Below are 72,089 nucleotides of genomic sequence, written 5' to 3' on the forward strand. Positions count from 1 at the left end.
TGCTCCCACCCAAGAGGGAAACTGATCTGTTATTGGTGGATTTCACACGGATTTTAGTTTTTACAGGTTAGCCATTCCTGAATTTGAATTATCTTAATAATTACACAGAGATATATGACCTTTGGCAATCTATTTACACACCAGTCACCAAAGGCAAATAAATGCCATTCCCTGCCCTGCCTAAATGCAGCCTTCTAAGCAGAAAACTGAACCTAAACATGTCGAATCTCAGAGACAGTACTGAGGTAATTTGTGAAGAGACCGGCAGAAGGGCAGACAAACGAACGCGTACAATAAAACTTTCCACAGTAAAATCAATTTATTAATATGTTTTGCACATGAGCTGCGATAATTAACCACCAAATATTAGTGTGACGCTTTGGTTTTGCTTGGCAGCTCAGGCCTTCCCAAACTAGGTGAGCATTGTCAACGCTCTAATGCCCTTCGGCCCGAGATCTATTTTAGCATCACCATGGATACTTGTAGGTTTGGCGGTGACGGTTGGGAGTGACAGGCCAGCGCTAGGTGGCTGCTTGGTGAGGTGACGTCACGGGGGCGGGATCTTGTGGCGGGAAAGGAGGTTCTGGTGCGCGCTCGCGCGGGCCCAGCAGAAAATGGCGGCGAGTCTGTGTAAGAGCCAGCAATGTTCCATCGAGAGGCGCGGTTTTCGTCAGGAACTTGACTCGTGGCGGCACAAGCTTATTCACTGTGTAGGTAAGCTTCCATTCTTTATAAGCGCGCGGCTGCCGTCTTGTGCCTCGGGTTTCTTGAAATTTAGAAAACGTGAATAAGGAACTGTGGAGTAGAGGCGAGAGGGACAACCCGGAACCGGCATTGACATATTTGTTTTTTTTGTTGGTTCTTGCATAGAGAAAAGTGAAGCTGCAGTTCCTCACAGAGTTTTGCTCGCGTTCCCTGCTAAAGGCTGTGCAGTTCTGTTTAGTGCTTCGGCTGCTTGGAGTGGGTGTGTGTATTGCAGCGCACGAGGGAACCAGCCTGGCCGGCAGAGGAAGAGTTAAGGGGAAGGCGCGCGCGGGGAGGGGGTGGAGTTGCGGAAGGCGCGCGCGGGGAGGGGGTGGGGTTTCGGACGGCACCTGAATGTGAGCGCGGAAGGGGAGTGGCTTCGTGAGCGCGCATTATTTAGCTTCCCCTTGTCAGGATTAACCCTAAAAACCTGTCAGGGGCTACAGTGTTTCATGAGGTTGGAATGCCGGGTGTAAATGTTCTGTATGGTTGCTTCAACCTCATTGACTGCCCTGTCCACGCGGGTGATGAATAAACCTCTCCTTCTGCCCACCGCGCGCTGAAGTTTCGCACCAATGGGAAGAGAGAAGCAAATTATAAAACTATTCGGTCCTGTAGTTCCTCTCGCTTTCCGGCCTAAGCCAATAGCAGCGGTGGATCCGCCTGCCGCCTACTGTTGCTGGGACTTTACGTGGAAATTTGGTGGAGAAACTCCCGCCTCCGCCGCCGCGCCCTCATAGATTTTCGGAGCGCGTGAACAGCCCTTGTGCGCGTGCGTGTTTCTCGCCCAGCGCGCTCCCTTGTACAGCCCCTAGCTTGCTTCTCACACCCACCTCCGTCCCCGGATAAAACCTGTGCTTTTACATGCTGAATGTAGCGGTGTTGCTGGAGAGCCTGTGTCAGTAGTAGTTCCCTATAACACTGACAAGTGCTCCCTGGTAACCATGGAGATAGCATTGTTATTGCTCGGCCGATCTCTTCTGCTTGCCCTGGCTTTTCCTTGTTGGAATTAGGGTTTAAGCTCGTACACTTTGTAATGGCTACTAACACCTTGGCTACTGAGCATCCAAAGGGCTCTCTGGTATTTATACAAGGCGTGAGAATGACTGACAGCTTTGTCATGCATAGGGGCATTACACTTGGCTTGGACCACTGAGCCAGAGAGGGGGGAGGGAACAATGACATACACATTAGGGATGCACCAAATCCGGAATGTTTGGATTCGCACGAATTCTGATCAACCCTGCGAAAGGCTCGCCTCAAATCTGCACCTAGATTTCAGAATGCAAAGAAATTTCTCCAGGGCTCCAGTCACATTTTCACAAGTGACTTTTTAGCTGTTTGACAATACTAATGGCCAAACCCTTAAACATTCAGATGAATGCAGCAGGGCAAGCGGTGGGGTTGAGCCGATTCCTGGCTTCTGTACGTAGATAACAATGACATGTAGATCAGCTGGGGAGGTGGAAGATGAATATTTCACATCCCTGGTAGAATCTGTATGGCAAGGGGCGAAAGTGGAGTTGCTGAGTTTATAGGTAATTGCTTCCAGCAGGCAATTTCCATTTACAGCTCAGGTTCAGAGATCATTTCTAATCAGGGCTGTTTTTTTTTTTTTTTTAGGCTGCTTTCAATTTGCAGCTATGACATTTTTGGGTGTGTTTTAGCTGTTTGCTTAATTAAAGAAACTCAATGCTCTGCTCCTCAACCCCCTCCCTTCTTTCTGCAAACACTTTTTTTTTGTGTGTCAGTTGAATGGAGGGTTGGGAGGGGATGAGGCTGAGAGAGAGGTGTGTGTGGTGATGGTGGGGGGGTTGAGGGGCCTTGGGCCTAGCTCAGATCCTTTGCTGATTGCTGTCCTTCCCGATGAAGCCTTCCTCACACACCGTGATCAACGATCACTCTAGCTACGGAGGATCAGTCAGATCGAGGAATGAAATCTCCTTTTGGTGGCAGCAGATTGCTGGGGGATGGGTGAGGGACGGTGAAAACTCCCCTGTTACAGTATGTTTTTTTTTTTTGTCTTCTCTCTAAGGTCCTGTTTCCCTTCCCTCTACCCTCTACTGAATCTATATGCTCGGAAAGATTAAAAGGCTGAACTTGCATGTATTATACATAAATATATAAGGCCCCTTCAGAAAAAGAAAAGTAAGTTGTTAGGTTTTGTTTTTAAGAGCACAAATATCTCTAGCCCCTCCTCGCTAATTGGACTATTGTTAAAAGGCAACTGCTTATTTTCTAATGTTTGCTTGGGCTAGAGTGTCTTTCAATATTGTGTATTGTTAGTCATGTTCTAGTTTCATTTTAAGTTCAGGTATTCTTGCCCACAAGTCACTTCCTTCAGAAACACTATTCTTCTGCCAAAACCCAGCATGACAGAATTTTAGCAGACCCCATTATGCAAATTGTGCTTTCTGGTATTCGCTCAGATGTAATTTCATGCACTGATAACACGTCTTTGTCCTCCCTGGAATCAGAGACTGGACATGTATAATGTTTAATATTTTTAGGGTTGGGCAGGCAAATCTGATGACTGAAATGTTAGGTTAATATTTTCTAGGGTTTTCTTAGATCGCAGTGGAATGCAAATGACAATTCTTAAAATGTCTATTTGGGAGATGTAGAATCATGTAACAGCAGGTGTAAAAATGCCATCTTTTTCTCAATTATTTGTGGCTTTAACTGTCATTTCTAAATATGTTTTACTTTTGCTCACTGTTATTATGTTGGATTAGTCAGGAGGACAACTTGTATTGTAATGAATATAGATGCAAATATTTATTTGTGTGTATATATATATATATATATATATATATATATATATATATATATATATATATATATATATATATATATATATATATATATACTCCCCCCCCCCCATGAAAATAGTGGGCAGTCTGCTGACCCATTGAGGAATTGCTAACTCTACTTATAAAATAGTTAAAATGTTTGTCAAATTCTCTCATTTAAGCATTACAGGGCCATGCATTAAAATCAGAAATGAATAAGTTGCCATTATCTGGGTTATTGTTTTTTTTGTATAAAAATAAAGTTGTAAAAAAAATGCTTCAAAGTCCAGAATTCACACACACAAAAATTTTTTTGTTTTGTTTCCAAATTAGAATTTTCAAGATCTATTAGACGCAGAAAACTCTATGTAAAACATGTGGCATCTAAAAGCTGGCAAATTCATGTAGAAGTCACTGGGAAATGTATTTTCAATGTTGTGGTGTTTTTTTTTTTTTTTTTTTCAATTTGAGTTTTGGAGACCAATTTGAAATTTGTCAGACTGAAAATAAAGGTTACAATGTGATTTGCCTGCCTTGCAGTTCGTATTTCATGTTTAGAAGCAATTACATTTCTATGTTTTAGAGGCTTTTCTTAACATTTGAGAGTTTGTATCTTTTCCGAATTTGAAAAAAATAACAAATTTGAATGTTGCCAACTATGCCTCTGTATTCAGCAGAAACAAAACTTGTCATGTGACATCAAAGCGGTTCACACATGATGCACTGATTTTGTTTTTCTCAAATTTGAGTGCAAAATTAGGATGCGGTTTATTCTTCAGGCGAATATAAAAGTTATGGATTTCATACATCCCTGCTTTTTTTTTGTATGTGAGCTATGAATAATGTTTGCCCCTGGTAGTCACCTTTTTGGCAGTTAAACCATTCTATTCTAACTAGGTTGTTCTCTATATATTATGAACGCATATTTATAAAGCATCCACATTCCACAGAGCCGTACAGTAAATGGGTGTGTACATTAAACATACAGATTACATACACGAAACCGGCTACACAGATTATGCAAATTAAACCCTGCATATTTATTTTTGAGAAAATTAGGTCATGGTTTTAACTATATTCTATTTTTTTTTAAGTGTATATGATTGTTCCTTTATACTCTTGACATCCAGCATCTCTTCCAATTGCCCCATTAGCCCCACATGCATATTCAATCTCTCCAACTATTTTTGTTTTTTAATTTCTTTAAATTGATTAAAAAGCCTTACAGTGCAAACCCTATGTAGTTTGTCACAATAACATTTTGTTACACTTGTACTTTGAGACTGACGTTTTGTAATGACAACCCCCTGTTTTTTGTCTTCATGACAGTATGACACTCCCCTCACTGATTTATCATATAAATGTTTTGAGTTCATTCCTGGTATGAATTTGTACAGAATATTAGAATTAACAGTTTTTTTTTTTTTTTTTTTGATAAAGCGTATGTATTATGGCTTTTATACATACAGGTATGGGATCCTTTATGGGAAACCTCTTATCCAGAAAGTTCTGAATTATGGAATGGCCGCCTCCCTTAGATTTAATTTTATCCAAATCTGCATTTTTTAAAGTTATTGCCTTTTTTTCTCTGTAATAAGAACGTACCTTGTACTTTATCCAAATTTAAGGTGGCCATACACGGGCCGATAAAAGCTGCCGACAGACCGTGTTGGCAGCTTATTGGCCCGTGTATGGGGGCCCCCGACGGGCTTCCCCGATCGAGATCTGGCCGAAAGTCGGCCAGATCTCGATCGGATGGGACGAAAAATCCCGTTGGATCGCGGCCGCATCTATCCAACCGCCCGTTTAGGCATCGTTAGGATCCGATCGTTGGGCCCTAGGGCCCACGATCGGATCAGCCCGATATTGCCCACCTCAAGGTGGGCATATCGGAGGGAGATCCGCTCGATTGGCGACATTGCCAAACGAGCGGATCTCTGTGTATGGGCACCTTAAGATATAATTAATCCTTATGGTAAGAAAAAACAGCCTACTGGGTTTATTTAATGTTTACATGGCTTTTTTTAAGGCATGGAGATCCAAATTACAGAAATATCAGTTATCCGGGTCCCAAGCATTCTGCATAACCGTTCCTATACCTGTACACTGTAAATCACAAGTTTCTGTCATATAGTTTTACAAATGTGTATTTATGAAAACAATACAGACTAAAACATAATTGTAGTTAAGAGGGTAACAATGTACAAACATTAAAAGTAGATAAGTATTAAAACAAATGTCTCAAATAGGACTCAACCCAGTTCCGTGATCAGTAGATATTGGCATATGTTGACGTTATCCTAGTGACTTGGTGACTCCCGAAGGGCTCAGTCTGTAGTGAACTTTTGTCTTGAGAAATCGTTGGCACAAAATGTTGTTTCCATAATAAGCGGATTGTTTCGCAGGACTTCTGTGTCGTACCATGTATTGTTATGGAGGGAGTGTAATATTAAATATCGGGTAGCTCTAGGAAGGTGGGTAATGTATATGGACCCGTTTGAGAAAAATGTAGCCCTGTTTTGTTCCTTATTGTCTCTAGCCTGTCCGTATAAAAAATCTAGTGTCAATCTTGTTTGACTAGATCTAGAAATGGTGGATCTGGAGTGAACCAGAGCTGTAAAATAGTTTTGCGAGCAGCTGCAGCTAGGCGTTCTGCTAGTATTCTTTCCGGTTATGTAATTTGGGTAGGGTGAAGTAATTTACTAAAAAGGGCCTAATCGATAGACAGTCGTAACGATTTCAAATTTAAGTGGATGCAGAAAGTTTGGATTTTGAGGCAGGTCCATAGACAATGCTCCAAGTTCGCATTCAGAGGGAAGCAGCATAGGCAGTTGCTAGTAGGAAGATTTCCCATTTTATAACTACTATAGTTCATATAAACAAGTTGCTGTGTAGCAATGGCGGAAATGGCATAAGTTAAATAGTGGATAACGGATAATACCATTATGTTCTACAGAGCTTATATTCTCTGTGCTGTGTAACATGAGTCTTTTCTCCTTTGAATGGCTGCCCCCATTGCTACACAGCAGCTTATTTATATAAACAATAGTAGTGTTTCTGAAGCAAACACATCAGTTTTACCAGGGTAGGGCAACACTGCATTATATTTTTATTTTTGATGTTACTGTTCCTTTAAGGGGGCTGGTTTTATGCAAAATGGGAATTTAGAAAATAGTGGTTTGGGGAGGATAGAAGAATCTGTTGCTAGTAAGTTATTAATGTTTCTAAGACCTTGTTGCTGCCAGGCATATACAGTGGGGTTGTAAAAGCCACTTGGGAAAGCAGAGTTACCTATGCAGACTCAATTAAAGGGGTTTCATTTAAATTTGTGTCAAACCAAATTCACATTTGCAAAATATATAGGGGAAAGAACCATTTTTAATAGATGTATTCAGGAAAAAAGCTTAGTTTGAGGTTTTCCCATGTCTCAAGTTCTCCAGTTAGATGAGTATTTACATATATATACACACACACACACACATACCAAGGGGGTTATTTATCATTCGGAATTTTCACCCGAAAACTGGAGTATTGCACAAAATTCAGCTCACACCAAAAAATCATTGGGAATTCTCCCATTGACTTATATGCAACCTCGACAAGTCTGAGATGCCGGATTTTCAGATTTCGACTTTGGAGTTTAGTAAATAAGCCCCCAAGTGTCCATTTGATATTATTTCGTTATAAGGGAAGCAAAATGTCCCATACACCTAGTGATTGGCCTGGTGTATGGATATTGTCACACCTTTTTGTGAATTATTTTAAATCTTAATTTTGTTCACATTAATTTAATAAAAATGACTAAAGTCACAGTACTTAAACTTGGTAGAAGGTTTTGTGTGTGACACATAAAAAAATATCTGTTCAACTAAAGATTTTGGAAGATGTTCGAATTTTGGTATTTTATAGACTGATGAGACATATTGCAATTAGATTTCATTTTTGTTGTTTTTCAATTATTGAGCATTTTTTAGAGCTTCAGTTTGGAGTTTCAGCAGGTATCCAATTGCTTGGGTCCAGTTCATCGTAGCAACCAGGAATTGGCACAGGAATGGCATCTGTTATCTGGAAGCCCATTATACAGAAAGTTCCGAATTACAGAAAGGCCGATAGACTCCATTTTATCCAAATAATCCACATTTTTAAAAATTATTTCTCTTTTCTTTGTAATAAAAAAACAGTACCTTGTACTTGATCTAAACTAAGATTTAATTAATCCTTATTGAAAACAGAACCAGCCCATTGGGTTTATTTAATGTTTTCATGATTTTCTGTTAGTTTTAAGGTATGCAGATCCAAATTAGAGAAAGTTTGGTTTACCGGAAACCCCAGGTCCCAGGCATTCTGGATAATAGGTCTTATGCCTGTATATAATAAGTGACTGGAATATGACTAGGGGAGGGCCTGAATAGAAAGATAAGTAATAACCAGTGACCGTAACAAAACTAGTTGCACAGAGCAATTATTGTTTGGCTCTTTAGAAACCTAAAAAGTTCATGTTCATCTTGTGTGGATGACTTTTTCAGCTTTATCAACTGTAAAGAGTGTAATGTCTTTAGGATGTGGCCTTTACACTTAAATACAATTTATATGATGCATTTTGAATCCTCGATTTTCCGCCCCTAATTTGCAAATTTTGCATATGCAAACTAGGATTCAGTTCGGCCGCGTAGAAGAATTCGGCCAAATCCGAATCCTGCTAAAAAAAAGGGCGAATCCTGAACCAAATCCCGGATTCGGTGCATCCCTACTTTTACATATTCTCCATAGGGAAAGCATAAATATATTGGTAGCGGGAAAGCCAGGTAATAATTCTGTGGTGCTCAGCCTGCCACAAATACCCCACTTTAAAGTGCCAAACCTTGTTATTCGCATGAAAATTCAGGGCCCACAGATGTCCTGAGTATTATCGTTTTTTAACAGGAGAAAAAAATAAAACACATTTGTAAGAATAAGCATGCACAACGGTTTAATGGATTTTGAATAAAAATTTACTGTTCCCCTTTAAGCCAATTTAAGATTAAAGTACTCTAGGAATCAAGCACACAAATCAGTTTTTCTTAGAAGCATGGTACTTTACTATGTTAATGGATAGGTTTAAGCAGTATACTGTGTACTCTATGACCTAGATTTGGCAAGGCCGCTACACACTGCCCTTACATTAGATGCACCACCAATCACAATGCTTGATTAGATGGCCACAGGATATGTAAAACAATTCTCTACAGCTTTTATTTCCAATAAAAAAATTACAAATGACTAATAGGCATTTTAAAAAAGATCATGAGTTATATGTTGATGTAAAATCCAGGAATAGCACCCAATGCTAAGCACCAGCGACAGGTATATTTTTTTTGTGTCTGCTTTAGGGGTAATTGTCAAAATGACAAAACATTATAATCCCCACTGGCAATGCTTAATGAATCTGCAGTTTGGAACTTTTGGACGTTTCAGTTGCAAAGTGTAGTGGGCAAGGATTTGTGTAATTTTCTTTTTTTCCATATTCTGATATCCTAAAAGATGGAGATTCTAAATAGTTTTTTTTTAATTTGAACTCCACTGTGTTCTTCATATTTCAGGATATGGGATGCTGTATTACTTGCATAATAATAATTATGGTTTAAAGGGATACTGTCATGAGAACATGTTTTTAAAAAAAAAAAAAAAAAAAGCATGTTAATAGTGCTGCTCCAGCAGAATTCTGCACTGAAATCCATTTGTTAAAAGAGCAAACGGAATTTGTTATATTCAATTTTGAAATCTGACATGGGGTTAGACATTGTCAATTTCCCAGCTGCCCCAGTCATGTGACTTGTGCTCTGAAAAACTTAAATCACTCTTTACTGCTGTACTGCAAGTTGGAGTGATATCAACCCCTCCCTTTTCCCCCCAGCAGCCTAACAACAGAACAACGGGAAGGTAACAAGATAGCAGCTCCCTAACACAAGATAACAGCTCCCTGGAAGATCTAAGAACAGCACTCAATAGTAAAACCCAAGTCCCACTGAGACACATTCAGTTACATTAAGTAGGAGAAATAACAGCCTGCCAGAAAGTAGTTCCATCCTCAAGTGCAGGCACAAGTCACATGACTGGGGCAGCTGGGAAACTGACAATATGTCTAGCTCCATGTCAGATTTCAAAATAGAATTTAAAAAAATCTGTTTGCTCTTTTGATAAATGGATTTCAGTGCAGAATTCCCATGACAGTATCCCTTTAAATGGACAGTAACCTAATTTTTTAATATTGGTGAAATTAATAGAGCTTGTGCTAAACATTACATTTTTTTTCTTTTAATTATGAAATATCTGATTTTGGAAAATTAATTTTTCATATTTTACCACCGGAAGGCATCGGTGAATTAATCCCTCCCTTTTCCCAGCTATAGTCTATTTTATTATAAGATAATTATAAGATAAAAAGCAGCTCATTATACTGAGGCTTCTCATTGGGCTGTTGGTTTGTCTTTACTCATTGTTATGTATCAGAACTAAAATATGAAAAAATTTACACTTTCACATTTTCCAAAATCAGATATTTCATAATTAAAAGGAAAAAAAAAATGTTTAAAAAAAAAAAAATTACTTTTTTTTGTAACCCAAAAATGTGAGTTTGACCAAAAAAACCCCTCAAATTCGAATTTTTGTTAAAAACACAACTCGAATCTTAATAAATAACCCCCCTAATGTCAGCAATTTTAGATGTCACAGGATGAAAGTTATTGTCTGTTTGGATAAAGTGTGACATTGGTGGTTCTACAGCACACATTCACTTCGAACATCACTGAGCAGGATTTTGAAGTGTTTGTAACTCTGCATTTAATTATCAGTAACATAAATTTTATTTAAAAAAAAAAAAGCCACAAAGACAAATTGAACTTTTAAATCGCTAAGTCTTTATTAAGAAATAACTTACAGAAACCCGCTTGTGCTCCTCTTCAGAAAAGGCGACCCGCCTGATACATCATGTGCTGCTCGATTTCTCCTCCCTGGCTATCTCCTATAAGGAATGCAGGCAAGAGAAATCCAGCACCGCACAATGGATTGACGAATCGCCTTTTCTGAAGAGGAGTGCAAGCGGAGTAAATGCCTAGTAAAATGACAGACTGAGTGATGGCAAGTCATTGTAATAACCATCGTTGATTTTAAAAAAAATGATTGGGACTGAATTTTTTTTTCTTTTGGAATTACCTTTTGGCTCTAACGAGTGTGATTCTTGTACTCCACCCTATAGGAATATTGCATTGCTTAAGACCAGCATGTATAACGTTCCTGTACTCTCTATAATCAGACACAGTGCATTTTGTTCCTTAAGGTAACTGTCGCTCTCTTTGAGAAAAATCAATTCAATCACTGTAGTTATGTCACATCCCTCTGCATTTTGAGGAAACCATTTCTTATGTAATCACACCAGCCCTCATTGAGCGTTTTATCTTGACTGATTTTCCCCAGAAAAATCACTGACCCAATGCCCTATAAAAACAGTACTTTTACTTTGTTTATTGTTGCTTGTAATTTTATTTTGGTATCATATTTTCTTCTACTGCAGAAATAGAATTTCCTGTGTCACTTTTAGGAGCATGTTTTTGCATTCCTGCAAGGTTTATGTGAAGTCTTAACAATTTTATGCAACACAATTTGTGTTGTATAGAAAGTTTGAAAAATATCTTCTGAATTTTGTCGTGTATAATTTTGTCTCATACCGAATTGTGTAGATGCACATTAAGTTATGTTGTACTGTGTAATGTTTTTTTTTTTAATTATTTTTTTAATTTTTTTTTTTTTAGGTTTTGAGAGCATTTTAGAAGGGCTGTTTGGACCTGGGTTATTGAACGATATCAGCATATATAAAGGTATTTCTTGATTTTTACCACACTTACATTTCATATAGTTATACAGTTTACAACTGTTATTCAGTGTGTAACATGCATGCTTCTATTAACTGCTTTTTGTAACCTTCGTTACATAAATCATATGCTTTGTAAATGCAGTCCTTTCCGGAATCGCCGAGGGGAGAGGTAGTAACTCTGAAAAAAACCTTGATTTTTAATTAAAAGAATAGTAACACCAAAAGAGTTTTAAAGTAATGAAAATATCATGTAGTGTTGCCCTGCACTGGTAAAAATTATGTGTTTTGCTTCAAAAACACTACTATTGTTCATATAAACAAGCCTCTGTTTAGCAATGGGGGAAATTGAAAAAAGGCTATATGGCACAGGTTAAATAGTAGATAACACCATTATGTTCAATGGAGCTTATCTGCTGTGTAACCTGAGCCTTTTCCTTTGAATGGCTGCCTCCATTGCTACACAGCAGCTTATTTATATAAACAATCGTAGTGTTTCTGAAGCAAACGCAGCAGTTTTACCAGTGCAGGGCAACAATGCATTTATATTTTTATTACTTTTAAACACTTATTTTTTGTTACTGTTCCTTTAAAGTGTTAGGAGGAAAGAAAACTCTGGTACTGAATGGGATCTGTTATCCACAGATGGCTTTCAAATACAGAAAATACATTTTGCAAGAAAAAAGGGTTTTGTTTATAGGTGCACAATCAAAACAAATCAACAATTTACTATGAAACCCTCTGTGTAAACTAGGGATGCCCCGAATCCACTATATGGGATTTTGCCAAATCCCCAAATCCTTCATGAAAGGTTCGGCCGAATACCAAACCAAATCCTAATTTACATGTGAAAATAAGGAAGGGTAAAAGTCGAAAAAACATTCTTTACTTCTTTATTTTGTGATCAAAAGTTTTGTGATTTCCCTTCCCACTCCTATATTGCATATGCAAATTGGGATCTGGGTTCGGTTTGGTCAGACACGAGGATTGGTCGAATCCTGCTGAAAAAGGTCGAATCCTGAACCGAATCCTGGATTCGGTGCATCCCTAGATATGCTAGCCCAAGCATTTCAGATAATCTACACTCTGTATTTAATCTAGTATACCATACCATAGCTGTCCCATCCCTTCCCAAAATGTATTTTGATTCAGGATAGTAAGTAAAGTAAATTTAATGGGGTTATTCACCTTCGAACGCTATTTTCAGTTGTTTTTGGGTAGTTCAAACAGTAATGTCAGAAAATTTTAATTTTCTAATTTTTTTGGGTCAAAACTCTCAAATTCGAATTGAAAATAATCCAAACGCAATTTGAATTTGAAAATCGCGATTTCTCAAACCTTGACCCTTGGAACAATTCGAATTTGACTATTCGCCACCTAAAACCTGCCTAGTTCATGTACAAGCCAATGGGAGAGGTCCAGTGACCCATTTGAAGATGTTAAAGGGGTTGTTCACCTTCCAAACACTTTTTTCAGTTGTTTTCAGATTGTTCCCCTGAAATAAATCTTTATTTCAATCACTTTCCATTGTTTATTTTTTACTGTTTTTCCAAAATCTCAAGTTTAAACTTGAATGTTCGTGTCTCTGGTGTTTGTCTGGCAGCTCTGTAATTCTGGTGCAGACTCTGAACTGCTACAAATTTGCAACATTGAGTTGATCCATTTCTCAGCAGCATCTCTGGAGTATTAGCAACCATTGTATCAATTCCAACAGCTGCCTTTAATGAAAATCAGAGATTCTGCTCAGCAGGGACAAAGATAAGAAATATATCAACTCAATCTAGAACAGTTTTTAGGGTCAGCGACCCCCCTACTCAGAGTTGTTTTAGAAGGCAAAAATTGACGCTTCTTCAATATTTGAAAAACGGTCACACATTAGAGAATAGAAAGTAATAGGAAAAAGTTATTTCTGGTGATCTATCTGAAAACGACTAGTTGTTTGAAGGTGAGCAACCACTTTAATAGCCTTCCTGACATTCGAGTTTTTCCAGAGAGAAAAATCGATTCAAGTTTAGTCAAATTAGATTTGTTTTTGTGTCTGTAATATTCGTATGAGTTTTAGATATTTTTTAGATTTGTGGAAAGGCCACCTAGGTCCGGGCCTAGGGCAGCAGGATTTTAGGGGGGCAGCAGGCTGCCTTACCACACCCACACCCAGGGGATGTGCTGGAGATACAATCATTTTTTAATTTTCCCGTGCACCAGTCCCCATTGCTCCAGTCCAGATGATTAAAATTTGCACGAATAAAAGGGAGTGAACATGGGCGACCAACAGCAGTGGGCCTAGGGGCGCCCACTATGTAAATCCGGTCCTGTTTGTTTGATTAAATAACCTCCCAATCGAATTTCAAGTATATTAGAATTGATTAGAGTTAAAAAAAAAAAAATTCACATGATTTGAAATTCGACCTTTGATGAATGGGCCTCCACATCTGACAACCTCATGGCTGCCCTCTTAAAGGAAAACTATACCCCCCAAACAATGTAGGTCTCTATAAAAAGATATTGCATAAAACAGCTCATATGTAAAATCCTGCTTCATGTAAATAAACCATTTTCATAATAATATACTTTTCTAGTAGTATGTGCCATTGGGTAATCATAAATAGAAAATTGCAAAAATAAGGGCCGCCCCCTGGGATCGTAGGATTCACTGTACTCACAAACATACCAACAAACCATACATGTTAGGTCACATGACAGAGTTGTGTCTTTTGCTTCCTCACTTCTTCCTGTTACAGTTAGTTGTAGTATTTCTGGTCAGGTGATCTCTGAGGCAGCACACAGACCATCACGAAATGGTGGTTCAAGGCAAGAGATGTAAAAGGGCAATAATTAATTAAATATATATTCTAGTTTGGTAAGATTCTTTAATATGCCACTTAATATGATATGAACTATCTGTTGCTTAAGTGTTCATTTTGGGGGTATAGTTTTCCTTTAACGGTATACATGGCTATTTAATAGTAGTAGTACTGGGGTACAATTGGCCATACACAGGGCGACAATTGGTCTTAGCTAATAGCACAGACTCTTCATCCTGCTGACAAGCTGCAATGGCAGATTAAATATTATTTTTGTTGTATCAAACATGAGCTAATCCCAAAACTGACAAACACTTGAACAATCAAGCAGTATAAATCTCCCAAACTAGATATATAGATATATAGATATATATATCTATATATATGGCCCGTTTTAATTGTATCAAACTATCACCACTCTGACAGTCATCAGCCAATAGCACCGAACCAGTCAGACTTTCAGAATGTGTTTTTGGACAAGGCAAAGTGATATAGTCTTCATTTCAATAACATTCTGTAAAAATCATGCATATGTCAGCATCTCCTAATGTGGCTGTAGTCATGGGGCATTTTGTTTGGGGACTTGTTGGGGCAAGTCCGCTATAAGCCTCACACAATAATTGCCTGTTTTTGTGCCTATTTTTGTTATTTCTGTTCCTATTATGCTTTTTCTGTTTTGCTGCAAAAAATGTTACATGCACCTAAGTTTCACATAAAGTGTATTCTATGTAGGAATAGTTTTTTTTAAAATCTATCTGGAATTCCACTTAAAAAGTGCTGAAAGCATCCACAACCTGCATAATGGAAATGTCGTTTTATACCGTCCCATTGAGTAGTTGCTTGCAATTTACATGTAATGCATTTTTAAGGGAAAGATTGAGAATAAAATGAAATCTCCCTTGTTGATTGCAAGCAACTTTAGAAAGATGAATGAGGATGTCTTTGTGACCAGTTTCATCTTTAGACACTTCTAGGAGGGTCATATGGTTTTCTTTCACACTGTGTCCAGTTTTTTTCATTAGGCCTGGACTAAGGGCAGGAAGTCTTGCAGCTGAAAAGTATAATAATCCTACAACATGCTTGCTTGTTGATCCCCCCCCCCTCCTTTTTTTATAACTAACAATTAATTCTGTAAAAGAACTGGCTGTGAACAAACCAGTCAGTTGCGCTGAAAGTATTTTGCCCATATGTTTTTGATGTGGGAACCTGTTATCCAGGGAACCTGTACAATTGCCTTATACTTGATCCTAACGAAGATATAATTAATGCAACAATACTAATAATTGGGGTAATCCAAAGTCAGTCAAAATTAACGGGAAATGTGCCGGTTCCCAAAGCACACTTCACAAGTATTTAAAAAAAAAAGTTTGATGTTACGTGCGTCAAAAATAAGCTCCTGCTTTGAGGCCACTGGGAGCAACATCCAGGGGGTTGGGGAGCAACATGTTGCTCACGAGCTACTGGCTGGGGATCAATGGTCTATAGGTATGTCCCTGTCACATTTTAACAGAGAAATCTTAACTGTATTCTATATGAGGTATTTAGGTATTTTACTAACATTATATGTATCTAAACAAGATGGAGGCTATGAGACACACACACACACACCCACAACAACCCCCCCCCCCAGAAGGAGGCTCTTGATGTTTCGGCTAGCACTGTAGCCTTTCACTTACATCACTATACGAGTTGTGCAGCATCCAGACAGAGAGATATATATATATATATATATATATATATATAAGGTATTATGTATGCAGCTTATGAACAAATGCAACTGGACCCTTGAAATGTATATGTATAATGGTGTTGTGTTTAATTGAGATAAAGGGAGGTGGGAGGAGCTATATCAGCTTTAAATATCGACCGCCACGAGGGTGGCACAATGAGTAAGTGCCGGAGGGTACGAAACGCATAAGGTGCACAAGCAATGGGGTCAGTGTGCTGAAATGTTTTTAATATACATTTTTTAATCAATTGGAATTTTTATAATTCTGAGTTACGGGATTTTTTTGAAAAATACTTGATATAATTAATCCTAACAGTCCTATTGGGTTGAATTAATGATTAAATTTAGTAGGCAATGTTTGCAGATTCAAGTTGCAGAAAGACCCTTTTTCCGGAAAACCCCAGGTCACTAACATCCAGGTCCCATAACTGTATCTCTTTGGGTTGGTATGTTATAGGGGATATTGAACAAAGTTTCAGATTAAGTGACAGGCAGTATTGCATTTCGTTCCTATCAGGCTGTCTTAATTATTATTTATTGTATAGGTTTTAAAGGCTGATAAATGTACATAGTGGCTGTTTGTGAAGTGATACATTGTCAGCCCCCCCCCCCCCAAAAAAAACAGTCTGTGATCATCATGTTGATAGCACATCTTTTTGTAAGTAAGACCATTCTTGTGTCCTTTGCTTGGTGCTGATCATGGTGTGCACCATTGCCCTTAGTGTTCTGCAGTGCTCCGCTATGATTGCAGCTATTTTGTTGAGGATACATTATAACTTTCCTAATTTCCTCCACTCTTATTGCTAGCACATTTTTTTGATTCTCTGCGTTGCAATTGTCTTCCTTATTGCTTAGCTCTTCTTTGAAATAAGTAACACCAAAATATATTACAACTTTGTATTCTTCTAACTGCAGTGTTAAGCTGGCCATACACAGGTCTAAAAAAAGCAAAAATTGTACAGGTATGGGATCCGGAAACCCCGTTATCCAGAGAGTCCAGAGTTATGGACAAGCTGTCTCATAGACTCCATTTTATCCAAATAATCCAATGATTTACTTTTCCTCTGTAATAATAAAACAGTACTTTTTACTTGATCCCAGTTAAGATATAATTAATCCTTATTGGATGCAAAACCAGCCTATTTGGTGTATTTAATGTTTGCATGATTTTCTAGTAGACTTGAGGAATGAACATCCAAATGACAGAAACGCATTATCCAGAAAAACCCAGGTCCCAAGCATTCTAGATAACAGATCCCAGTTTTGTGCAGCAAGTTTGTGTTCAAATAGGGCAGAGATCCAGTTTTTTGCTGGCCAGATTAGTGGATCACTATGGGGGTTAATTTACTAAACTCCAAATGCAAAATCATGAAAAAGTTTTTTTTTTTTTTTTTTTTAATAAAATCTGACTTTTGAAAAATCATGAATTTTCTGAATTTATTAAACACCCAGGATGGAAAAGTCCGAATCTGAAAATCCGGTTGCAGTCAATGGGAGAAGTCCCAATGATTTTTTGATGTGCGATGGGTTTCGGGTAATACCCAGAAGTTTTTTGTGTGAAAATTACGGAAAAATCGTGAAAATTGGATGAAAATTTAGTGAAAATCGTGATTTATTTTTTCCCCCGCAAAGCAAATTTTCGGGAAAATGTAATAAGCTTGAAAAACCCGAGCGGATTTGATCGGCGTTTGTATCAGAAAATATTGTGATAAATTTGGACTTTGATAAATAACCCCCTATGTGTATGTTTTACCAGCAATTCTCTGTGGGACCTGTTATCCAGAATGCTCCGGATAACACATCTTTCCGTAATTTGGGTCATCATGCCTTAAATCTACTAGAAATTCATGTAAACATTAAATAAACCCAATAGGCTGGTTTTGCTTCCATTAAGGATTAATTATATCTTAGTTGGGATCAAGTACAAGGTACTGTTTTATTATTACAGAGAAAAAGGAAATCATTTTTAAAAATTTGGATTATTTGGATAAAATTAAGTCTATGGGAGACCATTCCGTAATTCGGAGCCTCCTGGATATCGGATTTCTGGATAAGGGATCCTATACCTGTACTAGTAAAAATTGTTGATACGCTGTAGGGAACATTTAAATATGAGATTTATACCCCCCACCCAAATACTGGTAAGATTCTTTTTGTAAGTGTTTTTTGAGAGGGAAAGCTTTGGGGCAAGACTCTTAACTACGGGTGGTGGCACACGTTGAGATTAGTTGGCCACAATAAATCTGCTCCACTGTAGGCAACTAAATCTTCTGCAAATGCTTTTCCACTAACAATAATGTAAATCACCAGTGGGAAAACATAATGCTTCACTTTCCGGAAGTTGCACCAAGTTGCCTAGCAAGACAAGTGAACACAGCACAGCTGAGAACAAACAGGCAGTGACATTATTATATATTATATGATGTATTTAATTGGGCTGTCTGCCTACAAAAAAGTAGATATAAATATGTAATTTATTTTAATTCAGTGATTTTAAAATTATTGGTAAACAAACAGCTGAGTGAAAGGAGTTTTGTGAAAAGCGCGTTGCTAGGCAATCCTTTTCTTCTTAACACAACGTGAAACCTGAAAATTGTCACTTTGCCTGTCAAAGGAATAGGTGCTACGTTGTGAGCAAGCAAAGGGTTACACCTTATTGCAGTTAAAAAGAATTCTAGTAGGCATCCCGTGTCCTTGTGGACCTTGAGCAAATTAAAGGAACAGTAACACCAAAAAAATCAAAGTGTACCAAAGTAATTAAAATCTAATGTACTGTTGCTTTGCACTGGTATAATGTTGTGTTTGCTTCAGAACTATAGTTTATACACTGCTGTGTACAATGGGGGAAGCCATTCAAAGCTGAAAAAAAGAGAAAAGGCACAGGTTACACAGTAGTATCAAATGGAATTCCTCAGGACCGATTTGTTATATACTGTGTATCCTGTGCCTTTTCTCCTTTTTCAGCTTTGAATGGCTGCCCCCATGGCTAAACGGCAGATTGTTTATATAAACTATAGTAGAGTTTCTGAAGCAAACACACCAGTTGTACCAGTGCAGGGCAGTAGTACATTATATTGTCGTGTCTTTAAAACAATTTAATTTTTTGGTGTTACTGCTCCTAACCCTTTATTAAGCTTAATTGTTTCCCATTTGTTTTGTTTTTTCCCCCCTTGGTTTCTGTAAAGCTGTTACTGGCTGAACGTTCACCTTTATGCTTACATAGGACTCCTCCGTTCTGCACAATAATATTTTAATCATAAAATATATTTAGTATAAGTCTGTAGATACGTTCTAAAGGTTACCAGCCATTTAGGAATTGTTTAATAGGATAAAAATGAAGATTGTTCATTTGAAAAACTGAAATACACATGCCTCCATTACAAACAAAATAACTTGTTGGGAATGTTATATTTCCCTGACCAAAACTTATATTGAGTATACTGTCCATATATTTTGGCAGAATCTCTACATAAAAATTCATGCTAGAACTAATTCACTTTTTTTTTTATTTTTCCTCTTATATCAATAGACTGTGAACCAGCAGGTGTATGTGATTGGTCCTTTGATGAAAACTGCCTTTTCTGCTGCTTGAGAAGAGAAAAAGTCAAGGTACAATACTGATGATGCTTGTATTTTCTTCTTGTATATTTCAAATACAAAATAGCAGCTGATAATTTATTTTTTTTACTTGATTAATATAATGCATTTGTGCACATTTTATAGTCTGCTTTTTGATGCTTTCAGATGTTTGGTTATTTTGAATGGGTCGTTGATAGTTTTAGGTCGTTACAGAATCTGAAACTATAATTTGCAGGGATTCCAGGGATTGTTAACCACAAATGATATGGTTTATTATTTGTCCTATGAAGTTACAGTTCTAGTTTATGTGGCATATCTTGGTAAATTGTTTGCTCACGTCTAAATCTGCAGGTTGCTTACACTGAGGAGCTGTTCACAAGGGAGAGTGTTTCCCAACTAGTGCCTACCACCTGCATTGTTGAAAAAATCTTAAAATGTTTGTTAAACTTATTTACACTTATTCTGATAAAGATTGTGTTTGGTTTTAGAAATTATGTATTTAGTGCATCTTTGTAAATTATGTAGAAAAGGGGCGTAAAATAACCCCATATGCCCAGATCTAGTGCAACTGCAACATAAATCTCTCTAAACCTGGCCATAGACGCAAAGATCCGATCGTATGAATCATTGTTCGATTGGACTTCCCCATTTCCCGACCTGCCAGTAACCATTGAGATCAAATAAAGTACAAAAGAATAGATCAGACGATGTTCTGCCCCTGACAGCAATCGTACGATAGTTATGTCCGACCAAAGCTGGTGACAGTCTCCATCTGAAAATCGTATGATCGCCAATACATGCAGAGATATTACCCGCAGCCGACAGAAATCTTTTAACCTGTCTGATCGACCAAACGTCTGATCTCCGCCGGACGAAAAATGTCTGGACTCTCCACACACGGTCCAAAAATCGTACGAATCCTCGATTTTTCGTAAGAATCCTCGATTTTTGCGTCTATGGCCAGCTTAAGGGACAGTGCAGTAATATTTGGAGGTTTGCTCCATATCTTGTATGCGTAGCATCAAGCTGCATACGTTTGCGATTTATAAGGGTCAGGGCACACACTCTTCTTCGGGGGTGACTAATCCCCCCCCGAACTGACTCCCACTGGCTAGAATATAAATCGCCGGCAGGATGGCACTTGGAGCACTTCGTTTTCCGAAGTCGCCTGATGTAAACTCGGGGCGACTTCTGAAAACGAAGTGATCCGAGTGCCGTCCCTCCATCGATTTACATTCTAGCCGGCGGGAGGCAGTTCAGGGAGATTAATCGACCTGAAGAAGAGGAGCTTTGTCACCAGGCGACTAATCTCCCCGAATCTGAGCGTGTGCCCTGACCCTAAATGTGATTCTATATATGTGTGTGTGTGTGTGTGTGTGTGTGTGTGTGTGTGTGTGTGTGTGTGTGTGTGTGTGTGTGTGTGTGTGTGTGTGTGTGTGTGTGTGTGTGTGTGTGTGTGTGTGTGTGTGTGTGTGTGTGTGTATATATATATATATATATATATATATATATATATATATACTTTAATTGCTTAAAGGACAAGGAAAGTTAAACTAATAAAGTAGCTAAAAATGTTGTACATTATGTTTTGGGCTTCTGTACCAGCCCAAGGCAACCAAATCCCTTTCGCAGTCAGGATTTGTGTCTTCAAGTATGCCCCAGTAGCTCCCCATCTTCTTTTCTGCTGATTCACTGCACATGCTCTGTGCTGCTGTCACTTACTGAGCTTAGGGACCCACTCACAATATACAGTACACATAGACTAGAACAGTATAAGGCTGATTAGTAATTAATACAGATAATTACTACATGTCAGCACAGAAACCAGTGCATTTAGCATCAGAATAATCGGCCCTGTAGCATCAGCTTTTATTAAAGGACAACCTCATTTTCTGCTTAATTATTTGCAACAACCCCTAAGCTTTAGCTTCTCAAGAGCTGCTCAGAGCCCACTGAGCATGTGAGTGTCACAGACACTTTCCAAGATGGTGACCCCCTGTGACAAGTTTGAAGTTCTGGATCATTTATGCTATTGAGAAGCTGAGACTAGGCTGGTAAATAAGTTCAGTATATAAAACATGACATTTTTAGCCCTATTCATTTTTATGGTTTAGTTCTCCTTTAATATTAAAGAAAGTCCCACAGAAAAGTAATTTTAGGGCCTGCCTGAACTTTGGTAATAAGATTTTTTTTTTCATTAAAAAATATTGTAATTACAGAAGTCAGTGCCGCAGTGGGACACCTATAACTTCTTGACTTCTTGAGTTGAAGGTTCTGCTGTACTTCCTTTAGTTACACCATCTAAGTTATTAGGGTTAATAATTTTTATCTGCAGGAAACATTTAGGGCTTTGATAACATATTGGTCTGGACCTGCTTAGTTCAAAATATTTACACAACATGCATGTACTTGGCATTATTATAGAGGCATGCCTGTAAAAAGCTTTGTGGTTTACAACACACTAGCTTTTTTTCTTTTTTATTTCTCTTTGTTGTTTTAGTGCACTCTATTTCTAAATACTACCTTTCAGTAGTCCTGCTTAAATTCTTTATTTACGTAACTTTGATTGCCGAAAGGGTAGCCCATAACATTAATCTGGTGGTGACCCTATTATTCATTGAATATTGTGCTGTGCCATAGCCCATTTAAATAGAAGGTTTCAGGTTCTTTTTTTACTGCCTGTACAGTCAATAGGTAAATGTTGTTGTGTTTCTGCGCTTTCCCATACTCTTTATACTTGCAGCATTACTATCATAGGAACAAATATGCTTTACACTGTACTAATGAAATGAACTGCTTCCACAGAGTGTGCTGGAAGCCATTCCCTGAGCCTTTTATGGTATTTTTCATGCCTGGATTTGGTTCGGGATCCGGCCAGGAATTTTTCAGCAGTATTTGGATTCGGCCGAATCCTTCTGCCAGGCCGAATGAAATCCTAATCCTAATTTGCATATGCAAATCACGTGACTTTTTGACACAGAACAAGGAAGTAAAAAATGGTTTCATCTTCCCACCCCTAATTTGCATATGTAAATGCAGGTTCGGTATACGGGTGAATCTTTCGCAAAGGATTTGCCTGCCATCAGCCTATAAAGGGAGTGCTTAAGTTACTTAAAGGCCAGTAACATTTTTTAAAATTTTTTAGAATAAAAAAAAAAAACCACAAAGACAAATTAAACTTTTAAATCGCTAAGTCTTTATTAAGAAATAACTTGCCGAAACTCTGCTTGCGGTCCTCTTGATAAAAGGCGATTCGGCCATCCATCGTGCGGCGCTCAATTTCTCCTTCGCCTTCCATATAAGAGCTAGCCAGGGAGGAGAAATCGAGCGCCGCATGATGGATCGTCCTCTTTTCTGAAGAGGAGCGCCAACGGAGTTTTGGCAGGTTATTTCTTAATAAAGACTTAGGGGCAAATGTATCAAGGGTCGAATATCAAGGGTTAATTAACCCTTGATATTCAACTGGGGAATGAAAATCGAAGTCAAAGGATTTTGCGCAAATAGTTCGATCGAAGCAATAATCGTTTGATCGAACGATTAAATTGTTAGATCGAACGATTAAATCCTTTGAATCAAGGGATTTTAAACCAACGATCAAAGGGTTATCCTTCGACCAAAAAAAGATAGCCAAGCCTATGGGGACCTTCCCCATCTATGGGGACCTTCCCCATAGGCTAACATTGACTTCGGTAGCTTTTAGGTGGCGAACTAGGGGGTCGAAGTTTTTTCTTAAAGAGACAGTACTTCGACTATCGAATAGTCGAATGATTTTTAGTTCGAATTCTTTGATTCGAAGTAGCCAAAAAAAACACTTCGAAATTCGAAGTATTTTTTCTTCTATTCCTTCACTCGAACTTAATGAATGGGCCCCTTAGCGATTTAAAAGTTTAATTTGCCTTTGTGGATTTTTTTCATTCTATACCAATGAATTTAAAAAAACAAAAAAAACAATTTAATGTTACTGGTCCTTTAACTAGCGCCAGTCAGGATTTTTGAAAGCAGCAGCTATACTTATGGGTTGCAAATGTAGTGCACCAAAAAGCAGAAAAATTACTGTTTTAGGGAATACAACATAGTCTGTCCCTGTTCTAAAATTGAATAAATTTTTTTTTCATTATTAAAGACGAGCATACTACAGACTCTTAAAGGGGTGGTTCACCTTTAAGTAAACTTTTAGTATGTAATAGAACGGCCAATTCTAAGTAACTTTTCCTTTTGGTTTTTATTTTTTATAGTTTTATAATTATTTGCATTTTCCCTCTGACTCTTTCAAGTTTTCAAATGGGCGTCACTGACCCCCATCTAAAAAGCAAATGCTCTGTAAGGCTACAAATGTATTGTTATTGCTAATTTTTATTTCTAGTGAGGTCCTCTACTATTCATATTCCAGTCTCTTATTCAAATCAATGCATGGTTACTAGGGCAATTTGGACCCTAGCAACCAGATTGCTTATAATGCAAATCTAAGAGCTGCTGAATAAAAAGCTAAATAACTCAAAAACCATAAATAATAAAAAAGGAAAACCAATTGCAAATTGTCTCAGAATATCACTCTCTACACCATACTAAAAGTTAACTCAAAGGCGAACAACCCCTTTAATATAAAAAGTAAAACCAGTTCAATTCCCATTGTCTATTGAGACCACCAGCTGTGATTATATACCATGTAAACATTCAAACTGCTTCCCATCTCAATAACTATTGACATCTTCTTGTTTAGCACCTGTGGATACTTTCCTCTATTATCTGAAAAAAGAAATTAATTGTGCCTCACGTAGTTCTCAAATGTTTAGCAATGCTTAGTTGTGCATGATTAATTTATTTTCCAATATGTTTGACCACAGGTTGACTGGTACTCCCTCATAGTGTGTGATATATTCCCATTTACCCAGGTAGAGCACAAAAGCAGCCCTGTACTTAACATAATGCATTATGCTTGCAATATGTTTTTTGTAATAGTCCAGTAGTGGATAGGGACAAGTTCCTCGCCTTTAAATTATATAGTGAATAAAGTACCCCCTCTTGTAAATTATAAGGATATTATAAGTTACAGAGGAGTTTCATGACCATATAAAAACACGAGGCCGAAGGCTGAGTGTTTTTATACAGGTCATGGAACTCCAAGGTAACTTCTAATATCCTCATAATTTGCAACTGGGGGTACTTTATTTATTATAATACACAAATTTCAGTGAGTCATGTGACAGAAATGACATCAGAACTCACCGTTTATAACTGATGACATCAGAACTCACCGTTTATAAGGATATAATTTACAAGATATTCATGGCTATTGTGTATTATATCCTTATAAATGGTGCTTAATGATGTCATCGGTTATAATCGGAGCTTATTTTTGTCGCAAGACTCACTGAAACATGCATATTGTAATAAATAAAGTACCCCCTGTTGCAAAATATGAATATTAGAAGTCAATCTCAAAAGTTCCATGACCTGTATAAAAACACTGCCTTTGGCCTCATTCTTTATATAGTCATGGAACTCCTCAGTAACTTATAATATCCTTGTATTTTATAATAGGGGGTACTTTGTTCACTATATAATATCTTCCCCGCTAGAGGATATGTTAGCCAATTTAGACCATGCTTTTTCATCTGTAGCTGAGTTGGGATACTTGTTTTGGATGGATAAGGAGTGCAATTGTCATGTGTTTACAAAATTGCTTCAATTTCGACATCACCCCCCCCCCCCCCCCAAAAATCTGGCTGGTATGCTACAGTGAAAAGTGCTAAGAATTGGTCTGTCCTGCACAGCCTGGGAAAGCAGTTTGCAGGAAGTGGAATAGATGTTACGCAATAGCAAGTTTTTAGGAACAGTGGCACTAAAGGCAACTTTTTAAAGCGCATTCTTTTTATTTTGTAATGGTTTCTAATGTAATGGGAAAACCATGTGTATTGTGGTTTGATAGGAAAAGCACAAATTCACCCCTTATTTGCATTTTAATGTAAAGCTGACCATAGATGCAAAGATACCACAGTTCGTACGATTTTCAGACAGTGTGTGTAGTATCCTGACATTTTTGTACTGTAATTGTACAGGTTAAAAGATTTATATCGGCCAACAATAAGATCTCTGCACGGATCTGATGATATCAATGGGAGATTGTCACTTTTATTTGTCGGACATAACTTTTGTACTATTGCTGTCTGTCAATTAATGGCCAGAGCATTGTGTGATTTGTTCTCTTTACTACTTTATATTAATATAAAATATTAATTGCAAGTCAGAAGATTGTTAAGCAATAATCTGCACGTCTGTGGCCAACTATAGGCTGTAGAAATGCAACTTTTTTTTAGGGATAATTGTCAAGATTATGTGCCGTGGCAATTTTATTTTTTTTATGTTCTGCTGAACCATCAGCATGCAAAGGCAAAAAGGTGTGATAGACTTCCAGCAGCAATAGTATGAAATTGTATATTTTGTATATGTAACATTTAATGCATGTCTATTAAACTGAACTTGAGGTAATGAATTGGTTTATAATTTTATTTGAAATAAGTTCTTCTTAAGAAACTTGTTTGAGTAATCTGTCAACTGCTTAAGTGGTAAAGGAATTGAGCTTTCATACAACGTTTACCTCTTGCGCTATTGGTTTAATGAACTTAATGCAGTCAGTTGTGTTGACATTTGAAGCTTCATGACTTTTAAGGAGCCAAACTAACTGCAGTCCTAAACGTAATTATATTATGGTCATTATTTAAGTGATGCACTTAGATTGCTACTACCTGAGGCTACACTAATACACTATACAAGGAACTTGAACGGTGTATGTAACTGAAGTTTTGGTACATTTGGTGGATCTTCTACTTTCTCATTTTGCATCCTCTAAAGGTGGGTTTAACTAAAATAACTTTTTTCCCCCCTTATTTTAGGAACACTTGGCTGATTTGCATAAGCCAGTGACTGATGTGGAGCCAGACAATTTACTTAAACACGAAAAGTTGAAAATTATTCGGCTAGAGAAACAAGCTGAAGAGTTCATCAATGCTGTCTTTTATAAGAAAGGTATATATTTTAATATGTATTGTAAAGTGGTTGATTTCAGGTACAGATGCGCTTTATTGTAGGGATGCACCAAATCCGCTATTCGGCCGAATCCTTCTATAAAGATTTGCCCGAATACCGAACTGAATCCCAATTTGCATATGCAAATTAGGGATGGGGAAAACATTTTTACTTGTTTTGTGACAAAAAGTCACACAAATTACCTCCCTGCCCCCAATTTGCATATGCAATTTAGGGGTTGGATTCGGTTAGGCCAGGCAGAAGGATTCGTCCGAATCCTGTTGAAAAAGGCCGAATCCCGAACCGAATCCTGGATTCGGTACATCCCTACTTTATTCTAACAGGTACAGTAAAGTCATCCTTCATGTTACAGGTGGAATTTGAGAAATCCTTGATGTTTATACTTCAAAGTAGGCAAATGATAAAGGCCACAAAAATTGAAAGTATTACATGTTATGTAAATGACCTCAGGTTTTTGTCAAAATAAGTTATAGACCTTTTCTACCTGACTAAAAGTGTAGAGTAATGTTCATTCCTGGTAGTTGCTTTATTACGTAGCTGTGGCCTTTTTATAAAGCAGTCTGTGGCAGTAAGCCTGTTTTAAATGTACTACAGCCAGAACATTATGGTTTGAAATGTAATAACGTTTACGTAAAGCTTCTGCCAGATCTTTCCTTGATATTAACTGAGTTGACTCATTCTGTGTAGTATAAGTGCAGAATTTTAATTTGTAAACTAGAAGTTGACTTTTTAATTTTTTGAGTCATAGCTATTCTCCCTCCCATAAATAATAATGTTGTGTTTTCCCTTATAATGCAGATACTCCTAGGGTCTCGGACCCCAGTATTCCTTTAGTTGCTCGTGAGATCATGCAGCGAATGATACGACAGTTTGCTGCTGAATATACCTCAAAAAATAGCTGTACTCAGGACTCCAGTCAGCCCAACAGCACAAATAACCAAAGCTTGCAGACTCCATCACCTGGACAGACCTCTCCTCCCCCTGCAACTACTCAGAACCCAGTGCTAAGCAAGCTTCTGATGGCTGACCAAGATTCTCCACTGGACCTTACTGTTAAAAAGTCCCTTTCTGAAGATGCTTGTGAGCAAGGTATTTATAGGAACAAGCTTTACTGTGTTGTGTGCAATCTGTAATAATTCACTGTGATCAAAATAAATTATGCAGACATTCTTTATACCCTGAAGATAGACTGTATTAATGGTGATGTAAACCCAAAAATAATTTGACTAATACATGGAAATTTGGTGCTCTTCAGCATTCATTAAACAATTTCAATGCTTTTTACCTTATTTATAATAGTTAATCCACCCAAAAGCAGAATTGTTCTCTCCATCTGCAGAAGTCGCCCTTACATATTGCTTAAAATATCTTTTAATCAGCTGGCTTCCATTGCCACAACTTAAAAAGGAACAGTCTGCTTTCAGTAGTTATGTTTACAAGTTGTTTACAGATTTATTTAAAAAACCTTTGTAATTTCAAATTCTAAGCAGCATTCCATTACACTGGCTCAGTAACCTGTTCTAAATGATACATTTCTTATCTGGCCCTGCTGCGCATCATTAAATGCAGCTGTTATAATTGATCAAATAGTTGCTAATATTCCACAGATGTTGCTGAGAAGTGCATCAACTAATGTAGCAAATTATCAGCGCCTGGATTATAGAGCTGCCAGACTGAAACATCAGAGACAGGAACATCAAACTTTGAACTTCAATTTTTGTTAAAGCCATAAAATGTAATGCAATTGGAAAAAAGTCTTTATTTTTGTAAATCAAGTGAACTGAAAAAATTGAAAGGTGAACAACCCCTTTAAGCACACTCAGCATTTGACTCTTAAAAATAGTACGTATCACACTTGATACTTCTATAAATTGTCAGTATCAACCCAGCAAAATGTATTACATCTTAAATATAAGCATGTCAACCATGCAACCATCTTCAGCTATTCATTTAAAAATAGCTGTTTCTGCAAGTGTTTCTTTTTAATCAGTGTTTCTCATTCTTTATCTCAGAGGACCCAAAGTAAGTCTGGCAATCTGCTTTTTGACCCAAAATCTTGTTATAAACCAGTTTTAATGGACAAGATGTGGTGTTACCAATTTGTTAGTAAAGCAATTATAATAACTGGGAACATGCTTGATATCTAGCACCGTTACCCCTTTTTCACAGGATAAACAAACCGGCTCTTAAGACTATTTTAGGAGGTGCTGCACAGCCACTTTCTTGCTTGTACAAGGGTTTCATTGCGCACCACCAAATATAGCATAGTTCTTAATCCAAGCTTCAGAAGCTTTGTATAAAATGATATTATCAACAACATTAAACTAAGCACAATATCTGTGTAGCATTACCCAAACTATAAGGCATGTGGCTTGCAAGTTCGTCATTCATTCTTCAGTCGTTTCACTCATCTTAAACAAGTGTTAATGGTCCTACCCTCTAGACCTCCTAATTGCTGCCGTAGGAGCATAATTGGTGAAAGAGTCCAGCACTAGACCAAACTTCCCATTGGCTATAAGAGCATTGACTCTTCAGACTTTGGGTTGATGATAAGGTCTAGAAAACAGTGTCATCCTAAAGGAACAGTTCAGTGTGAAAATAAAAACTGGGTAAATAATATAGTTAACCAAAAATGTAATGTATAAAGGCTAGAGTGACTGGATGTCTAACATAATAGCCAGAACACCACTTCTTGCTTTTCAGCTCTATAACTCTGAGTTAGGCAGAGACTTGAAGGGGGACCACGTGGTACATAACTGTTCAGTGAGTTTGCAATTGATCCTCAGCATTCAGCTCAGATTCAAAAGCAACAGATATGACCCATGTGGCCCCCCTCAAGACACTGATTGGTTACTGCCTGGTAACCAGTCAGTGTAAACCAAGAGAGCTGAAAAGCAGGAAGTAGTGTTCTGGCTATTATGTTACACATCCAGTCACTGCAGCCTCTATACATTACATTTTTGCCTAACTATATTAGAAACATTTTTTTATTTTGCGCAGCCTATCTATTTACCCAGTTTTTATTTTTAAACTGAACAATTCCTTTAAATTGGCAGTATTACCCATTGTTCAACATGAGTTTAGTCAATAAGGCTTGTTTTAAGTAGGATAATTTGCCTTTGAGCCAAACAGGGAACTTGAAGCTACTCCATTTTTGCTCTTTACCAGTATACAACCCCCTTCAATTGCGCCTTTATGACTTTGCCTTTTGTTTTGTGAGCAGTAGTCCTATTCATTGAGCTTGTGGTGAATATGGCCCCTTTAGGCAAGACTGAAACCGTAAACATTTCACTATGATGTAGACAGTGATATTCTGAGATAATTAATAATTGTACTTGATTGTGTGGCGCAGGTTTGGCTTTTTGTTCTGCATCTCTATAGTTTGATATTTCATTAGCTGTCTGGCTCTTAGGGTGCCATTTACCATTATAACCAGTGGTTTGAATGAGAATCTGGAGTATGAATAAGAAAGGGCTTCAATAAAAAAATAAATAGTAAAAGTGACAATACAATTGTATCCCACAGCAATAGTTGACCCCACCCATATTTAAAATCTGTAAAGCATAGGGTAATTGAAAACCATTTGAAAGGTGGCCAAGAATTAGCACATTTATATCATACTTAAAGTGAACTATAGTTAAGAAAACTTATGAATGAAAAATATAATGTGCAAATGTATTTTACCTCTCGTGCTACAATATATCCTGTATGGTCTTTTAAAGAAGATATTGTTCTCAACTCACCACTTGAATTTTTATTTACTTGCATTGTAGAAGAGGGAGTGCTGGACCTATCCACTAAGAAAAGCCCTCGTTCTGGAAGCACGACTTCAAGCACTTCTCCAAGTACCTCAAATGCTATAGGGAATGGGTAAGAAATATTGCATGTTACATTTCATTCTGTCTGCACAGCTTTAATCATTGCTGCAAAACATTAAAGTGATTACAGCTTCAACCCTTCATAGTGTGGGCATTCATCTCTCTATTTTCTCTATTGTAATTTTAGGCTTCACATTTTTCTATAAATCATCCTGTTGCTGTATTCATTAAATCATATTTTTACTCCATTCTTTTAAAAATAATGTTCAATATTTGCTATTCTTTTTGCACCCAAAGAAACTAAGAGTACTCATTTACCATGAGTGGGTGCGGGCTGAACTTTAACCTGTCTCCACCCGCGGCCCACAGACTTTGTTCTGTAGTCGACCCGAATTCGGGATGCACCGAATCCATTTTTTTGGATTTGGCCGGACCCCCGAATTACGAAAGATACGGCCAAATTCCGAATCCTAATTTGCATGTGCAAATTTGCATAAGCAAATTAGGGGTGGGAAAGGAAAAAACATTTTTTACTTCCCTGTTTTGTGACAAAAAAGTCATGCAATTTCCCTCCCCACCTCTAATTTGCATATGCAAATTAGGATTCAGATTCGGTTCAGCCAACACAGGGATTCGGTCGAATCCGTATCCTGCTGATAAAGGCTGAATACTGACAGATTCCCAAACCGAATCCTGGATTTGGTGCATCCCTAACCCGAATACACCCGGCCCACTGGCTTTGGGTCGGCCCATGTATCACGAATACAGGATGTTACTTGTTCTAGGAGTAGCAAGCTACACAGTCAAGCAAGGTAAAGACTGTTGGCTTATTTGCAGACATGTTTAGGGCAAGTCTTAAGATGGCGATACACCAAGACGGCCTTGGGGATATTCTATTGATTAGCTTATGGTCCAGATGGTTTGATATTGTACAACATGGGTTGCCAAGTCTGTGGGGGTCCTCATGGAGATTTTCTGTGATTGATTGCTGGGCAGTCTATCTACCACCCCAAAAACATACTAAATGATTAGGCACACAAACTGTTAGAAACAGTGTGCATTTTTGGCCAGCTTTATATTAGTCCATACAAACCTGTTTGTTTTATCTAGCAATCTTTAGCTAAGGCCTGTGGCTAGCAGTTCGTTTTACTTAGCTGGCAGCTTAGTGCTACTTTCATACTGAGTCCATAGCTTTCTGAACCATTTAAGGGACCAAACCAGTGGCCTGAACCCTTAAGATCTGGGTGTTTAAAAAACATTTTTGTTCCTTTTTATGAAAGGTCTGCAAAAGGCCTTTTATTGTGTTCCTCCCATTTTGCTACCTTACTCAACTTACTCATTTTCCTGTGTATAGCTAGATTTTTGCATCATATATACTTTTTTTGTATTTACATTAAAGCTTAGTATGATGTAGAGAGTGATATTCTAAAACAATTTGCAAAGTGTTTTTTGCATTATTTAGCAGCTCTCCAGTTTGAAATTTCAACAATCTGGTTGCTAGGTTCCAAATTAAGTATCTATACTAATGTGTAGCCTTACAGAGCATTTGTTCTTATAGATGGGGTCAGTGATTCCCATTTAAAAGCAGGAAGGAGTCTGTTTCCCAATGCTAGTCACAAATTGCTTTTTAAAACTAACTTTTACTTATGGATATGGATCTAAAAGTTACATCTAACCTTTAGATTGTCAACTGTTCAATTGAACAGTTGACTTTTATGGGATTATGTAATAAAAAACATGGCTTGCTCGGGTACAGTACCATTGGCAAACAAATCGGCAGGGTGCGTTTACTTGTCACCTATATAAAAGTGAATGTCATTGGTTGTTGGTTACTGTACACGGACAAACTTGGTGCCATTTATTACTACATATGACTATAGTCACATAGTTATAGTACAGTAGGCTTATCATACAGTAGGCATCAAACTGCTTTAGTCTTCCTGAAAATAACATTTTTAATTCCTAGATAAATTTAACTGATTTCTGTGAATAATCTGAAAATCATTAAAGTCTAGCTTTCTGCCATACCTACTAAAGCCTGCCACGTTGAAAAGAAAATGGTCTAAATATATGTCTAAAAATAAGATGAGATATAGATATAGATATAGATATAGATATATATATATATATATATATATATATATATATATATATATATATTTATTTATTTATAATAGACATTATTTTAACTATTTCACGTAATGGCAGCATAGATTTCGTCATGAATTAAACAAGCCTCTAATTTGTATGGCCATTTTTACTCTACATGTGGCATCAAAGTTGTTTATATGTGATAATCCATTATTCAGATCATTCAGCAAGCTGTGGTCAAATTTTCACAATTTCCATGGACATACGCTATCTTCAAAAAAAAAAACAATTTTTTTTGTGCTTAATCCCTCTACATTCACATATGATCAGCCAATACTGCTAACCCATAAATAAAGAGAATTCTTTGTTCCAAGTGGCTTACTCTTTTATTATTGTACTTGTTTAGTGGTAACGTCACAATAATTAATTCTGTCTACACATAAAGGAATTGACTACTACCTTCTAATTGATAACTAAGGTACCATTTACAGACTGTTGCGCAAGACTTTTTTTTTTTTCCGCTGCGAGAATTTGTGAACCCAGCCAAAGATCAACACTGACAGCTTTTTATGTTTTTGTTGCCCAACATTTTCTTTTTCTGTGAACTTTTAAGTGACACTGATGCCGAGACAAAAACATTAATAGACAAAAAGTGATGTTACCCAAGCAAGGCCTTCTAATAAAGGAGTGGCCCCTTCACCCATCCCTCCCTACCTGTGCAAGTTCTGCTCACATCAGTTTCCTTCCATCCAATTAGGCGTCCCGGGAGACCCGGCCAGCACCATCCAGATGGACTTCAACGGAGTGGTGATGGGGTGCCTCCAAGAAGTTTGGTGGATCGAACCAGGGAAACTTATGGCCACACGCCTATAAAAGTGCCATTGGCTCGGTCCCTTCAGATTAGTGAGGAACTGCTAAGCAGGAAACCATTTTCCACTGCTGCCAGTCATGGTTCGCCGGGACTCCAAAATCATGGACAGCACTTGATCCTATCCAGGGAAGCTTCTTGGGCCAAGCCGCACTATGAACTAAATTTTGGCCGCATGAAATATAGGGGTAATGGTGCACTCAGCAACATCAGTGACCTGCCTTTTCTCACCGAAAATGCAAATGCATTTCCGAAAACCGTTCAAAATAAGCATGATATAAAAAAGGAAATGGGCCTTTCTTCTCCAGTTGATTTAAAAATTCCACAAGTTCGTGGCATGGACCTTTCATGGGAGTCCCGCGGTGGGGATCTATTTAACTATAACTCTTTGGTAATGGGTTCACAAACGGAGAGCGCACTTAGCAAAAAATTGAGAACGATCCTTCCAAAGCAAAATAGGAGAAGTTTATTGGATACTACAGCGGATTCTTGGAGCTCAGATGTCGAGCAGTCTACCTCTGGACAGCCATATCCAACCTCAGATCAAGAAGGAGACCCTGGCTCTAAGCAACCCAGAAAAAAAAGAGGGCGGTACAGACAGTATAACAGTGAGATATTGGAGGAAGCAATTGCAGTTGTCATGAATGGGAAAATGAGTGTGTCAAAAGCGCAAAGTATTTATGGCATTCCTCATAGTACACTGGAATACAAAGTGAAAGAGAGGCTAGGCACATTAAAAAATCCTCCAAAGAAAAAGATGAAATTAATGAAGTTGGAGGATCAGGACACAGTAAAATGTGAACTGGATCCTCCAGATGAGATGGAGGTTCCTCAAAGTACAAATGAATCTAAAGATTAATCGGCATGCAGTAGAGTGCCAACTCTTTTTTTTAAAAAATGTGTTGTGACAAAACTGGGCAAGCACTTGTGCTTTAGAAAATAGTACACATAACACCTGTTATTCTCAACTGTGAAACTCATTGGAAGTTTTCATATATTGATGTAATTAAAAGAGCAACGAGACAGGTGCAGAGGAAGTGCTCAAAATCATGCAAAAATTTAAATTTCCAAGCCCAGTACAACCCTGAAATATTGATTTTCATTTTGATTTTTTTTTTCCTCCCGGCCTTTACGCATGCTTTTCTATCACTTAGAAAATTGTTACCTCAGCAAGAAAACCTTTACATGTAAACGTGGACTCTCCTATTGAGCCTGCATGTATGGTGTTCTTATCTACTTTTAACTCTTGAACACATGTCCACTTTAACTTAACTCCGTTTCAGGATTTACATCGACATTTGAACCCATATTTAGGAAAAAAAGAGAAGTCTAAAACCATGCACGTTTACGTGTTTATGCCAAAATTGTCTGAAATACGGATTGTACTTCCAAAACAAAAACAATGTGGAGGTTGCTACAATTTTTCAGGGACTGCAAATAAAATGGCTTTAGTTGAGAATGATAGTGTGCTTAGAGCACAAATTGAGTGGGGGTTGGGACACCCCTGTATGGCATTATTTGGCAGGCTACAAGTAAGTGTATTATTCTCAAGCTTTACATTTCATATACTTAGAAATTCCTGAATAAGGTGATCTCTGTCCTGGCACATTGTGAAAGGATTAGAAAGAAGAATTGTGATGGAGTTGCTTATGACACTCCAGCAAGAACCATGCAAAACACACTCTTGTAAAGTGAAGCCATTCTGGGCTCACTTTAGTTGAAATAGAAGTTGAACGAATTAAAAACACTATATATATTTTTTTTAAAATACATCTTTTACAAGAGACATCACACTTGGCTCCTAATTGCCAACTTGGGTTCAGGGATGAAGATTTGAACACTACCTTAAAGCTTTTTCAGTTCTATAACAACACTACCTTTACAGTAATTGTACGGGAGAAAATGGAGTTTCCTGTTCACCTCAGAGCAAGTAGCCTTACTCAGAAGACTAGCTCATTTTTGATTCAGGAAAAGTCAGTTTACACACAGCACGCCATATTAAAAGATAACACTGGTTTTATGTTTTTATTTTTTCTTTCTTGTGCAGGTTTTTTTTCTTTTTGTTTAAGCTGTGTGGATTTTCTTATGTGATCTGTTTTAAAAGGGAGTCTTAAAACTATAACTACTGTGATATATTTTTCAGCTCAAGTTTCTAAACAGTACGACCTCATAATTAACGTTTTAAGAATGAAGTATGCTTATTGATTGAAACACTAGTTTTCTTGCTTAAAGAAATAATGGATAAGAGCCAGAAGTGCAGTTTAATGAATTGTTTGTTGGGCTACCTATTGTTAGAGTACCCACTATGTCTGTCTTCAGGGGAAGCACTACATGAACCTCAAAGTTTTGTATTGCTACGTTTTTATTTTTTGTTTTTTTCAATTCGTTTGCTCTTGCTTGAGCATTTTCTCTTTTAAAAAGAATGTTCTAGAAGGAATTTTAGGATTTTGGAGGGTTTAAATAGCAGAACTGATTACTACAAGTTTACTCTTCAAAAAATGTGATTTTATTTTTGTTGGGTGAACATCAATATGAATTTTTTTAAAAGGGACATAATGCCTAGTGCAAACTACATCTTCGTGCTTATTGACCTTATATCAATTATCATTGCTGCCTTTTCATTCTTTCAACTGAATAACATGACTTGTTCCATATGGAGTCATCTCAGGTAAAGTTTTCAGCTGACAAGGGCTGAATCCCACTTCATATTTATCTGCAGTTTTTCTGTATGCCCCATTGCACATGTGGGGATTCACCCAAAATCTTCCGTAATTGACAGGGCACACAGACAGATCAAGGTGCACAAGCTTTCGATGTGGTTCCCTTCCTCAGGTGCAATCACTTAATAAATTTTTTAGGACTGTTGCCTGCACGTCTGTCCATGTGCTTTGTAATACTGAAGCTTTTGTATTGACAGCATCTGACGTGGTCTGTATATATAGTATGCAGGTCAGGAACCCGAACTCCTGCCCTTTTTGCAATCCACTTGTTTGTCTCACAGTTCAATACACAGTTTAATTTAGCCATTTCAAGCTTGGTTGAATGAGGACAACTCCAAACAGTTCATTTCAGTCTGTGGGGAGGAGCATTCCGAGAGAATAGGTAATTGCGGGTAGCAGACTTAAATCTTTCAATTGTGGTTAATTCCCACTTTCTTAAGACAATTATATTAGAATAGCTGTTTCTCAGGAGGAAGCACAGTTCCCAGGAAAGAGAATGTTTTTATAGTTTGCCTCTTCTACTGCAGGTCAGGGAAATGTTTGTGCACTTAGACTGTAAGGTGATTAAACACAAATATTTTTACATCGAGATAAGCCCCATTGGAAGCATAACTAGTTATTTGGTATTGTCATGTCACCTGAAAGCTAGGGCTTTTATGAACAGTAGCCACTAACTTTGAACTCCTGTGCACTGTCATGTTTGCCCTGTCTTTTACAGATTTACCTAAACGTGATACTATGAATATTCACAGTTACAACTGTTGGTTTAGCGTCAATTTAGAATATGGCCACTTGGGCCAATATACACCTAGATGAGCTGCGAGGATAATGGATGGTGTTAGTGTATAGACCTGCTACTCTTGAAAAAATATGCAGTTTGAAGATGTGAAGCTTAAGCAGTGTCTCCTAGCTGCAGATGCATTATTCTACTGTGTTTTACACAAGAATTGGTCTTCTACGTCTACAGAGTACCCTTCCTATTGTAGAAAGCATTGCTCTTAAATTGCTGTATGTTCTGTGCAGAATAGTCAGGTTAACACACACCCACATGTCCCATGTTTGTCTGAATAAAAAGTTTTCGTAACTATAACTTCGCCATCTCCTGCCCATGCTATAAAACCAACTTCCAAACTTTATATGTCGTTCTGAGATTAGTTTTATTCCTTATCATGAACAATGTACAGAGGTACTGTGCAGCATAACTAAAACGTTAATTAAGTTGAGCTGTAAGAATAATTAAAGCAAGGGTTTATTATCCTTTAAAAATAATTTTCATGATTTTTAAATGTTCTATAAGCATTTTTTCCCTTAATAATTAAAGGATAGGTACACCATTGTGCTTAGATATCAATTCTATTATTTTTTTTTGTATAAGTATGTCAACCAGTCCTAAAAATATATAGAAAGTGTAAATTCATTGGAATTTCCATTTTCCACAATTAAAATAAGGTGGTGATGCAGCCATATACCTTTGTATAAAGCACTTGGAATTGATTCGCCCTATGTTCAATATTCTTCTGTATTTATCATGAGACAGATATATAGTGCCTCTTATATATTCTGCCTCTTTTTTTTATAAATTAAAAAACAAATATTAGTATTTAATACATATTTAATTTATTCTTTGCCCCTGTTCTAGTATTCTGTGCCACCTACAAATCCTACCCCCTCGAATCAAGGTTCATTATGCAGGAGGCAAATTGTATTATCTACATTCTCCTCCCACAATTGCGTTGAAGAACCAAGGAGGGTGGGGTCAAGTGTAAAATGAAGGTGGGTTTCAGTGTCACAATTCTGCATTTTTAATGGTTTAATTAAAACAATACGCAGAATGCATTTTCAACACGTGTCCTATTCATTGGGTTCATGTTGAACACAGGTGTATATAGAACTTTCTTAAAGGGATACTGTGGCCCCTTAATAGAATTTCTTCTTCAGACTAAATTTAAGCCCTGTGATGTGCCTCAAACATCTGCTGTGAGGTATGTTGCGTACAAGTCCTGCAACTTTTCCTTCTTCTGTAAGTTTACCCAACAATTTGGAAGGTGCTGACAGCATGAATTGAAAAAAATTGTACTTGACATAGTCAGCAAAGCTGTCTAGTCATTTTTTGACCTTGATTACAGATGATTATGATGTGAGCTAGTTTAACACTCAAAATGTACTATCCAAATACTACAAGCAGCAGACTTACAAGATCAACTTCATTAATATCAACACTGCTAGCTAAAACCATGCGTAAATATTTCATTTGGGAGAAGTCTCAGCCATGCTTTGTAATTCAAACAATTTAAAAATTAGGGCTGTGATGCTTAAGGCACATTACTACTTCTACAAGTAGCCGAAATTACCTTGGGTGCCATAAACCTTAGAATTTTTTTTTTCTAATTTATAGGGTGACAATCAAGCAACATTGAATGGTGTGCCTAGCCTTTAATGGTTTTTAACTTCTGCATTAATGTGTAGTACTTATATTCTAGATTAGGTCTGTAAATATTTATTGCTCCTTGTTTTGCTGTAAGAGTTTTTATTTTTTAGAAAACTTTAAACAACAACCACTTTAGCTGTAAATCCCTGAGACCTGAAGATTGTATAGTCATGTCTGAAATGTTTAAAACATTCCACTAAAAATCTGTGACTTTCAGGTAATTTGGTTATCCCTTAACAGAACTTTTTGAACAAGTAACAGCATTTTCTCCAAAGGTCACTTGTAAAAAAAATTTCCTAAGCTTAAATTTCGTAGCAAGCACTAATTAAATTGCTTACTGCAATCCAAAATAGCCATTACTGTTGTGTGAGGCATGGTTAAGATTAGTGGTCGCTTAAATATTTCATACACCTTTTAAAACAAAGCTGCTGATGATTTCAAAAAAAAGATTTATATTTTATCTTGTAGATTTTTTAAAGTTTCACTATACTATTCAGGTGCACCTTCTTAATGCTAAATTCTAAGTTAAGCTTCAATGCTTTTGTATTTAATTCACTTGTTTCTATTGGTTGTGTACCCTTCCTCCCCATGTTGCTTGCATTTTTCCCAAAGTGTTTGTAATTAATCAGAGATCAGTCCACGAGATGTTAAAGGCTTGAATGGTTTCACCATTCATTTCCAGTTTAGTTTGCAAGTATGCAAGTGCACAATTCCAAATGAGAATTTTAAGTCGTGTGATTACTTGAACTCTAATGCTGTAAATTTAGCCCAATTTTAGAAAATGGTGAGCTAGTATTTTCTGTGATTTATAGGTATTTGAGCAGGATTATGACTGAAGATATGCAAAATACTAGCAAAAATAGAAATGTTTATAATTAACTGTGAGCCATAATATACCAAAACATGGTCAACTTGAAAGTAGTTTGAAACTTTTTGTTGTGCCCACTTTAACAAGCCAGACTTAAGCAATGAACCTGGCTACCTCTAGAACATGCTTAAATATTTACAGTGTAAATCTGTTAAAACCCTCAAAACATCTGTCACTGGCAAAATTGCAATTGTAATAATCCTGTCCTATTCAATAGTCTGGTTTTTAAGAGATAGTTGTAACGATTGTACCTTTTTCTATAAAAAAAGAAAAAAAAAGAAAAATGCCATGCACCATGAGCTGTTTCTACATCCTTTCACTGAGAAGACCAGTGATCGGTTAGGCCTCTGTATATAACTTTTGTCCAGTGCAGTGTCACTTTTTTTTAATCACTAAATGGAGTTATTTTTGTGTACAGAAAAAAAATCCATACCTCAAAGTTGAACTTATTTTTAGACTTTTAAATTAGGTTTAGGTTGAGGAGACAAGCGATGGCGTTAGTCTTTTTTTGTTAAGGGAGAGCAGTGCAATTTTAATAAAGCCGTTTATGACAGCCATATGCAGGCAGGGGGAATGTATTACTGTGTCACTGAAATGTCCAGTTTTTTAACAATTAATGCATCCATTTATCTATGTTCTAATTAGTAGTTTCATAATACTCCCTTCCTAGTTGCAAGCTTTCCACCAATAGGGGAAAAGGCTATTAGATGTGCTTACAATTGTCAGCCAAATATTGCATTGGTAATAATTGTTAACTTTATTGATGTATGAAAAATTGTTTTCTGTTTGCATGGCACAAACCTTTCATGCAATCCTCTTATATCCTATGTTTGACTTATAGACCGTATCCGTAAGATCGAAGCATTAGATACATGCAAATAAGTGCAAGTGTTAACACCCTCTTTTCCGGGGGCATGTACATACAGGCATTTCAACTGACCAATGAATGCAGGGGTTATACGTATCGTAAATTTGTTTGGCTGCAACTAATAAACGTGTGTTAGTATCACGTGTGTAAAAAAAAGAAAAAATCATTGTAAATTTTCATATGAAAAGGCACTACATTTGTTTTGTGGCCATGTTCTGTTCACCATAAGTATAGCACTTGGTTTGCTGTTTTGCTTTGTGCTCGAGCTTCAAAATCTAAGCTATGAATGGCTACCCCCCCCAATTTGTACAACCCCTACATCAGTGCTATCCAATTTAAGGCCTTGGGGGCAGATGCAGTGTAATTTTGTGTAAGTAACCATTTTAATGAATCCTGCCCTTCAGAAGCCCAGAAATATTAACTGGCAGATTTATCAAGGGTCAAATAGTAAAGTCGAATTTTTGAGTCACAATTCACACTTTCAAATTTTAATCCCCCTATTTGAATGTAAATTCGAATGTGAGGTTTATCGCACCTCGACCATGAAAACGGTTCTTATTTGAATATTCGCCACCTGAAATCTGCCGAGTTAATTTACAAGTGGCAGAGGTTGTTGAGTCATTTGGAGATGTTAATAGCCTTCCTGACATTCAAGGTTTTTTTCGGGAGAGAAACTCGAGTCATACAGATCGAATACAGTTAAAATTTTCGGGTCTGAACCATTCGATAAAATATTAGACATTCAAATTTTTTCTTAAATAACCTCCTTCAATTTGTGAGTTTATTTGAATTGAAAAAAATCCAGATGAATTCGAATTTGACCTTTGATAAATGGACCTCTTAAGTGCCCCACCATAACATTTTTTGGGTAGCTTTGTTCTAAGTCTTTCATTTCAAATCGTCTTAAAATGCATAATTCTTTTGATACTACAGGAACTTTTTCTTTTCTGCTGTAATAATCCTTTTAAAACACGTCTTTGTTTCTAAAATTCTAGCAGCAAGTAAGACAGACTCAAGGAATCCATTAATATTTTAGACAGCACTTTGCAGCTCTGTTAGAGAGAAGGGCTTATTAGCACTTTTTTTGTTACAGCACTAGCTTTTATTTAGATTTTTTTTCTATTGGAATGTAGGTGCTGTAATCTGTGCTCCATTAATCCATTTAATTACTATCCCAATTAAACTATAAGGTGAATTAACGCAAGATACTTTATTCTTTCTACAAATATTTTAGTGTTGAAATTATTTTTGAAATCCTGATTGATTTAACTTTAAAGGGATACTGTCATGGGAAAAAAACTTTTTTTCCAAAATGCATCAGTTAATAGTGCTGCTCCAGCAGAATTCTGCATTGAAATCTATTTCTCAAAAGAGCAAACAGATTTTTTTTATATTTCATTTTGAAATCTGGCATGGGGCCAGACATATTGTCAATTTCCCAGCTGCCCCAAGTCATGTGACTTCTGCTCTTATAAACTTCAATCACTCTTTACTGCTATACTGCAAGTTGGAGTGATATCACCCCCTCCCCAGCAGCCTAACAACAGAACAATAGGAAGGTAACCAGATAACTCCCTAACACAAGATAACAGCTGCCTGGTTGATGTAAGAACATCACTCAATAGAAAAAACCCATGTCCCACTGCGTTCTATTCAGTTAAATTGAGAAGGAAAAACAACAGCCTACCAGAAAGTAATTCCATCCTAAAGTGCAGGCACAAGTCACATGACTGGGGCAGCTGGGAAATTGACAAAATGTCTAGCCCCATGTCAGATTTCAAAATTTAATATAAAAAAATCTGTTTGCTATTTTTAAAAATGGATTTCAGTTCAGAATTCTGCTGGAGCAGCACTATTAACTGATGCATTTTGAAAAAAACATGTTTTCCCATGACAGTATCCCTTTAACATTTTTTGGAAAGTTGGCTTTAGGTGCATGTTTATATTTAACATGTGCTCCTCCAGAGATGCAGAAACTGAATGGTATACTATACCAGCATGAAATCTCCAGATATGAAATTGTAAAAGAATTTAGATCCCTTGGATACATTTGATTGTAATTTTTATGCATTTACAGATCTTTAATATTGGGCAGTTGGCCGGCTTTTGGCGTTTTTAAAATGAGTTGTTTCATCTGTCTCCCATGTATTGCCAATATAAATGGGATGTATATCTTTAGCAGCAAGCTGCTATTAGGATGGAAACCTTTTGTATAAAATACACATAATTGTTTTAGCCTGTGTGTAACCTCTGCTTTTTTGGAATATATGGGATTGCTTTTGCTGATTTCAGTCTACAATGTAAAACTTAGGAATTCAACATAATGTACACACCGGGTAAACCCTCAGGGACAGTATACTCACTAATCTCACACTATTCAGGTACTCGTACTATATTTTTAGCAGTGACTTTTTTTTTTTGTTTAATTCTTTTTTCTGTTTTCCTTTATTTTATTTTATTATTTTTTGCCGTGCTTGTAGCACATCCTTGATGAATGTCAAGTTTAAAACTCACTTCAGGTATCCAGGTATAACTCAGCCAAACGGATTTTAAAAGCTGCATATTAACTCTTCAGCACACAGTGCCTCAGACACTTATAGTGGCATTCTGTATATTCAGTTATTACTACTGAACAGATAGAATAGGGGTTCCTGTTTTTTTTTTCCATTTAAAGCATATACAGCCCACCACTTAATTGTACAATATTTTATTTCAAGGAGGTAGATTTATTTAAATTCTAGCCTTGACAAATTGATTTTCTAGTTGTGGTATAATTTTGGTGATTGTTCTGTGGGACTTTTTAATCTATTCTAGCCAATCAATTTGCTTTTTCTTTAAAAAAAAAAAAAAATATATAGAATAATTATTTATTATCTTCCAACTTTAAAACACTCCAGCCTATTTGCTAACATTATATCTGCATGCAATGACTACTAACACATTTTTATCAACGTATCATAAAAAATTAAACAGGAACCCCTTTTACTCTTATTGACCTCATTTCAATATACTGTTTACAGTTTGACAGAATTGTATAATTTAATATTTCTCTTGTACTGTAGTTTATATTTATTTACAGATTTTTTTTGTACTGTGTGATTTGAGCTTTTTGTTCTTGCTATGATCAATGTCTTTATGTAGTAGAGCACTTATGATCACAATTACTTTTTTTGTTTTGATTGCACTACATAATTTTTTTTAATGCAGTTCTGATTTTGACTGGACTTAAGATATGTCTTAATGTATGTGATAAGTACTTTAAATTGAAAAATCCATGTGGTTCATTTTTTTTTTCTTTTAAGCATTGTATGTTGAAAGCGCTGATTCTGTCGTTGTGCATGTGTAAATTTCTAATGGTTCTTTGTATTATTTGACCATGTCATTTTAAAACAAAATACATTCCCAGCTGTATTGTTGTGTATGGTAGTTCTCACTGGATGCTAGACTTTTCAAGACCACTATTCTTCTAATAAATTTGTTGTGAAAAATTTTCAAAAAAGTGTTCTTTATTGCCATTTACTTACGTCATACATAAAGGTATGTATGGTAGAACATTAAAATGTGTGATTCTGTATTTTCTTTTGTAAAAGCCACTTTACCAACATTTTAATTGTTTATACCTCACTGACTAACCGTTTGTAATTGGTGTAGTTTTAACTATCTCTTAGGGGCACATTTACAAAGCTCGAGTGAAGGATTCGAATTAAAAAAACTTCGAATTTCGAAGTGTTTTTTGGGCTACTTCGACCATCGAATGGGCTACTTCGACCTTAGACTACTACTTCGAATCGAACTAAAAATCGTTCGACTATTCGACCATTCGATAGTCAAAGTACTGTCTCTTTAAGAAAAACTTAGATCCCCCTACTTCGGCAGCTAAAAGCTACCGAAGTCAATGTTAGCCTATGGGGAAGGTCCCCATAGGCTTGCCTGAGATTTTTTGATCGAAGGATATTCCTTCGATCGTTGTATTAAAATCCTTCGAATCGTTCGATCGAAGGAATAATCCTTCGATCGTTCGATCGCAGGATTTGCGCTAAATCGTTCGACTTCGAACGATTTTAGTTCCTAGTCGAATATCGAGGGTTAATTAACCCTCGATATTCGACCCTTCTTACATCTGCCCCTTAGTGTTGAATGCTCATCATTTACCATACAAATAATAATAGAAAGGGCTATTTAAGAGGAGCTTTCATGGAGCACATATCAATGATGTATCTAAAGCTGACTCCTGCATGAATTAAATATTTTAGAGACGTGTTTGTTAATTTGAAGCTTTTGTTAACGGTCAAGAGAAATTAACACTCTGGGGGTGCCCAAATGTTCAGCACCAACAATTAATTAAATTACTATTGTTTCCATTAAACAGTACTTCTGTTTGTATGTATATATATATCTCGCTAGTCCAGGGCGTTCTAGTTAATTGCTGCATCACTACACAGATTTACACATATTTCTTGGGGATCATTTGCAGTTTCTTCAGATACATGGACTTGAACATGCACACCTTAATATAATTTTTAGATTTTATTGTACTGTGCAATCACATGTCTAGATAGTTGTAAAGGGAACCTTGTGAAGATCATGATTCTACGTTAGAAAGCAATTTTTTTATAATGGGGTGGTGCCTAACATATTGGCACCCCCAGCTATCATACTGTTTTTTTAAATTCTTTTAACAAAGTATACCCTTAAGGATTTTAATCTGCCAGACATTCTTTAATGTATGTAGCTCGAAACGGTTCCCTTTTTATGTATATGCTGACTACTACTTATTCTAAGTTTAAAATGACAAAACAAGACAATGTCCTGTCTTTATTTTTAATTTTATTAAACGGAACTTATACCAAGAGATTTGCCCCATTAGTAACAGAGGCCTATGGTATTAAGGGTAAGCACAATAATGTCATTATTTCTATATCAAATCCATAGAATTCTTATTTGACATGAATATTAAAGCCATAGTAGTAAGGGATACAAGCGGTTTGTGAAAGTACTTTCACTTTATGAGATAACAAGGGCAGTGTAATTCCATCTAGGGTACTGTGTGTATGAGGTGTCTTTTTCTGTATGTATGTATTTTCTATAACTTCAAAATACATACTAACTGGTTGACTGATTAGGTTCTGAAGGTGGAGGAAAATGTTCTTAGAAGATTTAAATTTTCTCTTACCGTAGTAAGTGTTAAAGTGATAACTTATACTAAAAATGTTATTTCAAAATATTAATCTACATGAAAAGTTACCTATAGGTTCATGTTGATCATTTTTCGATGATAGTTCTGCTTTTGTAAGTAATTGTTACTTAAAGTTTCTAAACCTGGTTGTTCCTTCTCAACTTGTCAGTTAGTTTCTAATGCTAACAGACTACTGCTGCACAGATATGGCAGCCCCCTCATAGAGGAACATAGGGGTAAGAAAGGTAATGTAAAAGCATTGGGCAAATACTTTAATGGGAAAATTATAAATAGCATTCAAAGATAATGTTATGATATTAAAAAAAGTTTATTTTCTGGTGTCGGTATCTGTTTAAAGGTATATTTGCTGAGGTCAGCCACATTTGAATGATTTCCTAACTTACATCTTCTCCCTCTCTTCTAGCATTTCAAGTACAGAAAAAGTCAGAAATCCCAACGCGACAAGCTTAACACTGGAAAATTTCATGGTTAAACTGTGTACTCCCCACCAAAAACAGTTTATCAATGTGTTAAACAATATCTGCACTGAAGACTCGTCTAATCAAGAAAATAGTACTATTGTTTCTGATCAGCAGAACCTTGAGTTAGACGGTAAAGAATATACCAAAACCATATTTGACCCCTCATTGTTGCACCTCAACAAGTTAGTTTGTCATACACCTGCAAATTCACCTACAGATTTGGACATTAAAGATAATGCTACAGACTATGCAGGTAACCAAGCTTTCCTTGGTCTGGTTCCGGAGTTTTTAACTGCAACAGAGAGACCGTCCCCTGTTTGCTGTTCAGTTACTAAATGCACACTTTTAAACTGCTCATTCCTGTCCACTGACCATGGAGAACAAACTACAGAAAAAAAACTTGTTTTATGCATGAAAACATCGGAAGAACAGTATAAAATTCACAATATGATCTGCCAAACTAATCTCAATGAAAGCTGTTTTGCGCCTCAAACTCTTTTACTGAAAGACTTATCAGATAATACTCAAGATTCTGAGTTTGATTCAGTCATTCCTAAAATATCAGTCAAAGAAAACGCTCCTCAAGCTAGTCCCAAATCCTTTCTTCTGCATACAGTGGAGAGCGACTGTAAGTTAAAGCAAGCCACTTCCGAAAATACTGCAGATTCAAGCAAAGATGCCAACTGTTTAAAAAATGATGATATAAATTCACTGGAATGTTGTCATCATAGGTCTGATTTTTTGCCATCTTCATGCAAAAATGGTTTACAAGAGAATATCAAGCCATGCACATCAAATAAAAAATATGAAAGATTATCTTCTGAGCAAGTGAGTAGTGATGACCAAAATGACCTAGTTTACATAAATCATCCAGTATGTGAAGCAAGACTGGAAAATCAAAACTCTGCTTTGTATACAGGGAGAGCAGAACAATATAGCTCTGTTCTACACTGTGCTGCTGGTGTAGGAATTCCAGAGGCATTATCACTTGCAAGTAACAAAGAATTGAAAGAACTAAATGAACCATTAAATACTATTCCCCTGGCTGATCCATCTAGTAAAAAAAACCTGGAAAACCAACTTGAACCACAGGCTATAGACTCTTCTTGTGGCAACTTGAATATTATGGCATTAGGAGAAAATTGTCTTAGTCCAAATACTCTAAGCAATTTGTCAGCTAGAGATTTTGGTGAAGAAATGATTCAGTGTGTAAATGAAGGTGTTGAAAGTTGTACAGATTTTGATCTCGTCATTACACCTGGTCTTATGTGTAATGCGCATAAGAGCATTGCTTATGAAAATGTTCCTGTTATAGTAATTCCGAAACCTTTTTCAGTAGATGTGAATAATTCAACATCTTCAGAAAATCTACCTGTTTTTAACACTGCGATTGAAGAACCTCAACCATCCACAGATGAGTCTGTGTCCCTCGCTTGTTGCAATGATATTCAGAATAATAATCTCTTCCCTCCCATTTGCTGCTCAAACCTAGAACATTCTGGGAATTTGTTTCAATGTGTAACGTTTTCAGTAGAAGGGCCTGGTAGTGAGTATTGCACAGACACTGCCAATGTATCTTCATTTTGCAAGGGTGACCTGGGAATGCCTGAGATACATGTAGAAAAATGCTCCGTTCTTAAAAATGTAGGTACTTCAGAACTATTACAAAAAACAGTAGAATGCTCAGCCTTTCCTAATATTAAAGGAATGCATGCGTTTAGTTGTAAGCACATTGACGGTAATTCAGTAATGGGGACCAGAGCTGGAAGCCTTGTAGAGTCTGCATTAATAAGTGAGAGTGAACGTTTTAGTTCAGATTTTTCAGGCAGTTTAGAGATAGAAAGAGAATATTTATCTGAAGGGAATAGAATAGATCATGATAATTTTCTAAGTACAACAAATAAAGAAGTTGAAGATAAATGTCCAGATATGTTAGAATCTTTTCAAGTAAAACTAAGATGTTCAACTGCAGCAAATAATTTAGATGAAAGTTCTATGATTATTTCCATTAAGGAAAATATTCCGAGTCTATTGTCTAGCAGTGCTGAACATTCTGTCACTGGTTCAGAAAAAGAAACTGCAATTGAAGAGGGGCAGAATTGTGAGGTCACTACATTTTCCAATGAAAACTCCTGGCTTTTAAAGAGTTTAAATGAAGAGAAAACAATAAACACATACAATCTAAAACCAGAATATTCTTTCAATGATAAAATATCTTCTATGTCATTAAAAAAGAAATCCAAAAAAGTTCCAGTCCCATCTGACAGATGTCTAAGAAGTCGGCATACGCAAGAATCCATAAAAAACTGCATATCTGATGATACAATTACAGATACACTGCAAAATCCAAATCTTCAGATTTATGTATCCATGCTTCCAGGTACAAATAATTTAGAGAGGATCGTAGAGGTTAGAAGTAAAACAAAATTAAAATCCAACCTAAACTCCCATCAGAATTTTATACAAAATCTTTGTGAGAAAACCATTGACAATTCTATATGTGAGAAAAATGATTCAGCGCTTATTTTAAGAAACTCCCCAGCTAAAGAAATGGATGTTTATTCTGACAACTGTTTATCCAATAAAATCTCTCTCAGATGTAAGCAGAAAGAAAAAGTTAAAATATGTGTTAATGTAGATTCCAAAGAAAGGAGAGTGTATTTTCCCTCAGAAACTAATCATTTGATAAGCACAGATGATAAAGGTGGTACAGATCTGAAAGTTGATACACAGAAGTTAACAGCTACCTCACACTCATTCAGGGCAAGGAAGGAAAACAAACACAGGGCAAAACAATGGAAAAATAAAAGTATGGCTTTATGGAATTGTAGTTCAGCACCTTTGTCATTGGAAGATGCAAATAAACAGCCTAACAGAAAAATTAAGGCCCAGCATACTGGCCAACAGTCACAGGGTTCTTTGAATGCCGTCAGCTTAAATGATACAGCTATTCCAAATAAATCAAAATTTGTTGAATGGTGTTCAGAAGAGGAAAATCAGGAACTGATAGCCAATTTTAACAACAAGTATATGTCGATTCACAAGAGCTGGATTCCACTTGAAAAGGAAACCCCAAATGTACAAAAATCTAAAAATAAATCTGACAAATTGAAAGAAATCTGGAAAACAAAGAAAAGGTTACGTAAAAACAGAAGCACACAAGAATCTCAAAAATGTTCTGCTATGCAAATATTATTTCTGAGTACTCTTAATTTTTCAGAGACTTGTAAATATTTTTTGGAAACAACAGAGACAAGATCTTTAGTGATTGTAAAAAAAGTGAACACTCGTCTTCCTGAAGATCTTCCTTTACCTATATTCCCTATGTCAAAGTACCCATCTTCCATCTCTTATCATCATACTTTACAAGCAGAACGTTTGAAAAAACACCTTAAAAAATTTGCTTCTGTTTTTCCTACTCGTAATAATCACAAGACAAAAGAAGCTCTCGTTAATTTAATTCAAAATAAAGAATTGCAGCATGGTATATCTGGTTTCGTTGGCAAAGGAGAATGTAATGACAAACAAAAACTTGCAATCAAAAGTGAAAAGTCATTAGTTCACTTAAATAGCACTGTTTGGGCCCAAGGAAAAAAGTGCAACAGTGTGCATGGAAAGTTACAACACCAGGCCTTGTCTGTACCGTATGCAAAAAGTAAACATGGAGTAGATATTAAAGAAAGCAATCCAAATTCTAAAACAAGCAACAGAAAGGGCATAGATGCCAAATTATCCCTGGAGGTTAAAAGAGAGTTGCCTAAACACAAAACTGCTGACAAACAAAGAGGTCAGAAACGTTCTAAAGAAGACCTGATAAAATCTGGAGCACATTTAACAAAGAAGAGGAAGACTGAAGTAAAATGCAGTGCCGAAAATATGTTAATCAGTTACAGTAAGCTTTCATTACGAGCAAAAAAAGTAATAAAGGTTAAATTAGACTCTGATGTCAGTGTTCACAACAAGCAAATGGCAAATAAAATTGGTAGGTCATCAACGAATGGGTGTCTGAAAAATAAGAAAGCAGCAGCAAAAAAAGTTTCAGCTAAAGTTCAACTTGTGGGCTTTACAAGTTCAGCTAAAACTAGCAAAATAAAATCAACAAAACGAAAACATTTTCTGTCTAAAGTAACAAAAGAGACAATAACAGCATCACAGATTAAAAGGACTGCTGAAAAGATGCTTACTAGATCTTTGAGTAAAGGAGGTTCTGTGCCCCCACAACAAAAAAAGAAATCAAGAGTCAAAACGGGACTCTACTAAACATATCAAGAGAGATTCATTTCAGGTTAAATAAATGCTGTAGTGTAGTCATATTTTGCATAAATTAAATGGTTTTATAAGCTATAGCAATTCTTTAGAGAATGGGCAAATCAATTTTAAGAAGTACTGTTGCTAATACGCAAGTTGCTCTCATATATTAAATGTGTTTTTGGATATATTTTCAGATATATTTGTTTTCATACGTTGGCAGGACTTAAAAATACTTTGAATTGAATATTATTTTTGAATCATCTGCTAATTTTATTTTTCTGCCTCGCTTTTGGGACACATTGTAAACATTTTGAATAGAAATTTGGGGTCAGATTTATCAAAGGTCAAGGTGAATTTTTGAATTGAAAAAATTCGAGTTTCAAGCTTTTTTTTCGTTTTGTACTATTCGAATTCGGCCGAATACAGAACAATTTGATCGAAAACAGACCTTTTCGGCCAAAAAAAACTTCAACTTGGTGGGTTTTTTAGAATTTGAATTTCAAAGTTTTTCAAATTCGAAATTCGACCCATGATAAATATGCCCCTTACTGTGTAAACTTGAGTGCAGAAAATCAGCCGTGGTGCTTTTTGGAAAGCTGTGAATCTCACATTGTAGGTTTTGTTGAAATGGAGCACCTGCATGCAGACTCCTGTGGATGCAATAAATGTTATTTATTCAAGAACAACCTGTATTTTCCAGTTTCCAGTTCATGTGGCTATATAGGGAACCTGCTGCTCAACTTCAGAATAAGTAGAGAGCCATTTCCAGTTCATGTGGCTATATTGGGAACCTGCTGCTCAACTTCAGAATAAGTAGAGAGCCATTTTAATATTTGGTTGGATATTTTTGGTGCTGAAAAATTAACTTATTGAGTTTCATTTTTGAACAGAGAATGTCATTAAATTACAGTGCCTTATTTATCATTTGTTTTATTTTTTTGTTTAGTTGAGTTGAACTGTGTGTGTTGTACAGAGGAGCCTGTCTTTTCAAAATAACATGCTTGGTATTAGATATTGCATGCTACACCACTAAGCTGTCAATCTACACCAATTCACCCATGTCCAGAGACAGAGAGCAAACAGCTAATCTGCTTCTGAAAGTGTATATAGTAATACTTGGAATACAAGATATTTTTTTTTGTTTTGCTACCTAAAAGAAAAAAGTAATTTACTTGATTGTGTTACCCCATGTGCACCAAAGATTTTTGGATTCTCATACAAAATGATTGCATTGCTATTTTAGAAAATAACTTTTTACTTGTTCTCATTATAAGTCTGTTATCTGGCACAGATGGGAAGGAAATTAATGTAATTTCACAAAGGAAAATACATTTCTGGTGCCCAACCTATTTGGAGGTGGTGTATGCTGGTGTCTCAGGTCCCTTTTCGGCGGCAATACAATTTTGAAAAATGTTGAATGATCCGTTCTTTAATGTCATTTATTTGTGATGCACAATATAGGTCACAATATCTATTTATAGAAAATGCCTTGTTTGCACTCATTTAACCTTTAATTTGCACAATGAAACTGGTTACTGAAACACTGCAAATCATTCCTTATAATGGTGTTAATTCCCTGTTGATAGTTTAAAACATTTAAGGGCTAATTTATTAAAGGATTTAAAACATTACAATGCTAACTCACAATTCAGCATTCCAAAATACTGTTCCAAAATACCAGCTTAATTGTGCCAGCTACAATCAGGTACAAAATTACTGCCGGTCACAAATATTTTTACAGTTGTGGATTGTAAATGAGCCTTTTAGTCGAATATCTCATCTGAAAATGTGGGTGTTTTTTTAATACCATTTCAATGTGTTTCAAAGGTTGAATATTTGCTGTAACTTTTTGATCAGGATGTATTGGACCCATAAAGAAAATTTAAAACCCATGCATTAAACTTCAAATTTTAATGAACACTGCACTGGGTGTTAGATTGGAAGGTTTTTATATTGTTCCTTTGCTTTTACAAAGCAAATTGAATTAAACATTTTTTGCAAGCCTTGTTTGCACTTGACTGAAGATCTGATTTTGTACTTTTAAAGAAAACAACTTTTATATGAATGTTTTTAAGCAACTGTTGATTTGTGTGCTCAAGGATTGTGTATTTTACAACTAAATGTTATCATTGGAGGTACAGAAATGGGATCCATTATTCAGAAAGCTCTAAATTACAGGAAGGCCATCTCCCACAGACTCCATTTGAATCAAATAACTCAAATTCTTCTTGTCCCTTTTCCTGTAATAATAAGACCGTAACTTGTACTTGATCCCAGTTAAGATATAAGTAATGCTTACTGGAGGCAAAACAATTCTATTGGGTTTAATAAATATTTAAATATTTTAAATTTCTTTTTTATTAGTCATACGGTATGGCGATGCAGATTATGGAAAGCCCCCTTATCTGAAAACCCCCAGGTCCCCAAGCATTCTGAATATCAGGTCCCATACCTGTATTGGAAATCAAATGAAAATGGACATTCCAAAATTAGAGAAATTTTCTGAAGCCATATCTTGATTCTTTTTAAGTATTTTACAGCATTACATATTAGGTGGAAACCTTATACCGAGTTGTCATTTGTATTGTATTTATAACAAACACAACAAATTTGCACATCATTCATTTTGTATTAATGTACCAGAAAAAAATGACTAGTAAGTGCCTGAAGCAGCACCTTTAATTCAGTCAACTGATACTACCTATAATGGCATTAAATGTGAGCAAGCAATAACCCTCATGTATATGGTATCGATAGGGCTTCTGCTAGTTTACTTCCACAATGTATGCATGTACTGTAAAATTCCCATTTTTCATATAACAAGTCTTCTTCATAGCTGGGTTGTAAAAAAAATAAAATCACTTTTAAAGATGCAGGTCTCACTAAGATTTATTTTCTTAATGTGGACCTTTTTATTCACAATACAGTATCGGAATTGCCACAGCCATTTTCTTTGGAATGTCTACTAAAAAATTGTTTACAGAACTGTCTTTGGAAATTATTTCCTTAATGAAATGCAACCATCCAGCAAAATGTATACACCATAATAATGTCTTTTTGGTATTTTTAAAAAAAAACAAAAAAAAAACATATTTTAAAATATAGCCTCTTTGTCTAGTGATTTTTCCACTGTTGTGCTTTCAGGGATGTCTAATAACCCTGTGAAGACAGATAAGCAGACGGTACTGTGTATAGTGATACATTTATCCCCAAAATTCTAGAAGAAAACAACCCGCTCAAGTAAAACCTTCTCAGTTCCTGTATACAGCAACAAATGAATACATTCCATTATACTTAAACTGTACAGGCTAGATTGTAGGCTATTGGCGTTCTTCCAGTAATCAAACCCATTAGTGCCCATGATTTTTATGGTGCCGGTTTTTTTTTATATAAATTACACTGTTTACTCTGCAAATAATTCACTCTACCATGTAAAATTTCATTCCTAACCCAACAAGTGTATATTTTTATAGTTGTAATATTGGAGTATAGGTAGCCATCTTAGGTCATTTTGCCTGGCCGTGTGCTTTCAGAAAGAGCCAGTGCTGCACTATGGGACTGCTTTCTGACATGCTATTGTTTCTCCTACTGAAGGAGGTTACAGTAGGACATTGATTTTTACTAATGAGTGCTGTTCTTATATCTACCAGGGAGCTGTTATCTGGTTACCTTCCCATTGTTCTGTTGTTAGGCTGCTGGAAGGGGGGGGTGGATATCACTCCAACTTGCTGTGCAGCAGTAAAGAGTGACTGAAGTTTATCAGCAGAAATCACATGACTGGGGGTACCTGGGAAACTGACAATATGTCTAGCCCCATGTCAGATTTCAAAATTCAATAGAAAAAAATCAGTTTGCTCTTTTGAAAAACTGATTTCAGTGCAGAAGTCTGCTGGAGCAGCACCATTAACAGATGAGTTTTCTGGAAACTGGATATAAAATATTAATATTGTGTTCTGTGCTTATTGGACATTTTGTATTTTTATGCTGACAATATGACTGTCTTTTCTTTAGCTTTTTGTTTTCATCCACAGTTGTTCCCAGCAGGCACTGTCTGGCCATACACTATAAGATCCACTTGTTTAACAAGGTCACCATGAATGGATCTTTTCCACCGATTTGCCCACCCAGGATGATATAAGGCATCAATCTGATTGTTGGCCCTATGGCCAAACGATCGGATTTCAACCATGGGAATAGGAGCTGTTGGAGTGAGGGCCACATCAACTAGTCGATTTGGTTGAAAGCTGGCCGATTGGGGAGGTCCCCAAACACAGGCAGATGAACTGCAGAATCGGGCTAAAGGGCCTGAATCGGCAGATTAATTCTGCCCGTTTATGGCCACCTTTACTGTGCTTTCATAACCTTAAAAAAAAACCTTGTTTTTTAGGATACACCAAAGCTGCAGTTTTTTTCATTAGTGTCATCAAGCAGTCTGCTCTCTTAAAAGAAAAATCTGTCAAGCTACAGTACAGGTTTCAAATCTAAAAACTGCAGAACTTCTGATTCTTTGTTTTATTCAACAAAATTAAACATATTCAGTGCTGTAAATATATAATAATATTGCCTATCACTTGCATGTACTAGTTCTGTGTTACTCTTATTGTCCTCTGCATATTGTGTTTCATTGCATTAAACTGCTTTGGTTGTAACATATTTAATAGTGAGAAATGGGTCACTGTACATAGATTCAGTAGGACCTTTTTATACAATCGACAGGAACATTTTTGCAACACTTGCTTATATGGACATACAAATAGAATATATACTTTCATAACAAAGTTATTAGTATTTTTCCTTAGACTTGAAAATGCTAATCATGGCTATGATCATAAATCCAATACATACTGCCAGTCAGTAATAAAAGCATTTGCATGGGGAGCAAATTTGTGATTTATTATACAAGAAGCAGAACCTTCTCTTCGTTCACTGATTACCAGTTTTATTATCTTTGACATGCATCTACAAGCTTGTCTAAAATCACTGATGACTTTGTTTATTGTTGTGCTAAAAAATGGCAAAGAAACAGTGTACTTTTTCAGGGAAAGGTTTCTCTCTGGTATTTTTGTACTGCAGTGTAAATGTGTTTGATCTTTTTAGACTTGTATGTGCATATCTGGGAACTGTTCATACACTGTGAAAACAATGTAAGCTTATAATGACTTCTAATTGTGGATATTGTATTTCAGAAACTGATTAAAATGTCTGTATTTATACATATAAACAAGGAGTGTGTGATTTAGCTTTTGTTTGCAACAATTGCTATAAACATATTTTCAGAATTTTCTTGTGCGTAAAAAGTAGTTGTTTAAGTTTGCATATTTCCACCCAATTTTACCTCGCTTTCACTCTGTAGCATTAAAGGCCCATTTTTTTGTATGTCTTGTTTTTGTTTTTTTATTTCTCTGTTGTATAGAGTTGTAAAAAAAAAATGTGGCCCAATAAATAAAAATGAAATGCTTTCTTACCATTTGCTTTACTAAGAAGCTGCATTGCCAATCACCGATGAGATCCAGTTTGGGAGGACACGTTTTTCTTTACAAGTAATTCAATATAATTTTAAATATTCCTCCCTTTGTGCAATTTCTTTTGCATGTAAAGACAATTATTTTCTTGGGTTTTGAAAAAAAATAATCAGATGATGTGTCAATAAACAATTAAGTCACTTTTATTATGTTTTGTTTTCTTTGCCATTGCTTGTTTTCCTTTTTACAATTAGGGTCAGAGTTATCAAGGGTCAAATTTCAAAGTAAAAAATACTTTGAAATTCGACCAACGAATTTAAATGCTTCGAATTTGAACTTTTTTCATCGAATTTGGGTATTCTGCAGTCGAAGTAAAATCGTTCGTTCGAACGATTAAATCCTTTGAATCAACCGATTTTATCGTACGATCACTTTGACTTCTAAAAACTTAGAAAAATGCTGTAGAAGGTCCACATAGGTTAACATAGCATTTCGGCAGGCTTAATTTGGTGAAGTATTGAAGTCGAAGGTTTTTTTAAAGAGACAGTACTTCGATTATAGAATGGTCGAATATTCGAACTATTTTTCTTCGAGTCCAAGTCGTAGTATCCTTTTTCGATGGTCGAAGTATCCAAAAAATTACTTCGAATTTCGAATTTTTTTACTTTGATAAATCTGCCCCTTAAACTTTGGTACAGGCAAAGGATTTGTTATCCAGAAACCCATTATCAAGAAATCTCAGAATTACGGGGTGGCCGTCAATTAATTCACATTTTAAAAAATGATTTCTTTTTTTCTCTGCGATAATAAAACAATGCCTTGTGTATTTGATCCCAACTAATATATAATTAATCCTTATTGGAGGTAAACCAATCCTAATGGATTAATTAGTTTAAATTATTTTTTAGTAGACGTATGGAGATCCAAATTATGGAAAGACCCCTTATCCAGAAAACCCCAGGTCCAGAGCATTCTTGATAACAGGTCCCATACATGTACTAATTAACTTTGGTACTAAATTGCCCCAGCACCGTTAACCCACAGCAACCAGATTGTTGCTTTTAAATCCTAGGAAACGGTTGAGAAAGTTATTCGTTGCTATTGGTAACTGCACTGGTGCTGTTTAGCATTTATATTTGTAAATTACTTTGGCTGCACTGATATTATGATATCCAATAAACTTTTTAATTATAAACCAGGGCCATGTCACTTTTGTACCCCGAGAGATTAATAATTGCTGTATAAATGCCTGTGAAAAATACAAGCGTTTTTACACATGTATATCAGCCAGGCAAATTTTTAAATTACCCATGTTTTGTTCGTCTTCAACAACCCTTTGCACTAATACACATTTCCCACAAACCACCATTACATTTGTAGCAATAAATAATTGAGCGATATACCTTAGACTCCCACTAACGTGCCAACAATGAATACAGTGCTCTGAATAAAGGACTATAAATAGTGGTATTGCAGGAATTCTGTTACAACATTAAATAATCACACGAAACAAAATTATTGCGTTATTTTTGCAACCATCCTTCAAAAGCAGTACATTTATACACCATTATGTGCCAGCAATTTAAACATATTCATGTGTTTTTATAGATTTCTTTTCTTTGTCCTGCTGGATCAACCAGGTTAATGGTTTTTACACCATGTTGGAATTGTAATATCACAGAGTAAGGCTAGGGCCACACAGGGTCCGAAATCTGCTGGCTGACTGGTAGCATGCTCTGATCCCCAACCAGTAGCTTGTGTGCAACATGTTGCTCTTCGACCCCTTGGATGTTGCTCCCAGTGGCCTCCAAGCAGGTGCTTCTTGAAGGCAAGTTTTAATTGCATAAAAAACATGTATACTGCTAAACAAAGCCTCCTGATGGCCCCAAGTCCACATAGGGACTACTAATACCCAATCACAGCCCTTATTTGGCACCCTAGGAACTTTTTGCATGCTTGTGTTGCTCTCCAACATTATTTTATACTTGAGTGTGGCTCCTGGGTAAAAACTATTGGGGACCCTTGCTCTGATGCAAGACTTTTTGAAGTGCTGCAGGTATATCTTTACATAACTATTAAACTTTTCAAATTGCATGTTTTTGTGCTTGTTCGGGTTTAAGGTGACCCTAGCATTGTGAGACTAAGCTTGATTTTAAAATGTGTTTGATTTAACTGCTTATCAGCTGTAGATTGTAACATGTACATAGCTAGCTGTTAAGGACCTAACTGTCAGCACAGATTGTTCTCAGTTATGCCATGCCTTATGTTATCTGGCAATGCACTGCACCAAGATCAAACCCCCTGGGGAAGGGCTAAACTACCTTACAATAGCTTTGCCAACCAGCTATTCAGAACTGAATACATTTGTGAAACTGGTCTAATTACCCTAGTTTTTCCTCCAAGTTACAATTTTGCAGATGCCTAAACACTCTGTCTGTAATTAATGTAGAACTAAAGCTTAAAAAGCAGTAGAGTAGAAATGAGGTACATAATGTTTTGAGGTTCTGTACCAGCCAAAGGCAACCACAGCCCTTCAGCAGAAAAGAAGCGTGCCATAGTTTCTCCCCATCATTTGATTCACAGTTTATATCCTCGTTATATGGCAGCACCATAGTACAATTAGAATTTGTTTTATCATTAGCCCTCTAACATTATCTTATGACAGATGAACCTAATTTTCTCCTTGATTTGCAGCAAACCCAAAACCTAGCTTCTCAACAGGTGCCCAGAGCAGAACATTTAGGTTTAGTTCTCTTTTTACATCTGCACAGTTTCCATTGATGTGGCATGCATGTACTGAAAATGATTGGTCCTCTTTCCAGTGTTATGGATGAGAATCTGTACTGTATGTGTTTCAGATAGAGGTAGATGGTGCCAACAGCAATTAAATATGAATGTGATAATTAGCTGTTTATCTTGGAACAATGATATTTGTCAGTTCATTAAAATTTGGAATCTTTTAGCGGTCTCCAACACAAAGCATTCTCAATGCACTGCCTCAGAAGGAAAAATCTCTTCTCCACAAATGTTAATAAATGTAAAGCTGTGCTCAACATTAAATGGGCCATACACTTTCATACAGATAGTTTTATGCCAAAATATTAAAAAAGTATATCGAATGTATATGCATTTAAAAAAATATCAACCGTTTCTAAATGAATGACCTGTAAAGTTGTTTCAATAACCGTTCCCTATATAGTAGTGTTGTGCGGGTCGAGAAAAGCTAGACATTCTCCCGCACCCGGATTCCCTCTTATAGACCTGCGCCACCCTGCCTTTGTGGCCTATAAAACTGGAAGTTGGCAGTCTAAAGTCACTGGTGGGGAGAAGAGGCAGAAGAGCTGTTGGCCAGTCCCGCATATATTGGGCTGGCCCGCACATCACTACAGTATAGGCACCCGAGGTAGGGGGTCGTCCCTTTCACCGATTGTTTGCTGGAGCGTGCACCAACATACGTAACGCAGAGACATGTGCCTGTCTTGCAAGTTCGCTGATCAGAACTGTGAGATATGGTGAGAAGAGGGTCCTGTCAGGCAAAAGACATTTAATACATAAAAGATTACAAATTCACAAGATATGCTTAACAAAAATTCCCCATACACTTTTGAAAGTCAACATTGCATTTCAAAACCCCAAAGTACATTTGGATATCAGGCATAGAAGTGGAATTCTCTAACCAACTGCCCTTCACACCAATTGTGTTCTGATCACAAAATGAAGTCCTTTCTGAAAACCAGTTTTTACTGATAACACCTTCCTTATATGTGGACATATGCACTATTTCAGCATTCCACAGGTACTTTACCTAAAATGAATATGATCGTTTGCAGATTGGTTCAATCAATTATCTTTTAAGCATGATTCCTTCCGTAGTCCTGTGCTGAAAATTTGTGCACTTTTATATTACCTATTTTGTTTCTAATGTCAGACGCAATGCTCCAGTAAGAATTAATTATAGCTTAGTTGGGATCAAGTGCAAAGTACTGTTTTAACATTACAGAGAAAAAGGAAATGTTTAAACATTGAAATTATTTGATTAAAATGGAGCCTATGGGAGATGGCCTTCCTGTATTTGGAGCTATATTAAGTTAAAGTAATCGTGTATTTTTAAACGGGCAGTAAAGCCCTGAGTGAAATGAATAGGGCTTGTGCTGTTATTTTAATCACCAAAAACATGGCTTGAGGTCTTGAGTTGTATTAAAAGGGCCCAGATTACCCTAGCAACCATGAATGGATTTGAATGAGAGGCTGGAATATGAATAGACAAGGGCCTTGATAGAAAGATAAGCAATTAAAAAGTAGCAATAGCATTAAATTTGTAGCATTACAGAGTCATGCAGAGTCAGAAGGCAAATAAACTATAAAAATAAGTAATGAAGACCAGTTGAAAAGTTGCTTAGAATTAGCCTTTAAAAGGGGCATAGATTTGCAGGAGCAGAGGGTTATTTCACTGTAAAGAGCACTGGTAAGGTGCCGTCTACTATATGAAGTACAGTTTCGGTCTCCAGTGCTCAAACAGGGCATTATTTAATTAGAGAGGGTCCAGAGAAGGGCAACTAAGCTGGTTAAAGGTATGAAAAATCTTAGCTATGAGGAAAGACTGACCAAGCTGGGGGATGTTGAGGCTGCAGAAGAGGCACTTAAGGGCTGATATAATTAGGGATGCACAGAATCCAGGATTCGGCCTTTTACAGCAGGATTCGGCCGAATCAGAAGCCTAATTTGCATATGCAAATTAGGGGCGGGGAAGGAAATCCCGTAACTTTTTGTCCGAAAGCAAGGAAGTAAAAAATGTTTTCCCCTTCCTACCCCTAATTTGCATATGCAAATTAGGATTCGGTATTTGGCCTATTCTTTCACAAAGGATTCGGGGGTTCGGCCGAATCCAAAATAGTGGATTCAGTGCATCCCTACATATAATAATATCTCCAATGCTTTATTTACCAGTAGGTCTAAATATTCTGAAGATGTGGAATTCTCTCCCTGAATCAGTGGTACAGGCTGATACATTAGATAGCATTGAAATGTATTGATCTATATGCTATTGCGTTTACGGACTAACTAGTATGTTATAAATAAGGTTACTGACATAAATTTACCATGTGCTACTGGTAAGGTTCTTTGGTACAAGTAATAACACTAAATTCTGGCAGATTTTCGGCCAGATATTAATCAGTCTGAGGGCCCAATACACTGCCCAATAAGCTGCCGACAGCTTTTATTGGCCCGTGTATGGCCACCTTATGTAATCTGGTTCGGCCGAATCCAAAATAGTGGATTCAGTGCATCCCTACATATAATAATATCTCCAATGCTTTATTTACCAGTAGGTCTAAATATTCTGAAGATGTGGAATTCTCTCCCTGAATCAGTGGTACAGGCTGATACATTAGATAGCTTTAAGAAGGGGTTGGAGGACTTTTTAGCGAGTGAGGGAATACAGGGTTATGGAAGATAGCTCATAGTACAACTTGATCCAAGGATTGGAGTCAGGAAGGAATTTTTCCCCCCTCTGAGGCAAATTGGAGAGGCTTCAGATGCATTTTTTTCCTTCCTCTGGATCAACTAGCAGTTAGGCAGTTATACTGTATATATATAGTCATAAAAGGTTGAACTAGATGGACTTGTGTCTCTTTTTCAAGCTAACTTACTATGTTATGTTTTCAGCCAAGAAGGGAAATTGAAGCTACTCCATGTTTGGTCCTTGCAAGGTAGATAATTCGATAACAAGTGTCCACATAATCCCTTTGCCTAATCGACACCTACTTGAAAAAAAAACACATCAAACTGAGAAGGTAGGTGTCTGTATTCTAGGAATTTAATTACCTACCTCTCAAGGATTCTAGCAGTATAGAATACATTCCAAACCTGTTTCTGTGAACTGCATAATGGTTTCAGGGGCTTGTGAATTATTTAGCACTGATTTATGTATTCCTTTACTAAATTTGCTATTCATTGTGATATTTCTAGAAATGTATTGATCTATATGCTATTGCGTTTACGGACTAACTAGTATGTTATAAATAAGGTTACTGACATAAATTTACCATGTGCTACTGGTAAGGTTCTTTGGTACAAGTAATAACACTAAATTCTGGCAGATTTTCGGCCAGATATTAATCAGTCTGAGGGCCCAATACACTGCCCAATAAGCTGCCGACAGCTTTTATTGGCCCGTGTATGGCCACCTTATGTAATCTTGCATTTGTTGCCCATTATCTGGAATGCTGTGAATTATGGGAAGGTCATCTCCCATATGGTCCTTTTTAGGCAAATAATTCTATTTTTTCAATTTTTTTTTTGTCTGTAAAAACAATACCTTTTTACTTGATGGTAACTAAGCTGCATGAATACATATTGGTGGTACAACAATCCTATTGGTTTATGTAATATTTTAGCAGACTTAAGGCATGTGATCTAAATTATTCCAATTAAGCTCATTCCGGAGCAGCCCACATCCTCTTTTTTGGTTTAAAATATTGTCCAACCTATTAGCCATTTTCTTCTGGCAGTGCAGCCACCAAGGCTACATAAAATAACATACATTGTACAGGCATGTTGTGTTGATGTAAGAGGTAGTGCTTTATTGTTATGGCTGTAATAGGGTTACATAGAGGCCTCTTCATGAGGGGGTAGATGTGATATATAATAGCTGTGGGAATATTTAGTTGTACTTGTAGTATGTGTGCCGAAGGAGAGTTATTGATTGTGGGTAGGAATCTGTTTCGAGTGCATATGCATTTTCTTTGTTTGTTTCTTTAACATATCCAGTGACAGTGTTTTGTTTCGGTGCATCTATATGCCACAGCTAGTTTTGGAAGGAAAAAGTGCAACAACTTGCCCATTGTAGCTATAACATCTATTTTTGTTGATGATACTAAATTGTGCAGAACTACAAGTTGCATGCTGGATGATGCCACCTTTCAGAGTGATTTGACTAAATTGGAAAACTGGGCAGCAAACTGGAAAATGTGGTTCAATGTTGGTTATGCACTTTATCAGAAATAATATAAATGCAAGTTACATAGTTATGGTTACATAGTTAAATGGGGTTGAAAAAAGACAAACTCCATCAAGTTCAACCACTCCAAATGAAAACCCAGCATCCATACACACACCCCTCCCTACTTTCACATAAATTCTATATACCCATATCTATACTAACTATAGAGTTTAGTATCACAATAGCCTTTGATATTATGTCTGTCCAAGAAATCATCCAAGCCATTCTTAAAGGCATTAACTGAATCAGCCATCACAACATCACCCGGCAGTGCATTCCACAACCTCCCTGTCCTGACTGTGAAGAACCCCCTACGTTGCTTCAAATGAAAGTTCTTTTCTTCTAGTCTAAAGGGGTGGCCTCTGGTACGGTGATCCACTTTATGGGTAAAAAGGTCCCCTGCCATTTGTCTATAATGTCCTCTAATGTACTTGTAGAGTGTAATCATGTCCCCTCGCAAGCGCCTTTTTTCCCAGAGAAAACAACCCCAACCTTGACAGTCTACCCTCATAATTTAAGTCTTCCATCCCTGTAACCAATTTAGTTGCATGTAATACACTAAATGGCACTGTGTTGGGGGTTTCCATAATTGAGAAAATTTTTGTAGTTGTCTAATTCTAGTCAGTGTCATTCTGTGGCTACTAAAGCAAATAAAGTTCTGTCTTGCAAAAAAAAGAGCATTAACTCAAGGGATGAAAACATAATTATGCCTCTCTATAGGTCCCTGGTAAGGCCTCTTCTGGATGCAGAGCAGTTTTGGACTCCAGTCCTGAAGAAGGATATAAATGAGCTGGAGAAAGTACAGAGACGTGCAATTAAATAGGTTAGTGGGATGAAAGATTTAAATTATGATGGTAGACTGTCAAGGTTGGTGTTTTCTTCTCTGGAAGAAAGACACTTGCGAGGGACATGATTACACTTTACAAGTACATTAGAGTGTGCTATAGACATAACAGGGGACCTTTTTTCCCCGTAAAGAGAAGCACGGCACCAGAGGCCACCTATTTAGACAAGAAACAGAACTTTCTGTTGAAGCAATGTAGGTGGTTCTTCACAGTGAGTTTGGGGAATCCTCTGCTGGATGATGTTGTGATGGCTGCCTTTAAGGGGCTTAGATTATTTCTTAGGGCTCTTACACACGGCCGTTCCGACCTGCGCTCCCCTGCGTTCCGTTTTTTGGCGTTCAGCCGCAGGGGAGCGCAGGAATAGACGCAAGTAATGATTTGAAATGGGGCTGTACTCACGAAGGCGCGTGTAGGCGCCGAACGCAGGAAAAATGCAGCATGTTGCGTCTGAACCTGAGTTCGGCGCCTACACGCGCCTTCGTGAGTACAGCCCCATTTCAAATCATTACTTGCGTCTATTCCTGCGCTCCCCTGCGGCTGAACGCCAAAAAACGGAATGCAGGGGAGCGCGGGTCGGAACGGCCGTGTGTAAGAGCCCTAAGACAAGCATAATACCCAAGGCTATTGTGATACTAAAATCTACAATTAGTGTAGATATTGGTATATATAGTTTATTTGAGTGCATGGAGAGTTGGTGGCCTCTCCCACAAAATTGCATCTCCTAAGTGTAGCCATTTTTAATTTTGTAATGTGCGTTTTATATAATATTGTATATTACTCGTGTAGTTTAAATAAATATGTACTGAGATCTTGGTATACTAGGTGTATGTGTGTACTAGTGATGTGCAGGCTGGCCAGGGGACCTGTGGGTTTAACTGTGGGCTAGGCGGGTTTCGCCGACTTTCATACACATTTTGCGGATCACAGGCAGGTCCAGGTTGAGTTTTTCTTCTGCCCTAACCACCCTCAATCTTACTCTGATGGCTTTCGTCTCCAGCAGCCTCCATTTATAGGCACGAGCCTACCCCTCCTCCTTTTGTGACTTCAGAAATGGAGAGGGTCTATAAATGGAAGTACCGGTTGGGATTAGGTTGAATTTTTTTCTACCCGCGCATGACTATTGTGTACACCTCTGTGGCTTGCAGTTCATCTAATTTTACCATTGCAATCTATAGGCATTCCAGGGTGAACTTGTCTGCAGTTGCTTTAATTCCTCTACTGGTGCAGAAGAGCAAAACAGCCATAGAATCCCTCTCCACCCAGTTACTCCATGCCATGCTACTACTGTTTTATTATTACAGGGAAAAAAGAAATCAATTTTAAAAAATTTAATTATTTGATTAAAATGGAGTCTAGGGGACATGGCCTTCCCGTAATATGGAGCTTTCTGGACAACTGGTTTCTGGGTAACGGATCCCATACTTATACATTACTTTTAACATCTGCATTTTACAGGTAGTAAAAGGTTTGTTGAGCTGAGGCTGCTCTGTATTTGAGGCATTAATATGAGTATATGGCACACAAACAGGAGGCTATTTTTAGATACAGTCGTACATAACAATTGAGTCTGTTTTTTTCCAGCTGCAATGTTTGTTTTTCATTTTCTCTGATAAATAACAATATAAAAAAAAAAGTTGTTTTGATTCCTTAATGTTGTTAGTTAACCTTGCCGTAGTGCGGCTCTCCAACTAAGGCTGAACTTTGCAATCAGCGGAGGCCTTTTACAGTGAACCGTTGAAGTCATGATGGAACAGTCATTTTAATGTTTTCCTGCAATTTCTCTCATAGGGTTACAAGGTTTTTTATTGTTTCTGGGAAGAAATCATGCAGTGTGGAACAGAGCTTTTTTTTTTTGGTGCTAAATTGCATCAGTGCTTTTACACATGGCAACCAATCATACTTTGCTTATTATTTAGCTGGAAGCAAACGGATCAAAGCTATTATTATTATTACTTAAAAAGCACCACCATATTCAGCAGCAGCAGTATACAATAAATGGATGAAAACACTGAATATACAGACAAAAATACAACCAATACAAGAGTTAAGAGGACCATGCCAAAAGAGCTTACAAGTACAAGATTAATTGCTGATTGGGTGCTGTGGGCAGTTTAGTACATATGTATGCTAGAATTCAGCTATGGTCTACTTTTCAGTGTGGGGGAAAAAGTTGTCTGGAGATAACCTATCTCATTGCATAGTGCCTCTAATCCATACAAAACAAACCCAGCTATGATAGTTAAAGGGGCCGATTCACTAACTTCGAGTGAAGGATTCGAAGTAAAAAAAACTTTGAATTTCGAAGTTTTTTTTGGGCTACTTCGACCATCGAATCGAAGGATTCAAACTAAAAATCGTTCGACTATTCGACCATTCGATAGTCGAAGTACTGTCTCTTTAAAAAAAAACTTCGACCCCCTAGTTCGCCATCTAAAAGCTACCGAAGTCAATGTTAGCCTATGGGGAAGGTCCCCATAGGCTTGGCTAACTTTTTTTGATCTAAGGATATTCCTTCGATCGTTGGATTTAAATCCTTCGAATCATTCGATTGGATGGATTTAATCGTTCGATAGAAGGAATTATCCTTCGATCGTTCGATCGAACTATCTGCGCTAAATCCTTTGACTTCGATATTCGAAGTCGAAGGATTTTAGTTCCTAGTCGAATATCGAGGGTTAATTAACCCTCGATATTCGACCCTTAGTGAATCAGCCCCTAATTGTTTCATTTAGCAGTTTAGGAGCACTTGTTTCAGCTCGTTAATGCCGAAAGAGATCAAGCATCTGAAGTTGGGCTTGGTGGTACTTTAGAAGGTAGAAGGTACTTCAGTGAGGCAACTTCGGGCGACTATAGAAAACTCATCGCCGCGTGTGCATTAGCGTAGGCGACTTTTCATTCTAGCCTATGGGGGAAAAACGCTGAGACAGTTCGGGGAGATAGTCGCTCAAAAGACGAGGCGATTAGTCGCCATGCGACAAAATCTCCTCGTGTGGACTAGCCCTAAAAGGACTTTTAACTTAAAGTCAGAAAAATGCTGCCTCAAAGGTATGCAGACACGTTCCTATTTTTCAAGTGCAATGAAACCTTAAAAATCCACAAGATCAATTAAGTGGAGTGTATACATAGAGATTCTCTTGCTTTGCCAGGTCACCTGTATATGGGCACTCTTATTATTATTATCATCATCACCAGTATGTAAATTATTAACAATACAGGTATGGGACCCATTATCCAGAATGCTCGGGACCTGGTGTTTTACTGATCTTTCATACCTTTAGTCTACTAGAAAATCATGTAAACATGGGGAGGCACATTTATCAAGTGCTAAATTTTCAATTCATGTGAGTTTTTTTAAAACTCCCATAAATTTGAATAGTCGAAACTTATTAATAAAATCTCATTTTTTTAACTCAGATGAATTTAAACCACCCAAAAATTTGAATTGAATTCGATCACACTATTCAAGTTTTTTCTCCGAAACAAACTAGAATGTCAGGAAGGCTGCAAACATTTTTAAATAGATCCCTGGACCTCTCCCATTGGCTTAAACAGGAATTTGGCAGGTCTTAGGGTAAGGCCACACTAAGCGATAGCGCGGCGATTTGACTCGCCGCGACTATTCGCCGCGACTTTTAATCCTCAATCGCTAGCGAAACTTTGGCGCTGGCGTCTATGGGAAATCGCGCAAAATCGCCAGCGTAAAAACACACGCGGCGATCTTTTTTCTATTGTCGCTCGAAATCGCCTAGCGAGGCGATTTCGAGCGACAATAGAAAAAAGATCGCCGCGTGTGTTTTTACGCAGCGATTCCCCATAGACGCCAGCGCCAAAGCTTCGCCAGCGATTGAGGATTAAAAGTCGCGGCGAATAGTCGCGGCGAGTCAAATCGCCGCGCTATCGCTTAGTGTGGCCTTACCCTTAGGTGGCGAATAGTCGAATTCATAAAGGCCCAGAGTATGACAAATCTCAAAAATTCGAATTAGAATTTTATAAAAAAAAAAAACGAATCAAATTTGGATAATTCCCTAGTAGAATTTGACCATAAATTTTTTTTAAAATTTAAATACGACCCTTAATAAATCTGCCCCTAAATAAACCCAATAGGCTGGTTTTGCTTCCAATAAGGATTAATTATATCTTAGTTTCTAGCAAGTACAATGTACTATTTTATTATTACAGAGAAAAAAGAAGTAATTTTTTTTGGATTGTTCAAATAAAATGGAGTCTATGGGTGATGGCCATTCCATAATTCAGAGCTTTCTGGATAATGGGTTTTCAGGTAATGGATACAATACCTGTATATTAGGACAGGTTTGAATTAATGCCCAGTTTTTCCAAACTCATCTGACGGCACCACTTCATTTATAAGGTACGGGGAGGATAAATTATACTGAGAACAGTTAGCAGCGATCTTGGTCAAACAAACCTGATAAAAAAAAACTCAAACAAACTCCCATGCCCAATTTTGCATTATTTATTGATAAATTAACTCGATTTAATGGAATCGGTAAAAAACTAGAAAAAATTTGCTAAAACCCAAATCGTGCAATTTTTTCTGGGATTTTCTCCTGAAAATTTTTTTGCTTGAAAACCTAGAAAAAGTGGGATTTTTGGGCTAAACTCACCAAAGACCACGATAACTTTAATTTGGGATTGTTGCCTCTCCCATTGACTTATACAGGACGTGGACTGAGATGGGGGATTTTCAGGCGGGTTTTTTGCAGTATCTGGGTATCATAAATGTAAAAAAAATTGGGTTTTGCTCCCAAAAGTCCAACCAGAAAAATTTGAGTTTTAATAACCCCCCTAGTCTCTAATCAAGAGATAACGGCCCTGATTGCTGCTCACATGCTTTTGGCAGTCAAATTTTATGTTGCCCTCCAATGAACTTCGCGTAACAAATCTCTTTATACCTTAAGTCTGCTAGAAAATCATTGACATTAAGGGGCAGATTTATTAAGGGACGAAGTGAAAATTCGAATTAAAAAAATTTAAATTTCAAGCTATTTTTTTCTTACTAGGGAATAGTCCAAATTCGAAAATTATCATGTACGGTCTCTTTAAAACTTAGATGTCGACCATTCGCCATCTAAAACCTGCCGAATTGCTGTTTTAGTCTATGGGGGACCTCCTAGAACCCATTTGGAGTCAATTAGTGAACTTTGAAAAATCTAAGGTTTTTTTTAGAAAAAACGTAGAATCTTATTCAATCTAATACGATGTTACTTTGAGTCATATGATTCAAATTAGATCAACCTATTCACCTGGAGAAAAAAACGTTGATTTTTTTTTTTTTTATACATTTCGGTTGGTCTTCTTTTTATTTGAATTTCGAAGTTTTTTTTTTTTTCGAAATCCGACCCTTGATAAGTCTGTCCCTAAATAAACCCAATAGGCTGGTTTCGCTTCCAGCTGGGATTTATTATATCTTAGTTGGGATTACATTATAAGGTACTGTTTTTGAAATCATTGTTAAAAATTTGGATTATGTGCGTTAAATGGAGTCGAATGTGAGATGGCCTTTCCGAAATTCGGAGCTTTCTGGATAATGGCTTTCCAGATAACAGATCCCATACCTGTAATGAAGTAAGTCAAGTCGTTTCACACAAGCCCAAGCAGAATCTTTACACCTGTAATCATCTTTACCTCCCTTTCATATAGGGAATGTAATTCTCCTATGGAGAATTAGGAAGAATTCAGCTACCTTGGGAACATTCGGCACCCATAAAAATCCTGGGCAATAAATCTTGTATTTATTCCAACTCGCGTGGCCTTGTGTCTAATAATGATGTGATTCTGTTGTCTCATGCTAATACTGCCATTGTCTGTAACTTACGGGCACCTTATCCGACTGGTAAAGGCACAAGCTGCTCTTTTAGCGGGTCTATAGGAGGGCAAAGTAATGCTCTAGTTCAGGGGTCCCCAACCTTTTTTACTTGTGAGCCACATTCAAATGTAAAAATAGTTGGGGAGCAACGCAAGCATGAAAAAAGTCCCTTGGTGTGTCAAATAAAGTCTATAATTGGCCTTTTGGTAGCCGCTTTGTGGACTGGCAGCCTACAAGAGGCTCAACTTGGCAGTATACTTAGTTTTTATGCAATTAAAACTTGCTTTCAAGCTTGGAATTCAAAAATAATCACCTGATTTGAGGACCCTGAGAGCAACATCCAAGGGGTTGGAGAGCAACATGTTGCTCACGAGCTACTGGTTGGGGATCACTGCTCTAGTTGTTACAGAAATGTTCTGTACTCGTTCGTTAATCACCATAGTAACGCTAATCATCCCTGCGTGGCTCTCGTGGAACAAGGTAAGTGTCTCTGCAATGATTCACTATAACATGCGTTTAAAATATCTTATATCTGAGCTGGTGTTAGAACCGTAAATGCTTTCCCGCATAGCTATAGGGTTTATATAGGGACATGAGCAAAGCGTCTCTTGTACCAGTAACACAAAGCAACCAATTATGGTGCAGTTTGCATTAAAGACACAACATTTTCTAGGGCATTGTTCCCCCATGTTACCTTATAAATACATGTTAATAGCAATAATACTGTTGCTGTATAACCTCCTATAGGGCTGTGAAGGCAGTGGATACATTAACGCCATCCATTATAACCAGAAATTAGGTTTTGCTGCTGCTACCTGTAAATACAATTACATTCAATTGCAAAGTCACCTTGAATAACCTTACATTACAAAGGACATCTAAGGCCATGAGTAAGTGGGTTTATTATCTTGTGTTAAGATGCGATTTCCAGTATCCTGGGACTCAAGTGACATTATTACTCACTGTTTATATGGTTGCACTGATTTGTGCGTTGCTTTTAGGGTTTCTTGTAAAAGGGTGGTGGAAATTGGTGGTATGCAGTTTGTTGTTAGGAGTAGGGATGCACGGAATCCACTATTTTGGATTCGGTCGAACCCCCTAATCCTTCGCGAAAGATTCGTCCGAATCCATGCAAATTAGGGGTGGGAAGGGGGAAACCTTTTTTACTTCTTTGTATTGTGACGTGATTTCCCTTCCCGCCCCTAATTTGCATATACGGATTCGGTTCGGCGGGGAACAAGGATTCGGCTGAATCCAAATCCTGCTGAAAAAGGCCGAATCCTGAACCGATTCCTGGATTCGGAGCATCCCTAAGTTAGGAGTCTGTGGACCTGTAACAGTAGAGAGGTCAAAAGGAACTTCTGGTCTGATTCACAGGCTGCAAAGAGGGAGACGCTTGTGAATCCAGTGGGTGAGGATGAAGCAGATCATGGGTGTAATGGACATTGCCATGTAAGAAATGGCCCTGTTAAAGGAATACTGTTATGGGAAAACATGTTTTTTTCCAAAATGCATCAGTTAATAGTGCTGCTCCATCAGAATCCTACACTGAAAACCTTTTTTTCAAAAGAACAAACTGATTATTTTATATTTCATTTTGAAATCTGACATGGGGCTAGATTTTTTTTTTAGTTTCCCAGGTGCCCCTAGTCATGTGACTTATGCTCTGATAAACTTCAGTCACTCTTTACTGCTGCACTGCAAGTTGGAGTGATATCACCCCCTTCCCTCCCCCACAGCAGCCCATCAGCAGAACAATGGGAAAGTAACCAGATAACTGCTCCCTGCAAGAACAGCAGTCTAGTAAAAATCCATGTCCCACTGAGACTCCTTCAGTTACATTGAGTAGGAGAAACAATAGCCTGTCAGAAAGCAGTTCCATAGTGCAGCACTGGCTCTTTTATGGTGCTCCATGATTCTGATGGTTAGTTGCGGCCCTACAGATCTACATTCAGTCATCAGATTTAATTTATAATTCTTAAACCGGTTTCCAGTTTGGCTGGAACCCCTTTAATACAGTTCACATATTGAATCCACATCCTGCAGGGCTGATTAGCAATTAATTTAGATGCATGCTGCATACCTGCGCATAAATCGGTTCATCCTGCAGCCATGCAAGATGTGGATTCAATATGTGGCTTGTATTAAAGGGGCTGTTCGCCTTTAAATGAACATTTAATATGATGTAGAGTATGATATTCTGAGACAATTTGCCATTGGTTTTCATTTTTTATTTGTGTTTTTTGAATTAATTTTTTCTCCACAGCTCTCCAGTTTTAACGTTCGGCAATCTGGATGCTAGGGTCCAATTTACCATAGCAAATTGGAATAGGAGACTGCAATATGAATAGGAGAGGCCCTGAATAGAAAGATGAGTAATTTAAAGTAGCAATAATAGTAAATGTGTAGCCTTATTGAGCATTTTTTTCTAAAGTTGGAAATAGTCAGAAGAAAAGGTAAGTAATTAAAAAGCTATACAAATAAAAAATAAAAGCAAATTGAAAAGTTCTTTAGAATTAGCCATTCTGTAACATACTAAAAGTGAACTACCCCTAGGAGGCAACTTTATGTGCAGCCCCAGGTCCTTTAAGTAGTTTAGACAAGACCTTTGCACTTGTGCACATCAGATAGAGTATCCCTGAGAAATACAATAATACAGTATGTATAACTGGTTTTATTGACTTTCCTTCATTCCTTCCAATCCTGAACTGACCGTCGCCACTTGGAAATGAAGGACTAATGCTGACTTCAGATTTAAAGAACACTAATCCCAAAATGCTTACACAGGGATTTGTCATTTCTGAAACACTGTTCATTTTCATGGCAGTCAAACAGGAAGAG

At 37.0% G+C, this 72,089-nt stretch overlaps 1 protein-coding gene across 3 annotated transcripts; it reads left to right on the top strand.

Annotated features, from left to right (window-relative positions):
- The first annotated feature begins 418 nt into the window (after positions 1-418).
- Positions 419-55,779, top strand: lcor.L (ligand dependent nuclear receptor corepressor L homeolog). Of its 3 annotated transcripts, none has more exons than XM_018225257.2 (7): positions 419-714; positions 11,324-11,389; positions 19,445-19,524; positions 26,388-26,520; positions 27,340-27,630; positions 30,315-30,411; positions 33,208-37,381. In XM_018225257.2, exons 1-7 carry the CDS (start codon positions 615-617, stop codon positions 34,175-34,177), a joined length of 1,737 nt encoding a protein of 578 aa, XP_018080746.1. In that variant the 5' UTR covers positions 419-614; the 3' UTR covers positions 34,178-37,381. The 3 variants fall into 3 exon arrangements, with proteins under 3 accessions (XP_018080746.1, XP_018080743.1, XP_018080745.1); XM_018225254.2 differs by lacking the exon at positions 33,208-37,381 and adding an exon at positions 45,803-55,779 and having other exon boundaries at positions 423-714; XM_018225256.2 differs by lacking the exons at positions 419-714; positions 33,208-37,381 and adding exons at positions 2,843-2,892; positions 45,803-55,779.
- Positions 55,780-72,089: the final 16,310 nt, after the last annotated feature.

Source organism: Xenopus laevis, chromosome 7L (assembly GCF_017654675.1).
Source record: "Xenopus laevis strain J_2021 chromosome 7L, Xenopus_laevis_v10.1, whole genome shotgun sequence".
In the NCBI taxonomy this organism is placed as follows: domain Eukaryota; kingdom Metazoa; phylum Chordata; class Amphibia; order Anura; family Pipidae; genus Xenopus; species Xenopus laevis.

Excerpts from the sequence above, each read along its gene's own strand:
- lcor.L (XM_018225254.2), top strand. The coding sequence starts at position 615 with ATGGCGGCGAGTCTGTGTAAGAGCCAGCAATGTTCCATCGAGAGGCGC. Across the intron at positions 715-11,323 it reads CAAGCTTATTCACTGTGTAG|GTTTTGAGAGCATTTTAGAA; the intron begins GTAAGCTTCCAT and ends TTTTTTTTTTAG. Across the intron at positions 27,631-30,314 it reads TGAAGATGCTTGTGAGCAAG|AAGAGGGAGTGCTGGACCTA; the intron begins GTATTTATAGGA and ends CTTGCATTGTAG.